At 38.6% G+C, this 72,089-nt stretch overlaps 1 protein-coding gene across 1 annotated transcript; it reads right to left on the bottom strand.

The window, feature by feature from the left end:
* Positions 1 to 24,097: 24,097 nt before the first annotated feature.
* Positions 24,098 to 39,592, bottom strand: MAP9 (microtubule associated protein 9; the record flags this gene model as incomplete). The annotated part of the gene is made up of 12 exons (XM_084204007.1): positions 24,098 to 24,220; positions 30,072 to 30,204; positions 30,935 to 31,080; positions 31,528 to 31,689; positions 32,359 to 32,448; positions 33,550 to 33,715; positions 34,189 to 34,247; positions 35,090 to 35,286; positions 37,025 to 37,315; positions 38,573 to 38,690; positions 39,229 to 39,432; positions 39,557 to 39,592. The coding sequence occupies 12 exons, from the start codon at positions 39,590 to 39,592 to the stop codon at positions 24,098 to 24,100; spliced, it is 1,725 nt and encodes a 574-aa protein (XP_084060133.1).
* Positions 39,593 to 72,089: the final 32,497 nt, after the last annotated feature.

Genomic DNA, 72,089 nt, shown 5'->3' with positions numbered 1-72,089 from the left:
GAGCTTTATCTGCTTTTGTTACAAATGAAATCCAAGATGACTGAGAGGGAAAGTGATCAGAGAAAGTGTTCCTTTTTTCAGCTTATTTACTCAGTATGCGTGACAATACTCACTGTACAGCCAGATTCCTCACGCTGGAAAAGATGAGCTTGTACAGATGCACAATCATTATGATAAAGTTCCAAACAGCTTAGGCTCTGTGTATAACTCCTGCTCTCTTTTTATTTGCCTCTAACACCATTTAAGGACATGATACCAAGTAGCCTGCAGTCACATTAACTTGGTTATGCTCTAGTCCTGAACGCGGAATGGTCGCATTCATGCAAATTTGCTACAGGGGCGAGGTTAAAACATGACAGCTGTTACTCACTAAATGTCCACTGAGGAATTTCACTCCACTTTAAAGTCATGGCTGAATAAGGCCCCTCAAGCCAAAGGCTTGCCTGTAAGAGCCTTTGGAGAACCAGAAAACCCTCAAGAAAAAAGCTCAACTTCACCTTGTCACACAAATGACTCCGGAAGCACTTACCACGGAAACCACGTCTGTGCAGAACCCATTGCTCTCATTTTGGGAGTTTTCCTGATTTTGGGGGTTCTCCTGATATGACCAGTCAGAACAATGGCTTTCCACAGGCTGCTCAGTCCCCTCTGTGTGGCCAGAAACCCCTTTGTGCTCTGCCACTGCCTACATTTCCAGCTCCACTCCCTTCATGCCACAAAGCAGCTTGCTCTGACTTCAGAGCTCTCTTTCTCCACTCACCCCTCACTAGCCCACTTTGACTTGCTATACTTAGCTCATGGGTTTAAAGTGTTTCTTCTGGTAACAAGGAACTGTTGGTGCACCAATCCAGCCTAAATTCAGCTCACAAATAATTTAGGCGAAAACTTGTTCCCATTTCATATTAATTTCCCTTGAAATCTGTATTATGCCACTTTGTTCCTTGGCAATATAGCAGGAAAGATGCCCAGTACCTGTGGGAGGAAAGGCAGCCAAGTAGCTGTTGTTTGAAACTACAAGCTTTTTCTCAGTAACACAGCAACCCACACTTGCTCATCTGATACAAATCTCACTAACTGTCAGCTCTGGCAGATAAATTATCAATAGCTCTGAGCAGATTTATCTGCAATAAAGGGTTTCAATAATTTCCATTTAAATCAAAATATTAAGACTTAGAACCTCAGGAAGGAAAAAATACAGAATTAAAATTATTACCTTAAAAATGAAGGAGAATAAGTTCTTGAGTTTTCAACTAAAACCTAAAAAATACTAGAGATATTTCTATAGCATGACATCATGGAGGATAAGACCCACGAGAATTGGCTGGTTTGAATATCCTAGCCTTCAAAAATAAAATTAAATTATTATATGTGAATTCACTAATGTTGCTATTCTTTTATGAAAATGTGTTCCAATGGTAAAAAGCGCTGTCTTACATCCATTTTAAGAAACATATTTTACTACTCTGCTACTGCTGTATTCATGCACCTTATCCTCCAATTTATGTCCATACTTGCAACATTAAATATTATATTCTCTCAAGAGAGAAAAAGCACAGTTCACTTTCTTGAGTCATTAATCTCAGGTTTTGACCAGTTACTCTCTTCAAAAAGACAAGATTTATATTAGCTTCAAGTAATTAATTCCTGCAATACCTAATAGCAGGTGACCCTGGTTTCTCTTCTCAAACATAAATCCTGACTGTAAAAGGAATAATGAAAATCACAGAAGTTGCTACTTGCAAGCAAGAAACTTCTCTCAGTAAAATACTTTACCCCACATGATCTTAGAAAGGAAGCATGGAGAAATAATGTGATTATGATAGAACACTGACTCAGTTGCTTCATAATCACTTAGACATTCACAGAGAGCATTTAAGAAAAACATTGTTAATAAAGCCCCCAAAAAACAACTAGAAATATTGATTACCTCACTAGAAAAAGAAAAGTTTCACTTTTGGAACTTCTAATTTCTCTTGTTAAACATTGTAGAAGAGGACAGGAGAAAGCTGTGTAACTTTCCCCTTTGAAAGCTTCAGAGGTTGCAGAAGTGTTTGGAATTATGTACTTTACTAATATTAGAAATACTGAGAGGAGGCCCGGGGTAACTCATGAGTACGACCAGATATCCAGGCGTTTTTATAGATGCACTTCTACTGGGAAGCAAGAAGATTCTTCTGTTAATTTTCAAAGCACAATCAATAAACCTGTCAACTGTAATGCAATCCATGAAGATATTTAAATTCAGTTACACACTCTTAGTGGCTCTGGAAGATTGCACAGTGATCTCACAGTTATTTAAACAACTGCTCACCTGCCACATTGCCAACAGCTCCACTGCCTGTGCATTTTCATTCTGTAATTCTATAACGTTCCCTAAAAGCAGCCTGTGGCCAAATTTTCCAGCTGTGGTACCATTAAAAATGTTTGAATCACCTGTTGAAATGAAGTCCAGCCAAGTGTTGCACATGGTTACATCAGCTGGGAATCTAACCAGTTAGAATTCTAGTTAGAATTGTTATGCCATAGTGATTCGGCCTTCATTAAAGGTCAAGATTTGGTGTGTGCTAGTCTTAAAAAGGAAAGGAATCTGATGAGCCAGTGCTGGCTTTGCAATAAGAGTTCTGCTATCACTCACTGCTGATGATTTCATCCAGAAAACAAATTCCTGAGGAATAGTTTTCCCATTCTGTCTACCATTTTGGTACATTGCTGAAAATATTTTCATCAGCATTCTCTATGGAATTCTCATTTCTATCTAAACTTGCTCATGACAAAACCAAGGTTTGCTTTCTGCTCTTTTACAGGAGGAATGCAGTACAAATAGATGGCAAAGGATGACAAATGGCACTGGGTAGCCAAAGCCCAGCATTCAAAGAGCAGGATCAGACAGACCACTGACTCTTAGTGTCCACATAAACACAGTAAGAATACAAAGAGAGTGATCAACAAACCAAAAGGATAAAATAGATGCACACACTTTTCTGTGTATGCCTCTTAAGCTGGTGGTTACTCTCAGACTACCTGAGAACAAGTATATTGCAGATTGCTGGAAAAGACTTTCCTCACAATTTTGTTCTATTCACTCACCTATGCAAATCTCAGGCTAGGATGATTGCTTTGTCTTGGCCTTTATGGCTACTGCTTGTCTGTGTTCATAGGTAAAAACCAGTACACTTAACAAATATATACATCCAAAAGACTTAATCAGATAAATCTGAGCAAGACTATGTTTCTTTCCATTCCTCACATTATGTTAAGGGAAAGAGGAATTTAAGCAGCTTGTGATATTGATATGGTTTAGTGATAATATTCTTAGTATTCTACTGAACAAGCTACTTTATTAACCCTCTTTGACACGAGTCAGTTATTGATGCTATAGCACTTGAATGTATGACATTATATTACTGGTGCCACTCCTCAGTCAGTAGCAATCTTCCTACCACTTTGGGCTGCCTGATTCAGGCCTTCCTTGCATCCCTTAGAAATTTTTTTCAGTTCTCCCAAAATGTAAAGCTTAGTATTAGATACAGACAATGATAACTGCAGAAAAAATGTTAGTAAATCACCAGAAAAAATGTTAGTAAGTCACCAGCTCCCTAACCCTCTCTCTCTAAACCAGCAGATTCTATGATTTGAAAAACTATTTATTACTTAAAGAGTGAGTTATATTTCACTGCATTAGTCATTGGACACAGGGTAAGATGCAGGACTGTGGCACCTCTGGATGAGAAGATATTTAGAAACCTACAGAAATTTCTCCAGTTTTTCATAATGACCCAGTTTTTCTATGAAAGTAGAGCATACAGATTTAGTGTTAATGACGACTGAGCAACACAATCACCTTAAGCAAAGTGTTTGATCTTGATACAATACGGGTATATATTGAAAGAAAAAGATGCTTGCTTAAATATTCAAAGTGATTCATGTATAACTGTTGGAATTTAAGCTTTCAAGCAGGCATTGTCAGAAATATTGTGCCCTTTGTAATGGCCGGAATGGACACCACGATATTAGTTAACCTATCTTCTGGCCCAGAGGGAGAATTGTCATCCCTAAAATTAGTCATAGACTCACAAAATATTCTGAGTTAGAAGAGACCCATTAGCATCATCAAAGCCCAACTCCCGGCCCTGTATGGGGGAGCCCCAAGGATCACACTATGTGCCTATTCCTTGAGTCTGTTTTTATACAAATTTCCCAGACTGAAATGCCCCAATCTCGCCATTGTCCATTCAATATCAGTGTTAGAGCACTTTTCTTACTTTTTCCAGTGACTTGCTTAAGTCTGCTTGCTATGGTTTCAGGCCATTACTACTTGCCCTAACCCCAGCACATGGCAGGGAATTTAATTCCGTTTATGACGCTGTTTGATGTAACTAAAGACTTTGATCTCCTCAGTATTCCCACCACTAAATTTGAAGTCACTGTTCCCTCACCACTCTGGATTCTGACATTTGATGTACATTCCTCCTGATCTGCAGAATTCTGTGCTAAATAGGGTTGGGTACTCCTATTTCAAGACTCTGGTTTTGATGATGCATCCACTCTGGTGTGTGTCACTCCAGCAGCATGACATACTGAGTCATATTTAGTTTGCAATCCTCTATAATGCTTAAATCCTTTCCTGCAATTCTGCTGTTCAGGCAGTCTTGCCCCTCTAAAATTGGCATTCATTTCAAATGAACTGTTAGATAATTCCTCAAGAGTCTGATAACCTGTCTTCCAATATGTTTACAGCCTTTTGAATAAATACCTTCTGCATAGGTAAAACATTATTCCTGCATTGAAATCACTGATGAAAGTAATGAATAGTGCTAGACTCAAGAAAGGTCTTTGAATCATGTTTGGTATATCATTTTTGCCTTTCAATTTGATATTAAAGCACTAATTTTCTACTCTAGAGTAGATTATTCTTACCAATTCTGCATTTCCTGATAGTCTCACCTACTACATATTTTTCTTAGATACAGTGAAGGAGCATAAAAATCTGTAAAAGTCAAATTATTTGACTTCTATTGCTTCTCCTTTATTCACTCTGTCAGAGAAGAAAATTGAATCAGTTTGACATGACTTGTTCCTGGTACATCCATGCTGGTTCTTGCTCATCTCCTTATCATTTCCCAGGCGCCTACAAATTGCTTTTTTGGAGTATATTCTGGTCTTTTTTCCAGGTTCTAAGTTGTGATGACATCTGTGTAATTGTTTGGCTGTTACATTTTGCTGTCTCAGCCCAGGCACCACCACAGCAGCGCTGGCCACCACTGCCCTGGACCCCCTGAGTCACCCCAGACCCACGTGGAAGGGAGGATGGCCACAGGGCAGGCTGGTGTGGGAGGGAATGCTGCCTCCAAAACGGGGCTGAGGACAGAGGCTCTTGGCAGAGGTGAGGAAAAGGAACCAGGGACTGGACATGGCGAGGCACAGCCCAGCTCTGGCAAAGCTCAGCCACAAAACAGGTAATTCTAATGGATGTTGGTCCTGGTCTTGAGGGCAGAACTTTTCACATTTTATCCCCCATTGTGAAAGCCAGCAGAAAGGTTCTCAGACTTATAGAATTCAGCATTGCAACAATTAAGGTCTGATTAAGGAGTAGATCTGAAGAAAATAATCAATTCTCTATTTCACCTTTCTCTGAGGCAGATAAACTTCTGTGGTAAGAAAGAAATTAGTATGCAGGTAACCACAAACATCCTCTTAGACACATTTACTATTGCTTTCCTAGAAGCCACATTTACCCTATTCATATTTATTCATGTTGCCAGCAACTGATTTACCTACATTTTGTCTGAAAAAGAAAAACGTAAGAATTTAGCTTAGAAAGATGCTGCAGCAGAAGATTTCTATCACAGATGCACAAACTTTACAGATAACAAGCCTCATCTTTCACTGACTCTTCCAGCTCTGTTATTTCTTTAGCAAGTCTTTTGAAACTCCAAATCAAATTGCATAACACCCTGCAGTCTTTCCAAGTCTGCAAAGATGGAATCAACTTCACTTTATTATTTACTAAAAAAATCTTGTTGCTACCCTCCTGCTTGAAGCAAATGGTCACAAAACCAACAAAGTACCCTACTTCCCGCTAAGTTTAATCTTATAGGCTGCAGAGATCTTGTCATGCTATTTGCATTTTTATTAGTGTGTTGTATAACATGGGAATGAGGCAGAAATGTATATCATCTCTGACTTACTTTCCTAACTGTGGCTGAGTGTCAAACAACAAATCTGGACTGTTCCAAACATCTGACAGTTTTGCTGAATCTCCATTTGATGGAGCAACAGCCAATGTATGTCTCTAGAAATGAATGTAAAATTGGAATTTTAAATGTTATTCCAGACATCAAAAGATAACATTATGTCATCTGCTCCATCAAAGCTTTAAAAGCTCTGCTGGATAAATTAAGGAATACATCCTATTTAATTTAATACCTCCTATGATCACACAGCTGTGTGATATGATACCACCAAAATAACTTCTCAAGCAATGAAAACACTCCACCATGTTAGAACTCAGCAGTAATAAATGTTAATGATTCAACTTGCTACATATGTTGGATATTACAGCAACACAGAGCGCAGCTCTGCATCGCATCAGAAAAAGAGGACGCATGACAAAAATGCAATTTGTAGTTTTCTAAACAGTTCTGATTTAACTTGTTTTAAAAGGTGAAAAAGCTACATCTGACAGTAGGCTTGTGTTCTATTTAATCCTAAAATTCCTCTCTAATAAGACCCCTCTAACTTTTTTCAGATCATGCTTCAGACTGCAATAAACCTGATTGCTACTACAAATCAATTTGGAAGGTACACATCATTTAGCTGCCATAATCTATCCCCTTTCATCTTTGTCACACCAGGTACTAGCCACCAGGGCAAGTGTAATACAGGTCCTTAGACTCATGAAAGATCCTTTGTTTAGGATTATCCCTCAAAACAGATCCAAGCAACCACATAATACAGCTGCATTCTTGTCACAGAACATATGCTTACCAACAGCGAGTGATGCCTCCCCTGCATCATCCCTTCTGCATTTAGGAAGTGTGGTGCTAGATTTGTATTTAAATGAAACAAAGGTGTCAGACAAGTATAAAGAATCAATGTAAACAAAAAATGGATTGATGGTTGAGTGCCAACTGAACCATCTGAAGGAGATTATTTTCCTTACATTAAGGTAATTATGTGTTTATAAACTATCAGGTATCAAGGCATAAGAAAGCTCTGTTTTCCATCTTGAAAGAATGTGGTTATGTGTGCATATGTCAAACAGCATATTTCCTAAGGCCTTTTTAATCATTGTTTCTGGAGTTAGGAGTTAAAATCATAGGTGCTTACATGATGAGATTTCAGGCCAGGTGCTGAACAAAAAGAAGGCAAGGAAAAAGAAGAGTTTAAGAGGTCAGAATCTAACGTAGTGTTTTTAAAATATATTCATGGCAAAGGGAAGACCAGAAAAACCATTGGCCTTTTACTTGATGAGGATGGTCATCTCACAAACAGGGACACAGAGCAGAGATTTCAAATTTTTCTGCCTCAGTTGTCAGCACTGATGACAGGCTCAGAGGGTCCTCAAGCAGCAGGACCATGACTGCAAGAATGATAAACACACAGTCAACCCTGAACCTGTGGGATTGACTGCTCCAGCTGGATCTCTGTGAGTTTATGGGGCCTGACTGGTTTCATCCCAGCCTACTCAAAGACCTGTCTGAGTCATTGCAAGGCCTCTCTCAATGATTTTTGAACAGTTTTGGGAATCTGGAAAGGTCCCTGTTGACTGGAAGCTGGCAAACATTGTCACAATTTTCAAGATGGGCAAGAAAGTTGAGCCTGGTAACTACAGCCTGCCAGTCTCATTTCAGTGTCTTGTAAAATCAGGAAGAAGATTATTTATTCTGGGAGGTATAGAACTCACCTGGAAGACAACACAGCCATTGGTCAAATTCAGCACAGAGTGTGATTCTTGAGGCTGTCCCGTGCAAGGCCAAAAGGTGGACCTGATGTTCCTTGTGGGTCCCTTTGACTCAGGATATTCCATAATTTTATGATTCATCAGATAAAGCTCTAACCAGAATGGGAGTGTTGCCTAAGTACCTAATGTTCTGCAGATCTCTATATATCTGGAAAAATGAGGATAGATGTTTCTTGGAACTGATAGGAAATATACACAGATTTAGACATGCTGATATTTTTCTATCCTCCTGTAAACCTAGGGAATGTGTTGCTCTGCTGCTGAAATAAGAAGATATGCTTAAGTATACAAAACTGTTTTCTATTGAATGAAAGAAGATGTATCTATAATCTGGATATGCAGTTATAATGGATTGTCTTAACATAGATTATGCATGTTATGCATAATGAATTATGCATAATATAGATCATACATAACTATTTATGACATATTATGCATAATATAGACTATGCATGTTCTGCTTTGTTACTGAGGGCTGCATGTGGAACATTCAGTTAATGTTTTACAGCCAATTAAGCAAGAAATCACTTGACCGTAGCTTTAAATGATGCATATATTTTCAATCCTAATTTCTTGGGAATAAATGTTGTCTTTCCAGATTTCTATCTAAAAACTTCAAAGAATTTGATTTTTTATTAATGGATAGTTCAATCTTTTTACATTTGTGACTGTAAAATATGCCAAACGTGGCATATGACAAACTGATTGTTCACATTTCTACCGAAAACACAGAAGAGTATATATTCTAAACCACTTCTCGTGCTCACTCCAATCTATAACCCAGAAACATTACATTTTATGTGAACACAGAATTTTAGTAACTCATGTCCAACTGTAGTAGTACAGAAGAGAATTTGTCTGGATGAGAAAAGTTCAGTCTCCATGCACAGTCAGGGTATCAGCCCTTTACCAAAAACACAATAAAACCATCCAGCCATCACAATCAACACCCCAATGAAGTTTCCATCTGAAAACCTCTCTGCAAGACACGAGACTGAGGAAAACAAAACTGACCATGCATGTATGTACCAGTGAATGTTACCTACATGAAGAAATACAGCCAGAAAGAACACGAGCACCTAGGGGTTAGTCACTATAACACCTAATGTTCAGGCTCACCATTAATACAGAGGGCTTTGCAAGCTGTACTGGAAGCCTAGGTCAACACATGATGGCAAGCTGGTGTCTCACCCAGGGATTTTATACAGACATCATGCTGAGCAAATTGCCATCTGGATACAAGGGAATCTACAGGCTGTAGGAAATACAGATCTTGCAACCACTCTAGTGTGTCCTACCATTCCCCAACAGCGCTGGAAGGTTGTGTCTGCTTGTTCAACAGTAAGTAAATGCAGCTGAAGTATGGGATGCTGGCAGGGAAAGCCTGGCCAGTACTCAGCCTTACTCCCACCATGCTCCCAACACCCAGCACTCTGGGGGCACTTTGCTGCCCATGGTTCCACAGCAGCTTCAGCATCACCTCCTGGAGTTGCAACTGCTAGTTTTGAGCTCAGCATCCCACGTGCACAGATATTTTTCTCTAGAGGCACTTCACTTTAACAGAGTAATCTACATTGATGATTGTGTGCCTTTTTTTTATTCCCTCACTTAGACCTGTGAGGTCCTTCTGGAGCTGCCTGCCTTTAGTACAGAATTTAACTACCCAAAGGAGCCAAAACATTCATTAACTAGAAAGAAAGTTTTAGGCAGCATAACAGAAAAATGTTGATACTTAGTAGTTGGGACACGTACTAGGGTAAGGCCTGGTTTCTGTCAGGAATTTGTTTAAAGTCCTTTGGTATCTGGCTAAATGCAGCCTGTTTCAATTTCAACAGAATTTGTAATAAAAATGTAGTCCCATTATCAGTGCACCGAGCCATTTACTTACTCCCACACACAAGTCAGATGCATGGCAAATCAGTTTACAGAGATCATTTAATCACTCATGAGTGCACCTTGGGCAATACATCCTAATTCTCATAAATTATCTACAGTTTCTAATGTTTATTCAGAAGAGAAACATTTCAGAAGGTCAGAAAGGATTATTCATCAGAGGCTTAGAAACTGCTCCTCTGTCAGTTTTACATACAGTAAAGCAGTACATAGTAATTTTCAGACTTGCATTAGGTTTTATTATTTTTCTGATAATGGGCTCCTTTTTTTTTCCACGGAAAGAATAAATTCTCATTTAAAGGATTTGTGATCAAGTATTTTCTTTCATATTTAATCTAGTACCAGACATCATTTTATGCAATCATCCTAGGACTGTGAATAAGAATATTTTTTACCTATCCTGACACTCAGAATTTGATTACTTTTGTATGGCTACATTTTATTGAAACGTACCTAATGTGCCTCCCCCTAAACATGAGAAATGAAAACAACCCACATTAAATTTTGGACATTTAGGAAGATTCATGAGATTACCCTGAATATAAAGAGAATCTAATTTTCAGCATTTGACTCTAGAAAATTCAGAATGGTTCTATTTACAAGGATAGAGGTGTTTCCAAATGAAGGAGAGAAGTGAGGTGGAGCTCTTTGCCCTGCCCCTCCATGCAGGTGTGCCAGGCAGGAAGGAGAGCTGTGCTCTCACACTGTGCTGGGGAGCAGCCCTGCCACTGGGGCCATCAACACAGGGCATCCAGCCACTCCAGTAAGGGGAGCACAGCCAGGGAGCAGCACCACAGCCACAGGGAAACCCCTGAGATCCTGCCCCTCTACCACCTCCTCCTTCTCCTCTCACTTCCCTGCTACAGCTCTGCAAAGCTCCAGGGAACACATGAAGCTCCCTGCCAGACAGAGAAGGAAGAGAGGGAGAGGCAGCATGGCCCAGCATGGTCTGCAGGAGAAAATTAGACTCTGCTACAGCTTACACCTTACAGAGGGCAAGGTCTGCCCAAAGGCTTCCTTTTTCTCACTGGTAGCATTGATTTTAATGTCATGACTCACTTATTGTGTCTCTCTCTATAACTAAAAGATGCAGTAATAATGATTGCAGTCCATTCAGCAGCCAAATTCAGAGCTGTGGTGTTCTAAAAGGCTGTCACAGACAAAGATTCTTTGGCTTGGAACATGTTTTAAATCTTCCCATCTCCCAGGAAACATTTATGACCTGCTTAACACACACTAGTGTAAATGCAAGTCTTTCTAAAGTCAGAATTAGAGATGTAGATAGGGTATAACTTACTATATCCCTACTTTCCTACAAATAGATTGAAAAATTACTGCAGCTAAAATTTTCCTTGCTTATTAAAAAAATATATATATTCTGAAGCCTAAGAGAAACATGAATGTGAGATTTAACCATTCAGATTCCTGGAATTTCAGTGGCTGATAACTGAAAAAACACAAGCCAAAACTGATGAAATATGAACTCCTGACAATAAAAAAGTGTTTGGAAAAGAGACAACGAAGATGAATAAAAACTGAAATGGGAGCACCAAAACCAGAATAGAAGCCATTGTGGCTCTTCCCAACCACAGCACTAACAACTGTGAGGGCAGCCTGAATATCTGCATAGCTCCATAATTCTGTGCCATGTGAAAAGCCTGTGAAAGCTCTGGGAAGCTGCCTGCTCTATGGATTGCTTGTCAGTGCTGATCAGTACTGCTGAGTGCTTATCTGCAGGTGCCAGGGATATCAAATGACCTGAACCTAAGAGCAATGGGCTCTAATCTGCAGATAAATTTAAAGACCCCAATTCCCTGCTGACTTAAAAGGGAATTCAAGAATCTCTCCAGCTTCAGACATTTGCTAGTAAGAAACATCAAGGCAGAGGAATTAGGGAATATTCCTTGCAGTAAGCACAAGCTCACTGTAACCTTCTATCAGTCAGAAGATCCTGGGTAGTATTAAACACCCTGCAGAAATAGACAGCTTTGTGGTACAATGGCATTTGCATTTGAACAAAACATACTTAGCATCTCAGTTTCTGATTTATTCTTCTCCTCTTCAAATCACCCTAATAATACAGTTACTATTTTCAGGAGTATAAAAAATTTAAAGTTGCCCTGTAGAAAGAGCTTCCCCATTTTTTCATATACTTACACTTACTCCTTTCTCTAGACTCACATTCTTTATAATTTCTACTACTGCAGTTTGAACAGCTTTCCATAAAATTAATGACTTTACTCCAAGCCTTTAATCTTGTCTTTTTTTGATTGATTAGAAACAAATAGAGCATGAGCTACAAAGGAAGTACTTTTCTTCTTCTTGACAGAAGGCAAGTTACTCTCAAACTCCCAAATATGAACCTACTGGTTTATAAATAACTTCCAGTCAGTCAGTCAGCTACATCTAAGCCTCCCTAAAAGAGAACTGAGAGGAAGAAACATGTTTGGACAAAATTCCTGTTGTGGACCATTTAATCATTAAATTGAGGAAGGAATAAAATTATTTGGCTACACTCTTTAGAAATACTTGGGCAATATCTTTTCTATCAGGAAACTGGACACAGTTTCCCCTCTTGCATTTTTTAAATCACAGAATTGCTTGCATTGGAAGGGACCTTAAAGAAGATCATCTAGTTTCACCCCCCAGATCCTTACCTGGGACACCAACCACCAGATCAGGTTGCTCAGAGCCCCATTCAACTTGGTCTTGAACATTTCTAGGGATGGGGCATCCCTTGGCATTGCTTTCCATTCACCTAGATTGAAAATTATTTTAGTACTTTGCTTTCACACTCCTGGTGCCTTTAATACCAAACAAGCAGTGTAACAAGTAGGAAGGTGTGAGGAGCATGCCTTGGTGCCCTTGGAGGGTGACATCACATACCCACCTGTGCTGCACTGGGAACTGAGACTTGCATTAATTTCGCTTCCCGCTGCTTTAACACAGAAAATGCAAGCACCAAGAAGTTGTTGTGCAGCGATATTCAAAGAGGTACATGTTATTTCACACTTAGCATCAGGACCAGTGACCTAAGCAGCCTGTAACTGTGCTCAGCAGGAGGGTGATGGGCAGGGAAGATGATAACAAAGTCAAGAACAACACGAATACAGCTGACTGATGACTCTGGCAAAGACTGGCAGAAAATTTACTTGAGGTGCTCTAAATGAAAAGCATGACTTGAATCGACACCTTTAACATCAGAAAGGAATGTGCTCAGGTGCACTGAGCCTTAGCAGTTTCCACCTGAAAACCATCCTGCTCATCCTGCACTGAATAACTCCAAGAATATATAGGGCAGGAGGGAGAGGAGCACCTTGAAAAGTGCAGATTCTCAGTTTACATCCCCGTGCCTACACGGCAACATTTCTAATCTTGCTTCCATACCAAAGTGTGCTTACATGCAGGAGCCACACAGCAGGAGATGCCCATGCCATTATGACTGATGTGATTGCACATGAAAAGATCAGTGTGCAGCTTCCAAGTTGCTTTGAAGAGCTGAAGGAAAAAGGAGAGCAGATATGCTTGTTTCCACAGGGTTCTGCTCAGCGTCTTCACTGATGTAGCCAGAATTTACCCTCAATATGAAGGTCCATTTTAGACCGAGGTCCAGGGCACATCTCCAGTGAAGATCTTGAGGCTTATCATTTCCTCACAGGATATCCCTCTTTTGTAAGGTACCCACTGGAGTAAAAAAAAAACCACTTCAAAAGAGGAAAATGTCTCTTGGGCCATGTTTTACAAAATACTTCACACAGATGCACATAACTTCCCTGACTGCGAAAATTCTTTAACCTTTCTGATTTCTATTAAACATCACTTCAGTGAGTGAGAATCTATTTTCAAGTGGCAGTGCCAGTTTCTACGGTGCCATGTTGTAATTTAGCAGTGCCAAGTACTAGCTTGAATTTTAAAGCATGCTTTTAGCAGTTTGAACTGCATTTTCCGCTAGACTCTTTCACCACAGATGCTCTGAGTTTGCTGTTACATAGTTGAAGAGCCATGCTTTTGAGAACATTTAAACATCACAATCAAATCATGACTGCCTGATATCATCACAGTTGCTGTACCATGTCTAACAAAAACAGATTATGGAATGTCATACAATTAGCAAAATAATCTTACAATAATACTGTTTCTGGAAAGCAGACATAAACATTCAGAGCCACTATCTTCAACTCCTCCAGAAAGAATAAGCAAGCCAAATTTTCCCCAAGACTTTTTGTTCTTGAGTGGATAACTCCAACCAACCTTTTCTTAGCTGTGTTTAGTCCCTTTTCTGCCACCTTTTAATTACGGTAATGTTTTTATCTTAATTTTTTTTTTCATGCTTTTGTTTAGGTGATAGAATTCAGCTTTTCTCTTTCTTGCTCTGTATTTTCATTTAATTAAATCTTCCTTTGTTGCTACATATTTGTTTCTAACTTTTGTATTTTCATGGCAAGTACTCCCTCTGGCAACGCATACTGCAAGAGTTACTGCACCATATTTCTTTCCCAGCACTTGCCAGGTATTTACCATGGATTGTCTGTCCCTTTCTCATCTGTGTGCTTCCTTTTTTGAAATAAGGAATTACACTGAAAGTGCACTGAATAGATAATAAATAATAACAACAACAACAGTAATAATAATGATTATATTTTTTCAGGGGGAATCTGAGTCTCACTGCCTTTCTGCAATAACACATGAACAATCACTTCCCATCAGGGAAACCTATGTAAAAATACAAGGCTGTTGCCGATTACAATGGCCAAATACACAGCCCTAATCCAGCAAAAGTGTCCAGAAGAAAAGAATACAGATGGGAGTGGATAGACTGACGCTGCCTATCCCACTCCTTAGCAGCCCCTCCTGTTGGCCTCCATTTCTCATTCCCTGTGTCCTGCACTGGCACTACCCAGGCTTCCCTGGGCATTGTCCATTCCGACTTCCTCCTCTCCCAGTGCCTCCCACATCAGGCATCATCCCAGAGGCACGTCAGCAGTGATCAGGATCTGCACCACAAAACTCCAAGCATGAGGAGTGGAACTCAGGGTTAGAGTGCACCTGAAAATACACTTGAAAAGCTCCCGTTATTCCACAGTTTCCACAGCTGGGATATTGGTCAGGAAGCTGCCACAGCTTCCCCATCTTCTGAATTTTCTTTCTAGCAACACCCTCCTTCCCAAGTTCCTGCTTGCTCCTCCTTTACAAATGTGAATCCTCCATCCTCCAGCCAAATTTGAGGGCACACGACCCCCTAAAGCACATCTGGGTGACCTCCCCTAGCTGTGCTGCTGCCAGCTGTGAGGGTCCCATGGGAGAGGCAGCTGGCAGGGCACGTGGGGGCTTGGCATGAGGAATTCGCCGGGGTGATGCTGAGCATGCCAGCTGCTTCATCACCAGGCCTTGTCAGCAGCACCCTGAAGGCAGCTCCAGACCTCCCAAGTGCTGCTGCTGTAAATCACACATGGGCCTGGCTGACAACCCCTCCCTCCCTCTTTGATAAACACTTTCAACCAGCTTGGTGCTCCTTTTAGCAAGGATAAAGGGCCCACGAATACTAGAGATGAGTTATACTACACCTCATGCCAGTTAGGTGCAGGAGTCAGCACTTTGGACACACATCTAGAATATTTTCAGTGCAGTAATAAAAGATCTGTCTCTAGCTTTCCTACTGTTATCAGCAAGTTTCTTTGCTGTAAGACTACAGCAGAACCTATTTTTTCAACAAATTAATATGAAGTATGAATGAAGAAAAATAAGCAGTTCCTGATGCCCTACACAAACTCAATGACAAATATTTGTGTGCACTCGTGCTCAAGGGACATTTGGTTTTCAAAGGTCTACCCATGCCAAAGCTCCTTTGGTAAAGCATTCATGCCAACTTCTCTGTGTGTTACTGCTGTCAAGAAGAGAGATGAATATAAGTGAGCAGGGTGTTCCTGCGGGATCTGGCTGGTGAAAGGAGACCCTCAGGGCAAAGAGCGATTCTCTGCTCGCTGGGTGCAGATGAGGCTGAGTGGGATCCCTCCTGGCCGCTCTCCAGGGGCGTGGTAATCCACCATCTGTGTCCTGTTGTTGCTACTGCCATTTAATGCAGCCTCCTTCATTAGCTGGCAAAGTGAATCTCAGCAGAAAATCAGCTTCCCAAGGGCAGTGAAGGGAGGAGAGCAGTATTTATCCCAGGCTGTAAGGCAACAAAAATAACACATTCCCAAAGCTTTCTCACTTAGAAAAGTAAACTAAGCTATTTCTAGAGTTTCAGTCAAAACAGACATTCTCTACCCTTAATTGAATATGGGATTTGGGTTTCCTGGGCTGCCCAAAGTGCTTTGTTCCTCGCAGTCTGAGCAGCAGCCGGCAGCAGCACTTAGCCCTGTCTGAGCAGCCGCCTGGGAGAGCTGCCGGCCCTATCTGCCCTGTCAGCCCTGGTCCCTGGTCACGCAAGGTTTTGTGTAATGGACTGCATGCCATACAACTGAAATATTTATCATAATCATATTTACAGGAGGCTTGGCTCCCAGGAGGGACTGGAGGCCTGAATACCACAGCAGAAGTGAAATAACGTGTAGTGTAGTGTAGTTTGTTGGGGCTTCTGTTTTTCAATTGCATTCAAAAAGTTTGGAGCCAGACAAAAAACCTGGCTTGCTGGGGTCAGTGGCCACAAGAAATGTCTGATGGGAGTCATAAAAAAAAGTAACTGAGCAGAAGTAATGCTTATCAGCAAAAGCCTCTCTGTTGGCAGCAGGCTCTACGAAGCCCCGTGCCACCTCTCCCTGCTGCAGTATTGTTCGTTCTATCCCATCCATCCCAGAGGCACAGCCACACCAGCAGCTGCAGCAGGGCAGAGTTATAAATGTGGAATGAATGCTTTTAAGACTCCACAGCAGGTGTGCAGCTTGTGAGTCCATGCTGTGATCTTACGTGGCTGGTAGGCCGTGGGAGACACAAAAGGGCCATGGAGAGTGGCAGCAGGGAGATGTAGGGAGCAGGGCCAGGCAGGAACACAGCTGGTGGCACAGCTGCGCAGGGCATCCAGCATCCTGAACTCCAAAAGCAGGCAGACGGAAGTTCCTACTCCTCCTGGAGCTTAAAGGCTACGGAAAAGGTGAAGAGGTAATGTTTTTTGCTAAAGCTTTTGCCCATGTGCAGCACTGGGGGTAGGTCAGGTGCTAATCACAGAAAGCACCCTGATGTCCATCCTACAATTGTGGTAAGGGATTGGGCTTGCTGGCTTCATGAATGTCTGTCTGTAAAAGGCTGTATGTTCTCACGTGATTAGGTGGAGGGGAACTTCAGGCTATGACTTTGTGGCTATAGCTTGTTGCCTCTTCCCCTCAAACACTTTAATACATACTTTACTCCAACACAGAATGTATTCATAGTGCTTCAACAGTCTCCTCTAATGTCCAGGTACTTTCTATTTCTCAACTTTTCCCTCAAGTCTCAGCGTGGGTCTGTCTAGCCAGTCACACTGGCAACAGTCCACTGGAATGAATAGTTTTGGGGTTTCTGTACTTACCCTGTTTGAGGTTTGTCTCCACACTTCTTTTCCATGAAAACTCCCATGAGCTGCTGTTGTGAGCCGTAGTAAAGCAGGACACTGTGTCACCTTCAGCTAGCCTGGTGGATCTGCAACACACTGAGTGCTAATGTTCAGGCACTGAATTTTCTCCTAAACATGAGTGATAGAGGCTACTGGCAACATTACCAGAATCTGGGGCTTAGGGCATCTTTCAAGGCACACTGGGATGGTTGCTGAGCTCTGTTCAACGCCTATATGTAGCTCTTAAATATATTGCACTATAATTATCTAAAACATAAGTCCCCATTCTCCTCAACAACCAAAGAGTATGTGTGATGGATGGAGAAGGGGGGGACACAGTTTAATGTGGCAGAAGCTGAAGCCTTTATGAGGACCTTTGCACAGCTAAAACTTTGTAGGAAAAGCAGCAACATCTTCAGGGAACAATACAGATGTGGGAGTTAAGGAAGTGTGTGTTCTGACCCCTGGTTTGGTCGTGACTCAGGGTTGACAAGCCACATTTGTCTAATGCAAGTCCTACCTCTTCCCATGGGACATTGGGACCCTCTCTTTAATGATTACCCTGCCACACTAGCTGTGTGCTCTTATTTATTCCAGGTATGGCTGGACCTGAACACAAGCAAAATCTCTGGGAAGTTCAGATGCTTAGCACCTGAAAATCTTTGTTGTACAGAGCTAGAGTTCAGATTTCATGTGGCAAAACAGATCTGTCCTTCAGCTACCAAGATTTTATGTGAGGCCAAAACAGCAACCCTTGCTTTTCCCCTTAAATATTCTTCTCTGTATTCCAGTGCAATCCAGGCATCATAGAAAAGCCACAAATATTGTGTGTGCTTATTCTTAGCTGCCAAATTTGCTGAAGATGAGTAAGATTCACTTATTGCCCATTGAGTATTTTATTGTGGCAACAGCTCATTCATTTTTTAAAGGAATTATATATTTAAACTGATGAAAACAAAGCCTTGCCAGCTATGACTATAATACATTCTACTCATAGTAAATCCTGCTCTGGCATGTGTGGGCAGAAGCTTGTTCAGGGCATCTTCCCAAACATTGTCAGGTCAGAACAGGGACATTCAGCCTCTCTGAAAGACTGAAATCTGTACAAAACCCCACTGGCCAGTCTTGTCCTTGCTCTGCTTTACCCATCAGTGGTGAGATAGTGCAAGAGCTCGGGATGTCATTGCTGCCCTGTGGCATGGCCCCACAAACCCGCTGGGTTTTTGGCACAAACCTGATGGCAAAGATGTGCAGAAGATGGCAGCTGGGAACCAGGCCCAGTGGCATCCAGTGCAGGGGCTCTGAGACTGGACTGCAGGCTAGCAGACTTCCTTTTCTTTCCCTTGTGGCAGTACTTTTGAGATGTACAGTCATGCTAGTTCATTTTTATTAAGCAGCTTATGCTTTGCATCCATTCCCAGTTCATAATTGTACTTCTATATGTACCTCTGACTGGCAGCAAGAATTTTATACAGAGAAAAATTCTCCCCACTCTTACGAGTGCTCCTATGGTGCACAGGATTATTAAAAAAAATCTGTGTGAGAAATTGTGGAAGTAAATCACAAAGAGGAGAGTGTAAAGGATATTTAAGTTGCAAATCAGCAGAAAGTCTTTGTGAAACACTTCATGTGCACTTGCTGTTAATTAATCCTGTTTGTTTCCTCCTGTAATTGTCCTGACTTATTTGCACATAACCTCTCTTTCTAGAGATACTTCATGATCCAAACCCTTGAAAATTGGGGGCTGTTATCAAGAGGCCTTGCTTTGGACAGGTTACAAATGCATAGCCATTTGCAAAGAATTCTCCTCAATGCAGCATTCCTACATTTTATTCATCCACGTGAGGAACAGAAACTTTAAACAGAATGTCAATTTTGTGGCAGTGAAATTTAACAGCTCGATGCACTACCATCTGTTTAAAGGAAAATAAGAAACAAGCTGATGTTAGGATTTAATGCTATAATAATTCTTTAAATTGTACAGCAATGCTGATGGCAGATTCATCCTTTGAGCAAACTGATCTCTTTGGAGATGCCGTACAACAGCAAGAATGGACAGAATTATTCGATCTCTTAAGCAGGAAAGACAGGAGCCTTAGTACATGAGAAGAAAGGTAGCCAGAGAGAGGATGCTTAACCACATAGTCAGCAGAAGAGTCAAGGGGAAAATCAGCACATTGGCTTTCCTGCTGAAGGCAAGATAGCAAGCAAGGACAGTAGCTGCTGGACTGTGAAACCAAGATGCCAGGAGCTGTAACAATTGTACAAGAGCAGCTGTGCAGCAAGGGATGCTGCCTTCCTCACTCTCCTTTGTGCATTTGACTAAATCTCTTTGCATGTTTTCTGGGATGGGGAGCCTTTTGTGGCAAATCATCTTTACATTTTGCTTGTGCAGCATCCAGCCGCATGTTCATAACCACTAATGCTTCTACAAATGGTAAATTAAAGAATGACAGTACTGTTTGCCTTTATTTTCTCCCTGCTATTCATATTGCTTGCTGATCTCTTGCAAAAAATCTTTCTGGCTCCCATTTTGACAAAGAACATAGTCCAGCAGTTAGGCTCAGTGCTAAATCACCTCTGCATATCTGCATTATACTTCAGTATTAGAAGTGCTAAGAAGCATAGAGGAATTCAGGGTAGCTAAGAAAGTTTTTTCCCAAAGCATTACTTATTTGCAATGGTTCTCCAGATGCTTCTTCAAGAAAGTGAAATAGATAAAGGACAGCTAAAATATTTCCCTTTTATATTCTTTTTCCTGTTGTTTTTCCTTCATGGTTTGGTTAGAAATCAGCATATGGGAATGGGTGCTCAGTGTATTAAAGCATGTTAAAAGGTGCAACAAAAAATAAAAGTGAACCAGGGTATTGTTAATACGATGCTCCACCTGAGCATTACAACAGTTAAATGCTGAAAGTTACTGATGTTATCCTTCTATCATTTGCTGTCAGCAAGGACCAGCCAAGCCAGTTTACAATTAATGAACATGAATATATATTTATTTTGTATTTCTATTCACAAAATAAATTTATTAACATATAATGGGAGTTTTTGCTGCTTCCTTAAATGAAAAATTATATGAAAGAACTTTCAATTGTTCTAGTCTGAAGCTATCCAGAAATAAAAGCATCACAGAGAAAGAGAATTCATAAATTTAGGAAATAGTAGTAAAAGAGAAACATACCTTGCAGCACTAAAGACTTTTCTTAGAACTTTTCCTCTGAGTGTAGGTGCTAAAATAATGTTCTGTGTTGAAAACAGCTCTACTGCCTGAATGCAATAAGAGCAGACTTCCCCATGCCCCAGGTTGAAATAATCAGGTAAGAATTTTGCAATTACTTTATTACCCATTAGGGAAAAATCTAACTAATGAATGTTATTAAAATCTCAGAAATTGTTCTTTAAAAGCCAACAGGTCAGTAGAAATCTGAAGGTGGAAGTGCTGATGCTCTAAGAGGAGCCTGGGACTTGACCTTAGTAATGAATGGTTACAGGAATGAACTGGAATGGGTTGTGAAAGCTGATGGTCTCCTGGCTGCCCAAAGCCTGAGAATAGGAATATTCTAATCATGTGAGAAGCAGTAAAGGAAATAGAACCACAACCTTGGCTTGAGGAGGGAAGATAATGGCGTATTTAGGGATCTCTTTTGCAGGATCTCACCGGAGACTGCCCTGGGAAGCAAAGGGACCCAGCTCAATGCTAGTTGAGCTTAATTAACATCCCCATCAAAGAACAAGAAAAGTCCATTCTGACATATGTGTAGTCAGGAAAGTGGGGCAGGCAGCCAGCGTGCAGGAACAGGCTCTCCTGCTGGAGTTCAGAGAGGAGGCAAGCACAGAGATGGTGGACAGTACTTGCACCTGGAGCAAAACAGACATTACTCTGCATTGACTAAAACATGGAAGCATTTACTAAAGCCAAAGCTCAGCAAGAGTTAAAGCTCATATGGGACTCAAAGGTCCTTCTGCAAGTACACGGGAAGAAAGAAAAAAGGGATCCTGCTCCTCAGGAGCCAGGTGACTTAGTGACACAGGACGTGGAAAAAGATGAGGTGCTTAATGACATTTTTTGCCTTTTTTTTTCTTTTTTTATGGATGAGGTCTAGCCTCAGACACTGAAGCACTAAGGGAAAGACAGAACATGGAGCACTTCAGTTACTTGGACAAAACTAAATCCACAGAGCCAAGCAGGGTGTTTCCCAGGAAGGGGGAGAAGGGGGTGGTGGGACCCCTTAAGGTCAACAAAGTCCTGTGTCTGGGGTGAAGTTATCTCATGCCAACAGCACAGCCTAACCCCCAGTGGTCAAACAGCAGCTTTGCAGGAAAGTACCCAGGGGTGCCAGAGGAGAAGCAGCAGAGCATAAGCCAGACATGGGCTCTGACAGCAGGGAATGCCAATGACATTGCGGGCTGTATTAGGAAGAGTGTGCTCAGCAGGCTGATGGAAGGGATTGCTCCCCTCTGTTTGGCATGTGTGACACTGCAGCTGGGAGCGAGACAGCATCCGGAGCATCACGTTCAGCTTTGGGCTCCCCAGTGCAAGAAAGATATGGACAAACTGGAGCAAGTCCAGGTTTTGATGTGCAGCCAAGGCTGCAATCGATGTTCACAGCCCAGAAAAGTTTATCCTGTTAGTTTGAGTCAAGTAACTCAGTTAAAACACATAATAAACCAAGTGAAACAGCAGTCCATGATATACAGACCAGGTAAGATGATCTCATATTTTATGAATATAAAAGAAAAAAAAAAAGATACAATGGAAAACAGCATACAATTTTTCTTACCCATAATGAGTGACTTGAAACAGAAAATCATTTTACATCAGCCTGTGCCTTTAGTGCACCAATGGAGCAACTTAATGCCTAAATTAAATACTTTGGAAAAAAATTAGAGATACTAACCATCTTCTAAGTAACTGTTTAGAAACTATGTTCCTTAAATGAATGTTTGCACTGCTGTGTCAGCAAGGGCCAGGGAGCTGGAGGAGACAGCTGGAATGCTGTAGAAGCTTGCCTTCAGTGGGATACAGTTCCCTATCTACTTGTCATGTCAACAATGATACCCTGTGCTTAGAGATACTGCCTAGTTAATTCCCATATATTAAAGCTTTAAATGAAGATTTGTAGTCTAAAATCCAATGAAAACATAGAGGCTATTGTACTAAAATATACTTTATTAATACAAAATATTTTCTGTCATCAATAAACATATAGATAGGATCTATACAGATATATGTATATTCTTATACATTAATGTACATATTTTTGTATTTCCCAGCTCTAATTCTCCTGTGACATTTGTATTATGCTGTAGCATGTACAAATTTTTACAATATAACATTAAATGAAGCTCCCCAAATTTTCTAGAAGTTAAACATGTCAACTGTTCTCCCTTGTCTACAGACTTCAGCATCTTTTCCTAATTGAGATGTTGTCAATTTGTGAGCTACTCCTCATTCCTCTGAAAGATGTCACCCACATCTCACATATGTCTTCTGTCAAAACCTTCTATTCAGTTATAGAAAGTCTTAAAAGTCAGTGAGGATGCAGCATTCAGGTTAGGAACAGGCACCTGACAAACTCTTTATCTCTGCCACTAATTCTACTACACTTTCCATTTCCATCCCTCAAGTCAGCATAAGGACCTTCCTTGCTTCCTCTAGCTGGACACTGCAAAAAAAAAAAGATCCTGATGATCCGTTTCTCACAAGGCTGAGACAACACTGCCTTGTCTCAGACTCTTTAGGTCTGTTGTATACTAAACTCTGGTGCCTGCTACAAATTTCATCCTCCTGTGATGCTATAGTTGGAGCTTCTTAAAACTAAACTCAAATTCAAGGCTCCAAATGCTAAAAGCCCAGAGCACCAATGATGCACACCACCACCCCATCCTGAAGGCCTGAAGTAATTTAGTATTTCCTCATAAAATCCAGGTGTGCCACTTTTGAATTGGCAATTCTTTTGCATTCTGACAGGGCTGCAGTTCCTCATCTCTCCTGCTGCTGTCTGTAATTTTACTCTGCCTCTTACATGGGCCACTGAAGCTGCTCTGGCTGGGCATCTTTTCAGCTACTTGAAAGTTTCTGCTGGCAGTAGTTTCTTTCTCTATTCTCCCCTTCTACCGGAAAAAATGCCAGGCCTGCCATAAGGGAACAGCTAGAGCCAGACCTGGAGCTTATGAAAGCCCTGTATTCACCTACCTGCAATATATATTTTCTCTGTATCTTGTATATTACTGTATGAAAATGACATTCTGCTTCCATACTCCTAGAATTTTCTCATCTATCACCACAAGAGAGCCAACATCTCCTTACCATTCTCCTTACCCCACAGCCTCCTCATATCACTTCTTCAAGAATTAACTCCTTAAGAGTGTGGTCTAGTAACTTAAAAATAACCATTCTGCTACTTATTGGGTGAAAAAAATGCCTGAGTCCAGCTTTATGTATCCTGGAAAGAAATTTTCACCAAAAAGGTATGACATAACATGGCATTTAGCAAAAGTAATTTAAATGTGGAATTAGAAAAATTATTACATTTTCTAAAGCAATTCAAATGAGCAAGTTTTATTTAAACTGCAGATATCAAATAAACTAAAAAGAAATAATTTAACACCTATAATGGATTCAGAGAAAATCATCTGATAACAAAAGAGATACTGGCTATTGACAGAACTTTGTAAACTATCTGTTCTTTGGGGAGGTAATAAACTGCTTAGTAATTACTAGAATATGTGACTTTGCCAGGTGGTCTCCAGGGAGGACTCATTTCATTCCCATGGACAGCCTGCAACTTCTTATGGTACTTCTCAAGCTGTTCTCTTCTCATTTTGTTTTCCTGAGAATAAAAAGATGTGTGAAAAAAACCACCCCAAACCAAAACCACCCCACGGCCCCTCAACAGCAATTCTCATAACAGAAAAGTTACATTATTGTTATGCCTTTCTTGTGTAAAAAGAAAAGAAAACATGCAATGGAAATTTGCCTTTTGGAGCTCAGCACATCCCTTTTTTAAGTTCAGTCACAGACTTTGCACAATGGAACCAACAAAAGAGACTGCACATTGGGTGTCACTTACAATTAGGGTGACTGTCTCAAGGATGGGCTAGGTTTGTGCACTGTCTAAACAAAAAGCCCAACAGAAGGCCTACTGGACTGGGTATTGGTCTTGTATGTAATTAGTCTCACATTAATTATTTCTTGTCTTTAAGAGGATACCTAAATCACAATGCAAAATATGTTCTCATATAATGAGAACATTGATGCATCATTGTAACTTTCTGTACTTATTAAATCACACTTACCATGTATTAGAACAAACTGGTAATTAAACAATTTAATTTTAAACAAAGATCTATCTAATTTATGTTATAGGCACTGCAAGGTTCTAATTCTATTTTCTGTTGTTTCAAACCGCAATGGGGCAATTAGGATGATGAAGGTTGCAAGATACTTGCAACACTCTTTTTGTGTCTTATTAACTAATGATTTTCAAGAGACCTGTCATTCAAAAATTAAGGTGCAATTATTTATAATTATTTTTGAATTTCTAATCAGTTCTATTCTACATAAACATTCTTCTTTGCAAAGATGACTGCCATTTCACCCTCAAGAGAACCAGCATCTAAAGGTGCATCTGCATTAGCAGTTTAGTACACTGGCGAGCTCTCTACGGGTACAAGTTTTCTTGCAGGTTTGTGGTGCATATGGGTGCAGATTTCTTACTGACTTGAAAGTAGTTTTTTTCTTAGTGGAACCAAGGTTGGTCATACATAGACCACAGCACAATTTACAGTGCTCCCTGTGATGGGTGGATAAGAGGTCCTTGCGCAGCTTCCTTGCTCACACATGAACAGTTCATTCATTCCCAGGACCAACAACTGGCAAAGACATCCCTGGTAATAAAGATGCAATGTGGATATGCCCACTTAAAACCATCATCAGCTGTGCCACATCCAATCCTGGTTCTTTCCTCATTTGCAGCCCATCAGCTAGCATTTTGAAGCATCCATAGTTTTGTATTTTCACATGTATGAACTGCACTGCAGTGGAAGTACTCTCTTTGAGGACAGCTGTAAGATAACTGGTACTCTCATATAACCCATGATCCTCGTCCTCTGATGGATGCCATATATCCACAAATTCCCAAAATGCTGACAGTGTCTGTCTGTTACTCATATGTGAGCAGGGCAATAGTGAGGTAACTGTGGCTGAGGGAGTAGACTGAAAAAGGGATGTGGAAGCATTACTGTAAGAAAGAGAGCTTGAGTAAAGTTTTCTCCTGTTTTACACGTATATGTTTCCAAAAACTGAAGAAAGCAAAGCAACACACTGAAATATCAACCCTATCAATATGATTTTAATCTGTGCCCTTCAGCTCTTTGTCAACATAAACCTGAAGATCCAATTCAGTCAGCAACATCTGGTCTGGCTAAACAAACACACCATAATTTCACGTTGTTACTAGTAAGGCTGATAAAAAGCAAGGCAAGGTTTGCATGGAAAAGGAATTCTCTTTGCTAAAATAAGCAATACAAAAGTTCATCACAGTCTAATTAAAAAAAACTATCTCTCTGTAAAAACTGTGTCTTTCTGATCACATGGAGTAATTGAGACAAACTAGGCTTGCAGTACTGTGACATTCTGACTCTTCTAATCCCTCACTTTTTCCTTCTTTCTCCTTCCACAGAGATTCTGTCAGATGAACACAACTAGTGGCTTTGGGTCTTTAGAACAAATTCAAGATATTCTAGAATTCTTCAAGGGAACTGTGTAGTACCCTAAGAGAAATGTAGTCTGCATTATCAGTGATATTTTTCAAAAAAGACATCAAGATATGTGAAGCAGTGAGCTTGGGAAGAACATGCTGAAATGGAATACATATATGATACATGCTCCTGTATCTATAATCATACAATTATATTGTACAAAGATATGTGACATGTAAGTGAAAACTCATTAAAAGTAAGACTTTTTGCAGCAGTATTGCAAGCATTAGAGAAATTGCATGCTACAAAGAAATGTGCATATTTTGTTTTTATCAAGCACTCTCTACTGAATACATGTTACACTACAGACTCAAGTATGAAAAACCACAACCAAAAATAAAGCATACACCCACCCAAGAAAGGAACAAAAGTTGCTTTGGATTTTTTAACTGTGCTTCAGTTTTGAATGTTTGGGTTTGAGATCCAATTTGCATTAATGAATCCTATTGGCAAGGAAAGAGTTTTAAGTTCATTTAACTGTTTTTTAAAAGATTTAATTCAAAGTGAAGATCTACTTGCCTCCTCCCTGTCTTCAACACACACAAAGTTTTTTACATTCTTGTCGTAACTACAGTGCAAATTCTCACAAGACATAACTGATATAACTATTCCATAGAATAATAAACAAGATGTTATTTGCACTAATTGAAGTAGAGTAACAGAAACAGTGAAAGTTTAAATCAATAACTGTAGCTTTCTTACATTAGATCAAGTCAACTGTATGGCTTGATTTCTGTGGAAGTTTCCTACTCAATAGCCTAGTAAGATGAATATATTTTTCACTTATGAAATTCTGGGAAGAGTACATTCTTTAGCAGTACAACTGCCACACAGAAATTGAATTTTAGATATTACAGAAGACTGACAACATTTGAGAGGAGTAACAATAGCAGTCTTATTTCTAAGCTATTGCAATGACAGGCCATGAAAATTGCAATTCAGAAAGAATTTTAAGAAAGAACATATGAAATTAATGAAAAGATGAAATTAATAACCCACTTCAGCTATTTCCAACCCCGAAAAGCAACAAATCCATGGGACTTATCCAGTATATCCTTTCTTGATTTTTTAAACAGCTTTAGAATGACAAAAATAGATATTGCACATGCTCAAATTCAAGGTAAAATGCCAAACTTCTTCTAAGACTTTCAACATTACTGTGTTGGTCTTTGAGAACTATTTGAGAGCAGCCTTACTTCTCAGAAGCTTGTGGTAGGTTGATGTTTATCACAGAAAATGGACAACATTAACTTTTCTAGAGATGATACTCACTTCTATCCACAGTAAACAGGTATCAAGATTACTATCTCAGAAATAATGGAAACTAAACTGATCAGTCATTATCAACTTTCTATGTGATTCTTGTCCACGTTCCACTCCTCAGAACAGGTGCATGACAATGACAAGTGTCAGACACTGGCATTATGCAGTAAGTAAAAAACTATCATTTATCAGATAGATTAGTTTGAAGAGTTCTCGGTGAGTAGCAAGAAGCAAATGATAGGAAGAAACAAAATAATCAGAAGTTTGAATTTCCAGCTTCTAAAGCATCTCATCTCAAGATTATCCTTTTTATGCCAGTATTTTACAAGTGTTAATAGCCTTTTCCAGGGCATTTATTTCCAGGCTTAAAAAGTAATCTTCTCTATGCTCTTATGCTATCAAACATTCACACAATGACCTCTAAAAGCAGAAGTAACAGAATTGCCATTAACATAAAAGCAGAATGTTTCTTCTATTTTGGAAGAACTACAATGAGAGTTTTATGTCTGTTTTATCCAGGCATTTTGGTCAACACCTGCTTCAGGAAAGCTGAGGATGAACATACACATTTCTTTCTGCTGGATGTTAATGAAAAAATATTAGAATACTTCCCACTATATCACTACTATTTTATTTCCCTTAAAAAATAAATTTATTTGAAAGAATACTTTTAAACGGCTTCCAAATTCTACCCTCAGATCTGATGCCTATCTACCTGCAGGCAGATGTCACCTAAGTTCCCTTGGTAATGCAATGACAACTTTACAGTGTTTCTCTCCTGCAGTTCACTAATGGTCTGTATTTTTTTTCTGCAACTGTACAAAGTGAGGCGTTATTCTGATCTAAAATGATGACAGAGCCATTTCCCAATATGCTTTCTCAAATAAAGATGTGTAAGTTGCAAAAATATAGCACAAATTCTGAAAGTAAAAAATGTGAAGACTGGGCACGAGACACATCAGTCAACACTTGCACACAGACACTGAAAATGGGATCCTTTTAGAGGCACCTCTGCCAACCAGTTCAGTACCTATCCCATCCTATACTTGCTTATTTCTCATGTAGGCACATGTATATCCAGTTAGATCTGGTCGTTCCTCCAACTACTAAAATTTTTATTAATAATCCCACTGAAGTGATCACCTCAGGAATTCACACACAATTTAAATGAGAGAGCCTGTGCTAGGCAGCATCTTTCACTCCCAAAAAAAAGAGATATTTTTTTTTTTACCTTCATACAGAGTCCAGGACAGGAAGGAAGTCAAATGTACAATGAGAAGTAATGTTCTTGCTTTGGTACAACTAAGTTGATTAGGACAGTCTCAGTGAACAGAGCCTACCAGGGCTGTGCATTAGTTACTGCTCAAAGCACAGTACTCCCTACCTTGGCAATCAGCAATATTGACCAAGCAAGAAATAACCTAAGATCAGACATTAATCATTTGCTGAACTGAGCTGAAAATCTCTTGACAATGGGGACCAGAAAAAAAAACTTCTTATCAGTGATTACAGAAATGAGAGGTATTTCAACACAGGACCAGGTCAAACATCTTAAAAGATATAAATCTAAGATTAATAAAGTTTGGAAACAGAGAAAAGGGAAAACATGCAGGCTCTTGTGTTTTGTGCAACTGCGTATTTCTGAGTTAGCCAAGTAAACGATGGTTGTCTTCTCTAAATCCTCTCTAAACCTGCACCACACCTATACAGCTGCCTGACACAGTTCTCACCTATCTTCCTCGCCTTCCTAAAAAAAAATAAAAAAATAAAAAAAATTAAGCTATTGACACTAAAGAATTCCTGAAAGGACCATAATCCAGCTGGGTTGCAAGACCCCATTCCTACAAATGGCAACAGAGACCATATGTACACGGCATGCCAGAAATCACATGGAAGAGAGACAACAGAAGAAACACTTGCTAACTAAAAAAACCTTGACAGTCAATAAGAAGGAAGACTGTGTCACAGGATGGGGAATTAAAACAGGTTCTTCTTTTAACTGGCAAGTCACCTACCTTTAAGAATACAACATGCTAATAATATCAGTGATCTCTCTTCTAGTTTGTCATTCTGCAGCAAGGAAAAATAACTTGCCTTATTGTTGGGACTAGAGCACTGGATTATTTACTGCTTTACAACAGGGACACTGCTATGAGAAAAACATAATTGGGAGCATCAGAATTCCACCCTTTCTCACAAATGGAAATAATTTTGAACCCCTTTAGAAGTGCTTTTATCAATTGTGAGGTCTCCAAGTCTCCATTTTCAATGCTTCCTTGAAAGTACATGCACTGACTGTTGCAGCCAGCAATGCTGTTTAACTTTGCAGGTTTTGTGCTCTGGCTAATTGGCTCTTCAGAAGGAGATGGTTCCTGATATGGAAAGGCAAAAAGTTAAGCATGATGGAAATTGAAAACTCTGTGACATGTAGGTAGGGAGAATGTATCTTCCATGTATGCCAGATATCAAGTGCACTGTATTTGAGCAACATTTTGCTCACACATTCAAGGGAGACAAGCAATGTAATGCTGCCACTGTCTGGCTTCTCTCATAACAGCACAACACCCCACGAGTATTACAATACTCAAGTGCTCACACTACATCAAATGTTTTGGCTTTGACAAAAGGCAAAAAAACCCCCAAACCCAACAAACATACCAGCCATTTTTCATATTCCTCCACAGCCTTTTCACTTTTTTCTTCCTTCTTTGCCTGTTGCATTTCTCGCTTTCTTTTCTCCAGGAACTTTTCTACTTTCTTCTTTTTTATATATTCTTCCTTCTTTTTATTCCTGTGTAGTGAGAGGGAAGAGCAAGAGGCCATTATGTACAGACCAAAAGCTACATCTGTGACCAATTAAGTAAATTGAGTCAAAATATGTATTATACACTTTAAATAAAAGATTGAGAATATGTATTAAAATCTTCCATGTCCATTTTTATATGTCACCAAGGTATAAATGAATCTACTACTCTATCTAGTCTGGCATCATGTTTTCTGTACTTTGCCCTCCCTTATTTAGAATAATAAAAAAAAACATTCTGAACTTCTGTAGGTAACTGTAAGTTGTGCATTTTCCGTGAAAACTCTTGGCTTGTAAAACTAATACAGAATATCTCCAGCAGATACATCTTACTTCCTTCTTCCTACATCTGCATTCATATACTGTATTCCATGAAACTTTAAAGATTTATCTTCCTTCCTATGGCTTAGTAATGAAGCATGAAAATAACCAGGTAAGACACAATACTACTACACAATGAATTTTATCATTTGTAGTATCTCTGCCTGGGCTTAGTTAATATCCTCTTGGGGAGGAAAGCAACTAAATTAATAAACTGAAGGGAGCTGCACAGCTGGTTTGCACTGCTAGACTTTATCTCCATTGAGAAGGAAGAGTTTGATCCCAAGCATTCCATTGTCTTCCAATTACAAGCACATCAAGAATTCACAGAAGACCTATTAAATTTATAAGCAAAGATTCTGGAAGCTATGATATAGTAAACACAGTGGAGAAGTACCATTTTTCAACTGCTGACACACTGACTCTCTTCTTCTCTGCAACTAGGTCCTCTTCTATCTTCTTCCTCATTCTTTCAGACTGTTTTTCCTTCCTGTTTCGCTCTCTTAAATATTCCACTTTTCTTTCTTTCCATTTTTTGAATGCCTAAAGACAATCACAGATCCATGAAAAATCCTACCTCTCACCTTTCTGTCAATACTCCACTAGTCGAACGTGCATTATTATTTTTTGTAATTTCTACACATTCTAATTTTAGAATATTTGCTTGTAGAATTGCTCAGAAGTGGGTATCACTATACCTAAAAAGAATCTTATTTTTCCAGTAGATAATACTTAATTGATAATGTATTTGTATGAAGTTTATTTTATGCTCAGTTAATAGACTCCAAATATAGAAACCTGCTTGTCTGCAAGTGTAAATATTACACATTTCTTACAGAACAAAACCTAATACAAGCTTTCTTCAAAAACTAAGCATGTCTAGATTTAGGATTTTAGTTCATTTCCATCTCTTTCTGGATTAATCAAAATTATTTTTATCATCTCCTGAACCACATTCAAATATACGCTTAGGTACATATTTCACATCACCGCTTGTGCTGCTTCTGTTTTTTCCTTATTCTGTTCTGCTGGTTTCTTTTCCTCAAGTTCCTCATGCTTTTTTTTTTCACTTAACTTCCTTGCTTCTTTCTCTTTCTTTTTTTTCCAGGCTTCGTAACATGCAACTGATTCTTCTCTTTTAAGTGCTTCTTTCTAGATTGGAAATAAAAGTCTACATATAAATCAATTTCAGTATGAAATTCTAAGTGAAATAGTAAGCTTTAAACTTATTGCTAAATAGAACAATAAAGAAACAGACATTGGTTTGCTGACAACATTGCAAGTATTACAATTCTATTTTAAGCATATATAGGGTTGTTTTCTATGCCCATTTTTAATTTACTTGAATGAGACTAACTGCTCCCACAAAATATGTGTAGAAGGATATGAAATGCATGTTAAGTGCTTGGAAATGAAACATATTGAATAGTTAAAAGCCAAATCAAAGAATGTGCAGGACACTATTCAATCCAGAGCCCTCTCTATCTCTTGCAGCAGGGAGTGAATGCATGTTCTCATGCACAAAACAAAACTTGGCACCTTAAGAGCTGAGCACCTCAAGGTCTTTGTAAACTAACTTGAAAATTAACCTGGGAAGCACATTTCTAACACACCTTATGTAAATGTGTAGGGAAGCATTGGACAGACACTGTTTACCACAACCCTAACAAGCAGGACATGCTATTTATTATTTCACATCACCTCGTGCTATTTGGAGAAAACTAGATACCTCACAACAGCAGAGGAGTGCACTTAGGCAGGAAGAACACTTTGAAGAGTGATAGTTTGTCAACTTCTTTTTAAACAACAATGTAAACAAACCTTTTCAGTATTGCTCCTTAGAATTTCAGCCTTTTCTTTTTCACTTCTCTTTAATTCCAGTAGAAGGAGCTTTTTCCTTTCCAACCAGTTCTGCAAGAATCATTAATATATTTTTAAAGTCCTTTCAAGGTATAAGTAAAGAACAGCACCAATATAATGACCACCAAAATTACTCTCAGTTTTTCCACGTGCTAGTTAAATAAGCATCCCATGTGGAAAACTAAGATGTCATCACACAAACATTGTGATCCAAAAAATTTAAGGTTCTAAAATCACAGCTACAAAATCTAAAAAAAGCTCAAAGATCTTTTAAAAAGCATCTTCCTAGAAACATCAACAAAAATGTCAGCATTAATCAAAATTGAATAGAAGAATGTAATAAAGGTTCTTATTACTTGGTATCTGGGAATATTATTTACATTTGTTGTCTCTCTTGAAAATACATACAATAAAAGAGAATAAAATCCTGCTGGGAAAAGTGAGACTTCAGGCAGCCATAAAAGGTTATGAGCCATCTGCAGAATCAGGCTTAAACTTTCATTAACTCTATATTTGGTACGCAGCTCAAAGATAATAATGTCCTAAATGAAGATTATTCTACCTTCAAAACCTTAGGAGACAATATAAATATGGATTTTAGGGCCTAAAATTTGTTTTAGGACCATGGCAAGTATTAAAAACACATACGAATATAAATCGTGCCTGTTAGTGAGAGTTGTTCTCAAACAGATTAGCAAAAATTAGTTTAAACTCAGAAAATAATTGTTGTGAAATTCTACAAGGAATTTACATATATTCTTCTGGAAAGAGTACAGGATTTGTTATCACTTTTCCTGAACACCATTTGAATAGAACATAACAGGGAAAAAAACCAAACAACTGTAAGTAACATAAGTAGACACTTACTTATGTTAAGGATGAAGTAGAAATAATGGAAAATATGTGCCTGAAAATAGTCTGAAACAATAGAGTATAAACCACATAAAAACATTATGTCCCTTTCATTGAGCTTTTTGTTCATAATATGAGGAAAAGGCATAGCCAACAGACTAAAAGGATTACTATACCTGTAAGCCAATGAAAGGAATATAGTAAAAAAAAGTGATTTCAAGAAAATATGAGGTCTTGAGCCCTGTATTGGGACCTTTATATACACAATTTTTTCTTGGTTAGTTCATTTTTAAAATCTACCTGATAAACAGCTGCCCTTAAATTATCTACTTTGTTGAATTCTGGACTTTTCTTCTCCATGCATTTATCCTCCAACACCTTCAATGATCCCAGATACTGAGATGAAACAGGTGAAGTTGATGGAACAGCTTTCCCCTTTCTCTTTAAATGCACAGAACTTGTAGACCTAGGAAAATACCAGGACACAAACACATTAATGACCTTTCCTTTTACTGTAGCTCATACAGCAGTATGAGCTGGGTATGAGTAGTGTTCTTCTTAGTTCAGTGCATACCAGAAGTTACTGTGTTTTTCTTTTATATGCACTTGACTGGGGACTGGGGGAAGGAAAAGGAGAAAGAATTTGCCTCTTGTTAATTTACAAATTACTTACACTTTCATCTAAGAAACAGCTTAGAGCCTGTAAAGACTCCAGTAACTCATCACAGACCCTGGCAAAAGATCTGGGAGTCTGATCTGACATAAACCTGAGCAAGGGCCATAACAACATGCCACATGCACTCAACTGTTTTCCACAGATGGTAAGAGGTTGTCAGCAGCAAAGATAATGCTGGCAGAAAATGAGAGGGGAGCAGCATTGTCAGGGCGCTTACAGGCATCTTAAATGGCTCAGAACAATGCTTGGCATTCTCCTCTTACCTGTCAGATAAAGAAGCCTTTGGGTTTTGTAGAACTCTCTCCTTTGTTTCACTTAGTTTCTAAGAAACACAGAGGAAAAGTAAAGTTATAGAGTCTCTCAAGGAACAGATCAGGATGAAACAGGTTTTTACAGCCTAACAAGGACACTGAGAATTGGATTCAGCCCTTATGAGTCTCTTCAAAGTCAAGATATTGCATGGTCTCATGATCTTATAAAAACAGGCAAGAAAGACACCCTAATAAAGAGAGGGCATAGTACAACGTAAGGAAGTAAGGACAGAAAAAAACCCAAAAAACAAAGTCCCCAAACCAACCAACCAACCAACCATTCAGAATGCCTGTATCACTTTGGAATGGCAGCTAGGAATGTTCGTTTGTATTATGTACAAATACAGTCAATAGTTTAGAAATAATAAAAAGTAAAAAGAACACAGTTGGTTTATTCTATAAACACTCTTTTAAGTCTTTTGAATATTTAGCTTTAATAATTACATGTAGCTACATTCTTTTTAGGATACAGAGTAGAGTGCTTTGCATCCTATCCATTATTCAGGTCACACATGGATTCCATCCTCTGCCAACACACACTGCTCACTGCAATTCAGCTATCCTCACAAAAGACACTGGACATTTTCACTTTGAGAAGGGTACTTTCTTAAGGCTGGAAAATACATTTCAATACTATTATCTGACTTCAATAATTTGTGGAAAAGGTATTCCTTACATCTTTCATAAAGCTATACAGAATTTATAAGAGCCTCAGCTCTAGAAACCAGATATAAATTGCCAGCTTCACAAACAGTGTTCTGCACACTAAAGATACCAACAGCAAGTTAAAAAACTCCCCATTGTGCTTCTCAGATATTGTTCCAAACAGTGGTAAAGTGTGTATGAGCAATACCTTGACAGAGTTCTTGGATGTGTTTTTTGCCTCCCCATGCTCAGATTGATCATTCACTGACACCTGCTGCATTGCATCAGCTATTTTTTGCTCTTCTGTTATTTTCATCATTCCATCTGAACTGTCAACAGAAGAGGATTTCCTACCATTGTCCTCCAGTTTCAAGTCACTGGTGCTGACAGTCTTCTGATCTTGATCTAAAGGGAGAAAAAAGATTGAGAGGACACATTAACAAGAACTTCATTGGTTTTGAGTATTGTTTTTTCTGTACAAAATGTAGTTCTAGAAAAAACATCCATCTATGGAACTTGCTACTAAATTTCATATAGTATAATGTATTTTCTGTATGCCTCCTTCTAAGAACTATATATGAATAAGACAAGTATTCACTTGTATTTTCATGTAAGACTGGAGTAGCAACCGAAGCTTGAATGTTAGATAATGTTAGAGCAAGACAAGGGGAAAACCTTCCATCTGCTTTACATGGCTCTAGTGCAGAAACCAAAAGCAAGAGTCACTGCAGTCACAGCAAGAGCTCTTCTGACATCTAGCAGACTTCGAATGAAGTATGCCAGTTAACACTCTGGGTAACAAATACTGCTTTCATTGTGTCAGTGTTCTTCAGGGGTGCGGGATACATGAAGGAGTAACTGAAAAATTCCACAGTGGGGATTTAAAGGAAACGTCACCTCAATCTCAGTGTATGCCTAAGTGGTGAAATTGTTATTTGTGAAACACATTAATAAGACTTAAAAAGCATTTTCAAGATTTCAACTGCCACTAATGCAGAGATCTAAATTTGTAAAACAGTTCAAACAGAAGTCAAAAAATGCCCAAGTAAAACCAAATTAGAAGTCTTCCACAAATTTCTGATGGAATTCTTTGGAAAAATAAATTTTTGGATGACAAATTAACTCAATTACCTGAAGAAAGGAACATTAATGCCCATAATCAAAGAAATTTACCTGAAATTTACCCTAAATTTACAGTGATGAAGGTAAGTTAAAGGTAACAAGAATTCTTAATTTACTGAATTTTAACCAATACTGCAGTGTGTCACTACACTACTTTGATTCAGATGAAGAAAAGGAGTAGTTCAACTTCTCTTCTGCCAGTCTAAAACTACACAGGCACACCAGGCAGGAAGGAGAGAGAGGTGTCTGCACATTCAAATACCTTTGATGGCACTTTGGTGCCATCATGTGGAAAGGAAAAATTAAGCTGATACCTTTAATCATGCTCTATCAATTTCAAAGTTGCAATCTTCCATCACAGGTAATGACCAGCCATAAACTTATCTCAACATCAAACAGGAAAATTCTTCTCATATTAAGAATTCCATAAAATATAGTGTCTATTGACACATACAGTGATTAGCAGAATTCCAAATTCTGCATTGCATATTAAAAATGAATTAGCTATTCTTATACTGAAGTATTCAAGTTTGGGGGGTTAATGTATTTAACTATACACCCAAACTGTGTCAGTGGACACTATGTGAATACAGCTTTCTGTGCCATGCACACACTGAGGGGGCATCTTGGCAGCCCCCTCGTGCCTTCCTTGCACATGCACTGTTGGAGAGCTGGACTTTTAGGGACCTAAGCAGCTGGTTTTCATCTTCTGAAAGGAAAAGGCAAACAGGAACCTCCTGCTTTTGGCCCAACTGCCTCAGTTTACCCCCTGGCATACAGAGTTTATGTATCTTCAGAAGCTTTGGTTGCGATCCAAAGCAGATGATTGTTAAAACAGAAAATAACACAAATTAAAACACTTTAAAATACTGTAAAATCGCTAAGCAGCAACAACATTAAAATACTTTCTTTTCACCTGGTGCTGAAGCATTTCTTTTTTTGCGCATCTGAGGCTTTCCTTTTGGTTGGTTTTCCTCTTGATTTCTTTTTTCATGTAGTTTGTTAATAGGCAAGTCATCACTTTCACTATTATCACGTACTTCTTCATTATTTTTTCTGTCATCATCCTCATTTTGACCTTCCATACATCCTTCTTCGCCATTTTTTCTGTCATTCTCTATGTGCTCACCTTCTAAAACCATTATTTGCTGAAGCTTCTTTTCATGAAAGGATAAATTCAAGTCATCAGCAGCTTCATTTTCCAAATCAACTGCTCTTTGTAAAGCATCATCGTTCAAGACAGGACTCCCAGCAAGAGATCTCTCAGTGCTTGTAGAACCTGAATTACTTCCAGCACGTTCTTTCCCAATATCTGCAAAGAGCACATTACCAACTTGTATTTGATACAATTAGAAAAAATTGCAACACAGAACCTGTATCTACTAAAACTTAACACTATTTTTCATGTAACACCCTCCTGACTTAAGTTTCTGAGCATTTCTCTTTCTGAGCCTCCAATCTCTGCAAAGCCACCAAACTGCAGACTTATTCTACTTCCTTTCCTGTCATCTATTTTCATGGACCCAATCCAAAGAAAAATATTCACTCATTAATTATTTTCTGGCATGCAATTTAAAGTCCTTCTGAAAAAAACTGTCCCAGTGCTATAGAAAGTGGAAGCAGGTCATGAACAATAAAGCTGGGCATGTTTGGTATAAGAACCCATCCTCCCTTCCCTTCTCTTCACTTCTGCCCCATTTGAAGTCTACTAGAAGATACTCAAAGGAAGTATATTCTACAATGCTAAGGTTCACATGTTTATCAAAAATATTTATCTTCCTCTAGCCTTTTATTGCTAATTGACCTAATTTTGGAGCTTGAATGCTTGAGCAAGGTGACAAAAGAATGTCATGATAGTAGAGCAATGCATTTACTGCTGGAGAGATTTTTTCCTAATTCTTGTCCACAAAGGGAAATCAAAGCATCCCATAAACTGTTAAAAGATGTTTCAGGTGAGAATGAAAAACAGGCCACAGAGGAAGTTCTTTTAAAAATACATGATGGTATTTAATATTCCTACTTTCCTTAACATTTAGTGCCATACCAGCAGGAAGAAGAGTCTTTTGGCCGCCCTTGTTAGACTAAGAATAAACATTAGAAAACATCAAATGCATCCTGCTCCAAGAAAAACAGCCAGACCAAATTTATTTCTGGTTTACATAATCTGCCAGGGAAGTCTGTCCTACAGCCCTTATTCACTGATTGTCCAGTCTGGGAAACCAGTAAGGAAAAAACACTGCCTTTCTCTCTGCCCATGCCCACTTTCATTTACAGTACTGTGCACTACTGTCTGATCCAGGTGTCAAGTAAACAAGATGAGCAGGGAAGAGAACTGGGGACCACAAGAGTAGGGACCAGTACAGACTGTGCATGGTCTAGCAGGCTAGCACCTCCCCTGATTTCATTGGGAATTCTGCTGCTAACTTGGCAGAGGAGGACAATGCTTTACAAGTTGTTAAAATATGAAATCTTGGAACACTGAATTATATCAACACATAAAGATTGTCTAGGATCCAGTAATGATTTAAGAAAGGAAGAACACATGGAAAAATATTTAATTTTGTTTTACCATTTAACATGCCATCTTCATCACTTTCAAAGTCGTCTGAATATCCATCTTTTTCCTTGCTTGCTGCATGATCAGAAATTGCTTCCTGTAGCTCATCCTGAAATGGCTTCACAAATAACTTTTACAAAAAAGGGAGGATTCACTTGCTCAAATTCAGCACTAATGCTCCCCTCCCACACATACATAAGTAAAACTGAGCAACGGAGATGAACCCATTTAACTGACAATTATACTGAAGCATAGTGCATCCATTCTATCTCCATTCCCCCTGCCCTATCTGAATTAAAAAAAAAGCCCCCAAACATCCATGTATTTATTTATATTTCTTCTTCATAAGAAACCTATCTTGCAAATCCCTTTTTCATTTTTGGGCACTTAGGATGTATCATCATGTGACACTTCTCCTCTTTTGTATGTTTCGATCGGGAAGAGCACAAGAGGAGGGTCTATGAGAACAGGTGCCGCACGACAGGAGCCTGAAGCAGTGGCAGGTCCAAACCAATGGAAGAACTTCACATATTTTGGACTGTCTGCTGCAGGACGTCACAGACACAAAACATTCACATAATTCTGAAGGGCACTGGCCTCAATTACAGACTGTAAACCCAAAAAGAACGGCAGCAGTATCTCCAGATTCCGGACCCGGACCCACAAACCGCGAGGAGCAGTGGCTCGCCAGGGGCCTTGGGCGCCTCCCGGGGCACCTGCGGGTGGCGGGGCTGCTCCTCCAGGCCGGCTGTGAGGGTCGGGACAGCCGGGCTGCTCCAGCCGGGGCACGGGCCGCAGCTCCCGCTGCCCTCACCGCGGGCAGCCTGCTGGCCGCTTCCATTTCCAAAGCAACGCGGATTTTTGTGCGTGTGCTGCCTGTAACAGCGAATAACGTATTCCCAATGGCAGAAACCTGCTCGCAGGCCCCGTTCCCCAGCGTCGGCTTGTCCCTGCCCCTGCCCCTGCCGCTGCCCTGCCCCGGCCGCCGCCGCTCACCTGCAGCCCGCAGCCGGCGGTGCCTCCCCCCGCCATGGCGGAGGTGTCTCGCTGCCGCCTTGCAGGGCCCGAGGCCGCCGCCGAGTCCTGCGAGAGCCCTGGCAAAGAGCCTCGGGAAAAATCCCCGGCGGAGAGCCCCGGAAAGGAGCCCCGGGAAGGAGCCGCGGGCCGGGCCCGGCCGGTCCCGCTCGGTCGCCCGGCAACGGCCGCGCCGGTGATCGCCTTCATTAGTCGGGAATCGCCTCCCGTCGCGGCAGCGCCACTTCCTCCGCCGGGCCAAAGCCGCCCTGCCAGCATTTATTATCGATGCCCGTGCTCTGCCGGGGTTTATTATCGATGTCCCTGTCCTGTAAATAACCCCGTTGACACAAGGAGCGCATCCATACATCCGTGACATTCTATCAGGGCTGACACACGTTCGTCAGCCCCACTCTTGCAGTCAGGTAATTGTACAGAACCTTCCTATGCTTGGGATGTGAGCGCTTTCCATAAGAAATATACTCACTTCAGTGCTTTCTGGAAAGCAGATCTCATAGCACCTGTGTGTTAGTTTAAATCAGATTTTAGGCGTGGGGAAATTACAGTGGCACAGAAGTAAATTGCCTGGTGCTTACATCTCCTAATACTCCAATTTTTATTTCCCCAAAGAGTGGTTGTGCGATCCACCTGGCCAGCACCGGCCCCCCAGTGACCAGACTCTTTGCCAAGCAGCACACGTCCCTGCAGAGGGACCTAGAGGTGTCCTAGAAGTCATCTGGTGTCCTAGAGGTCATCTGTCCCTTGTGTGGGCCACGATGAAGGCACCTGAATCCCAGGGGAACACCGATCCTGTGCATCAAAGGAAAGCTGTCCAGGACCATTTACAGGTACAGACATTTCTATTCTTCCTCTAGTTTAAATGCTTCTGATCTCGCCTTACTAAAATAAGACTAGCGCTCCAGTTGTCTTAGTGATAACAAAGAACTTCTGACATGCTCTCTATACTGGTGTTATATTTATTTATATTAACGTTCCCCAAAATGCATTGCATTTTTGTAAGTTGTGCAGAAGAAAATCTCTCTGACAGAAACAGGGAGAGGATATGTGGGACAGAGCCCAGAGCCTTAGGACTTGTTTTCCTCTTGTTTATTTATGTAGAGTTAGATTATAAAAGCAATGCAGTTATGCAAAGGCCACAGTGCACCTGGGGGGAAAGAGGCCCTGAGTTCTAACAAGTAACCTTGGATTTAAATTAACAATTATTTGCCAGTGATTAATTGATATTTAGGTATCATCTGTAAACAGCTGCTTTCTTTGTTTACCTATATTTATTTATGGCCAAATAGTGCTTGATCTGCTGATCAATCATGGCATTTATTGAGAGTTATGCTTGATGCACCCATTTTTTAAAATATTTTCTTCACACGTGAAAGCCTTACATTTGAATCTGTGCTATTCCATCTCTCTGTGAAAGTGAAAGGTGAAACTCAACATACTTGTTAAGAATTTTAAAAGGAAGAAAGAAGAAATGCATATATTCTTTCTCTAATAATGTGATTGCTGTTGAGGGCTAAATTGTATATCCCTGTTACAAACCACTGAGATGCACATTTTATTAAATTCCAAAAGGTGGCAGCAAAATATTCTAAAATTGCACAATTGATTCTTTTCTTCCCAAATGTCCAGTTTATTACTGGCAATGTTTATGGGGTTTTTTTTGAGACAGGCTATATTCATTTAGCATTGCATACATTGCAGAGAAGGAAGATTTGGTTTAAATTACTGTGTTATTTACATGAGTCAGACAATGAGTCCTCGTGTCACCTGTATTATTAAATATTCAAGGCACTGAGTTGGTTGGATGCAAGAAAAAAATATCAATACTGTCAACACTGAAGAACTCAAAATGTATGAAGATGTTTTTGTCAAAACACATGAACATCAGGTCTGCATCTTCTAGTCTTACCTGAGGCAAAAATCCCATCGAGACCCAGTGAGGTGGATGGGCCTTAAGCCTAAATATGAATCTAGTGCTCTGGGTATAAGAGACTTACTTAAAAATAACCCTGCACAACAACAAAAACAATAAAAACCCACAAACAAACAAAACACAAGCCTGACTAACCAAAAACCAAAACCCCAAACATGGAATGTTTATTAAGGACAAAAACCAGAAGATTTATGGTATGAAAATGAGGATTAACATCTGCTTTTTAATTAGTAACTGACTAATATATCACAAATGTAAACTGTGAAACTTCTTCTCTTGAGTAGACATGGAGCATGGAGAATAAGGCAGTAAATGATCCCAGCAATTATATTAATTTGGATAAAATAAACTTAGAGGTAACATTTTATTCTGCTGACCAAATGTGTGTGAGTCCCTGCTGTGCCCAGAGTCTTTAAAAAAAAGCACTTTTTAAAACAAGCATCACGATGCAGTGTGATTACCATCTGCAGGAATGATGTTATATTCAGAAAGCAGTCAAGTATGATGAGATTTTTGGATGGCTAGCTTATATGCATATAAACAACTTCCTTAAGTGGTTTATTTTATCAGTATGTCTAGAGTTTGTAAGACAGGTCTTGGGATTCCTTCTGAACACATGACACATAGATCAAGTCAAAATCTATAAAACCCCTTACTGGAGGGAAATGTTGTTCTGCTTGCTTCGGTTTTCCTTCCCAAAGTCAAAAGTTACACTTGAAAGGAAATTTAATGCCATGACAAAATCTCTGAGTTGGTGTACATTCCTGTAGAAAGTGATTTTTATGTTGGTTGCCAGGGTCTCAGCTCATAAGTGACTATTCCTGTTCTTGACATCAGTAGGAATTAGAAGTCATCTGCAAGTACATCTGGCTCTTGGCCCTTGCACATGTATTTTTTTAGTGGAGAAACAAGTAGCTTCAATTCTAAACAGCAAAGAGCCCTTCTATCTAGGGGTCACCATCACAGACATTCTTAAGTACAAACATTACAAATTATTATTCTCGCATTTTTCTCCCAGTTCATATGAAATAGTCTATTACAACGTGCCATGTTTTGCACGGCTATGCCTGTCCTGCCAAAATATACTGTTCTTCTTATGCTTGTCTCAAAATAAAATTAGAAGTATAATCAACTTTTGAGCATCAGATGGAAATCCCCATTGGCATCAAATTCAACCTCTCACTTTTACATCTTGACCTGACTTGTAAGTGGATAGAGAAGATGCTGTCAGGGTAAGAAGGTATGCAACCTTGATTTAGTAGATTGTTGTTCTCAGGCATTCAGCCAGGAAAGCTGAATTGGATAAAATTAATATATACAAAAACATAGGAAAACATTGAAGGAACAGACTGTAAAAATGGAGCAAAAAAAGACTAAACTAGGATGAATAATTTCTCAACTACGTCACTTACATGGCAGTTTATCAATATATGTGTTCTGGACTGGTTAATTTATTCCTGAGCATTAGACTTAGAAGTAGCAGATGGAGGTAGATATTGCAAAAGAAAAAAAAATGTATCCTTGACTTTTTAAAGTTATTTTCGGCTTTATTTTTTTTAAGCTGTCTTTTTTTGTAAATAGTACTTGATGTGATTTAAGAAAAAGCATTGGAACACAGAGGAATGAAACAGCTGTGTCGGTGTTGTGCTTGGTCATAGTAACAAGGCAATGAACTTTTCAAGCAGACAAAGCTTGTTTGTGTTGGTGGCGGCAAATTAGACTTCCTGTAAGGGGAGTCAGAAAACGCAAACCTTTTCACATCAAGTGGAGTCATTTTGTGTGCAAATGACTCGAGCTACTGCTGTTGCTTGTATATGGATACATTCTTTTTAAGTCTTGCAGCTGTGAGCTCCGGTTAAATAAACACCTTTGAGAGAAACCTTGCAGAAACCTTGCAATTGCTCGAAAACGTCTCTCGCTCTCGAAATATCTCTATGTCTAATGTTGTATTAATGCTGTCAGGAGAAGCCAACAGCTGTTAAGTGCTGAGCAGTAACTCACTTTAATGCTATGGCACATTTCACAGAGAGAGGAACCGTGCTTGTCAGATTATCACCTGCGCATTTGAGAAGCGACAGGGCGCCAAGCTGCTGGCACCTGAAGGATCACCAGAGAGTTAGAGACAGGGCCTTGGGTGAAAGACTTGCATAATGTCCTGCAAACTTCCGGCCCCAAGGGATGAGGAGTCTGACGTCATAAAAATTAATCAGAGAAAATGGATGCAATAAAAGGCCAAGTTAAATTGCTTCGTGGTTAGAAAGATTGGCTGGCTAATTCTCACTGACAATAAAAATGGCTTTTTCTTCTCTTTCCATCTATATTCCTCCCTTGTCTCCTTTTAATTTTTGGTGCTATTCTAGTTGCACTATGACAGGAAGATTTAAAGGAGAATAATGCTGCCAGGTCTGATTTTTCTACCATTATCCTAATGAAGATAGAGCTTTACAATGCAAGTAGCTTCAGCAAGTAAAGATGAATGATTACTTTACTCCAGTGTAGCAAAATAAAGTCCCATTGGAAACACACTGAATGTATCACTTAATCTTTTTAGATTTATAACTGACCATATAAGATATAATATTTTTATATTTTTTTTATTGTCTTGATTTCTCTATCAGTATACTTTCCATATCTGAGCACTTCCTAGACTTGAAGGGAGTTATCAGCTTTCCCTGCTAGACTGCTGAGACAGAATTATTATTCCCATTTTTTATATGTAGAGAGAAGACTCAGAAGCTGTGCTAGTGACACAAAGGCATGCAAAAATTCTATGGTGTTGTAACTGTGGAGGATTTCTATCATGCCTGTTTTTCACTAACTTATACTCTTAACCAGTGAAGAAAATTCAGACATCACATGATGACTTGTACCCATTAGAGGCAGTGATGCAGAAGATGCAGAAGAATCTCAAGAACATCAGTGGTATTTCAGTGCTTGATAAAAGGTTTAGGCATTTGCTAACAGCTGCCCTTTGTGGTTCTCTTTTTTTAGTAAAAGAGCTGTTGGAGAGCAGCTTTCTTTTCAGCTTACACTAGAGACAAGGCAAGATTGTAAGATAACATAGCAGAAAAAGCTATAACATCAGATCCACACCTCAACAAATATATAGACAAGTGTAGCATCTAGTTGGGTGTTTTCTATTTTTTCTTTAGCTCATAAATGGGTAGGTCACTATTATCTCACAGATTGGAGCCCTGGTTTCCTTAGCTTCAGATTCACTGTACTCAGCTGCTCCTTTAAAAAGAGTGGTGGGAAGGGAGCACACTTACATACCCTTTCCCCCTTTCTGGCCCATCCAACACGTCCACTGCTCAGGGCCAGGACTGCAGATTGAGCTCCACGCTGGTAACACCAGTTACACAGAGAAACCTGCAAAATACAAACTCCAGATTTTGTGTAGTTCCTATGGAGACCATGATACATTAGGATATTTTTAATATGGATTAAAGACTATATTGACTTTCCCATTATTAATATTTCTGTGTACTCTTATGTAATTTCTGCAAGGGCTGTGGAAAGAACATTTCATTCAGACTTGCAATAGAAAGCGTTGATTAATCCCAGCACTTGGAAACAAATAATCCAAGTTAGTAATCTGGAACATTAAAGCAAACTCTGTGTGTGCAAAGGAAACTTAACAGTTCATCTTTTCTTGTTCTCCATGTTTCCTTCCTTCCGTCTTTGAGTTAGTTTATAGCCCCTGCAACTGATTTGAAATTTTGCAGCTGCTGAGATGACTTGGCTTCAGTTTAACAGCAAATGTCATCGACCCAAATCTGGGCTTTGTGTGATCTTTCTTTCCATTTCCTATTTCTTTTCAAATTGATTAGTTGCCAGTTTAGGGGATTATGTAAAGCTACCCTAAGACTGGTTCTCTGTGCCAGGGCTCTTCAGCCTGTTTTGTCAGAGGAAAATCCTAAACAAAAGCTAATGGGCATGCCAGAAACATGTGAAGGGTGAGAGAGGGTCTGAGTGTCAAGAGGGACTCTTGTGTAGTGCAGGAGGGAGGCAGAGAGAAAGAGGCATCATCCTAATGCAGAAAGCAGCTAGGCTGGACATGGTGAGGAGGAGACAGTGCAGAGGGGTGAAAAGGGATAACTGAGCTTTTGTGTCAGAGTATTTTTGACTGTGTACTCTTCAGTAATGGTGCCTCCTCTAAGTACATTTTGTGCACACATAGTGTGAAATTGTGTTTTCAGTTACATAGGTACACCCAGGCTGTTTGGGGAAGCGGGAAGGAGAGCTGTTCCGCTTCAGGACTGTAGGATCACACTAAGAGCTGTGCTGTTTCCATTCCTGAACTAAACTCAGCTGTAGTGCTGGTATCCCTTGCCACCAATACCTCGTGCCATTGGGATATGTTCTAAATGTCTGAGGTGCATGCAAACATTTCTAGGTACAAACCCAGCCACTGAAGCACTGCAGAAAAAGATTAATACTTGAAAATTTTATTTTAAAACAGATTCTGGAAGATCATTTGTAACATGAACTTTCATCACCTGTTGAATTTCTTTCTTAAGTACCAGTGGTTGAAACTTCAAAGGGACAGTGGCTGATGCTGAATCACAGAATCTCAGAATGGTTTGGATTGGAAGGGACCTGAAAGATCATCTCGTTCCAACACCCTGTCTGTGGGCAAGGACATCTTCCACTAGACCAGGCAACTCAAAACCCCATCCAACACAGTCTTGAACACTTCTGGGCATGGGGCATCCACAACTTCTCCAGACAATCCTTTCCTGAAGTTAAAACTCACTGTTTAAATCAAGGTGTTTAAAAATTGCTTGCAGCCTCACAAGGAGCCATTGTATATGTACACACATGTTTATACTACAAAATCTACCTGAGCACCTGAGGGCCTACCTGTCTTCTTGGTCACTGACTGTCTATGTTGAAAACAGGAACACTTCATGAGAGGAACCAGCATGATCCTTTTCATCTATTGCCTATGAATTATCCATAGCACAGCAACTGCACTTCTCATCAATGGCATTTTCGGAAGCTTTATAGTTCTATAACATTGGCAAGCTTTAGATGCAAAATTAACAGTCAGCATCAACAAAGCAAAATGTATTTACCCAGCTGCTGAGAATCTTTTCCTGATAATAGAGCTGTGAGCTATGAAAGCCATTTCATGACAAAATACAGCTGGGAACTGCATTTTGTCTTGTATCAAAACATTTTTTTAATGTGTAGATGAATAATGGAAACCCGATAAGAGAGTGATCACATGCTGATCTTTTTATGCAGTGTTTCAAAGTTGAAATATTTCATAAAAACTCTTCTTGCTAATGATGTGAGACCCATTTACATAACGGCAAATTGATAAATGGATTGTGCAGTGCTTTTCTTAGACATGATTGTTGCCTCTTTTTCTCTTCTTCTGTGCTTTTTTTTTCCCAACAGACAGCTATTTACCTCATAATTCATGTTAAATATATCAACTGTATATCCAGATCATCTAGGGAAACAGATGATTTCTGCATGCAGCTCAGTCACTGCTAATAAGAAGCACAGTTCACTTCACACTGACAGATGCTGATGGCTTACTGCACAGGAGTACCTAATATTGATCTAGTGCGATTTTCTCTAGGATTACTTTCTTAGTTTTATTTCTCATTTTCTCCTTAAAATCACAAAGGGATCCTTGGAAATCAGTGGGAATATACCAAAACCAATTTATATTCTTCTTGTTCTAATTTGTATGACCTGCTACTGAAAGAATGCCCTTATATAAAAGCCCTGTTTTTTTAGTCTTTTTGATGCAATCCAGTTAGTGTTCAGCTTATCGGAGAAGGAAAAAAAAATAAAAATAAAAAAGGAAAAATCTCCAGCAATACAGTGTCCATTATACATGCTTAAGCAAACTGGAGTCAGTGCTTTCCTGTATGCTAATCCGTGCACTCAGGATATTCGGTGGATATTCACAGTGTGCTATTCACTCGAGATGTTCACTGGTGGCCTAATTCTGCACCACTCGTATTAGCAGCAGGGCTGTAATGATTTGTGAAGGAGCAATGCTGAGGGTTTTTCTAATTCTTTACTGCTGCATTATCTCAGTGAGAACACTCTTCTGGCATTGAGCTGCTGTCTTTTATCTGTGGCTTAGTGCTGTGTAATGAATGGCTTTAGCCAGGTCTGGATTTAGCGCAGCAAAGTTGTTAAGTGAAACAGAAAGGTGTTAAGTGAGCCTCCACAAAGGAGTCAAGCGGTGCCCTTGCACAATTCAGCACCTCCTCTGCATGCTATCGTAGCTGGCTTTAATCTTACCTAATACGGGTAAAAACACTGTTGGAATCTGGGCTGCAGAGACTTCCCTGCTTGTTGTACAAATCCTGTTGATAACACTACATATGTATTACAGCTGACCTCTGCTAAAGGAGAAGCTGGCTGTCTAGAGAAGGCTACTTTGTGCTGTAGTCAAATGAAACACATAGGAAAAAGAAAAATCCAGAAAGGTACTTAAAGCTCCAAATCAATGTAGTAAAGCTCCTGAGCTCGATTGCAAGTGGGAGAGTGGGGTGGTTGTGGTTTGTTTTTTTTAACTTGGGCTAAATGCATTAGTTTGAATAAAGCTGGAGTAATCCTGCAATGCCTTGTAATGAGAATCCTCCCTGAAAGTTATGCTGCCACCCTACTTGATCTGGAGAGATGATAGCCAAGTAGAGAGAAATAAAGCTAAACAAGAAAACAGAGTGCAAATTAGATGTGATTTCCCAGTCTTCAAAGTGGGAAAGAAAAACAGTTCCCGTTTTATTTTCAGGTGGTGCCTTTATCTCCCCATACAAATAGTATGGTGTGGGATACTGTGCTGGTGTCATTATAGAGGATTTCACTTGTTCAAAGTGTTGTCATTAATGAGTGATTTTTACAAACCCCCAAGTGAAGTAGCAGAAAGTAAATAGTACCTGCCTTTTAAATAAGGTAAAATGAAACTTGCACCAGAGTCCTGTGATGAACATTTAAATATAAACTGTCTAGTGCAGTACTTAGCCTCAGGAACACCCTCCACAGAGGTTGGATGTTTCTGTTGTTGCAGTGGTTTTTTTTCATTTCTGCCTGGACATGCTTACTGCTGGCCGGCAGAAAAAAAATTTGGTGTGCCACCCATTTTTCCAAGTGGATGAACCATACAAACTACTAATCACAGTGACTGTGAAATTAATCTTTGAAAGTGAATGTTCAATCAGCCTGGCTTGCACATGTGGAAGTGACCAAACCATTTCTATGCTACAGGTTCTTGGGTGTAAATTGAGTCTATAGGCTTTTGTCATAGCTTCTGTTCATGGAAATTTTAGTGTTACCTTCTGGAGAAGTTTCTCTTTGGAACATTATTTGCATGTTTTTCCCTCTGCCTTTCTTTCTCTGTCTCATACACACACACACACACACACAGACACACATATATAATCATGTGTATAGTTGTAGATTATTTTTTGTAAGATTCCTATGTCTGTAGGTTGCCAAATTCCCATTATATTTACAGATATAAGATACAGGATACTGTGCATACACCAGCCTCTGTAATAGAAATTGTACTTGCAGCATTGCTATGCTGCTGTATCATGCCGTATGCACTGGTTTTGCACAGATACTGTGAGTGGACATTTGCAGTATTACATATTGAGCTAATGCTCTCATTCTAATACACACTTCTGTGGGTGGTGATTTAGTCCCTTGGCTATGAATTCTTGTGAAATGGACTTTTTTTTTTATTACATCTTCTTATCCTAAGATAAACAACTATTACATTTGGTATCATTTTGTTGTGACAGAAGAGTCTACACTAACAGACCCATAGCTGTTAATTTGCAGATGTGAGAATTCAGCAGTGAATCAAGCAGAATCCAGCATGAAGCTTGATTTATTTGCTTGCCCAGTGCTATGTTCTATAATTAACTTTGGCTTCCTTTCACATGGGACAAAAAACATAACCTGCTCCTTGGAGAATCATCCAAGTGTGTCAGATTTAGTACTTAAGTCCCTTTTAATTTAATTTTTCTCCTATACCCTTTGTTACTTAGCATCTCTCACTTAGAAAGATTTGCCAAGGTAGAATATATTTTTGAAGGGCAGAGATGTGTATTTAGAAACCAAGTTTCAGATATCCAGATTCTCTGTCCTGTCTTTTCATGGTGTAAGAAAAGATACAATGATAAAGGTTCTTGTGCTGTTCATGGTCTCTAAGTTATAAGGAGGTGATGATGAAATGTAAAACCTGTTAAGAAGGACTGGTGGAATATACATGCAGTTCAAAGGCTGCAGGTTTTGCAGATATAAGTGCTGTTTTAGGCTGAGGATAATCAAGTATAAATTATGTGGACCCTGCTGTCCTTAGTTTTTTTAGTAAAGGCCTAGATAAACATTCTGTCAGAATCTGGGATGAAGTCTTTGAACAAAGTATAATACTTTTCTAGGTTAGAGATGGTAATCAGATTGAGAAAGGAACTAAATTGTAAAATCTTGGTCCTGCACATGAAAGGGACCACTTAGGTTTACACAATTGCTATAAAAACATAGCCAGGGGCTAGGCAAACATTCCTTTCTTCATTAACCATGGCAACAGAGTGTCTCCCAAGTTACCCCCAGACAGCAGAGATCCCGGTTACTAGAGGAAGCCTCTTAAGTAATTTTTCTGATAGATTTAGAAAATACTTTCTTATAAACCAAACATTTTGGAGCTGGTTAGCACGTAAAGCCAAATGGAGGAATTATTTATTCAATTTCCCAAATAACCTGTAATTAAAGGAATAATTGACAAGTACATTTTTGCTGCTGACTGTTACTTTCCTGGTAATTGGCTAGGGTCCACAGAGAAACCAAGTTTATGCAAGTCATAATTGCTTCAGTGCTTTTTGTTCTGAACTGAAATGATGGACCAGAACTGCTTTCCCTCCAGATGAAAAGGTGCAGCTGATGCACCAGAACTTTACCTGTATTAAATGATAACACTGTTTCAACTAATCAGCAAGGTCCAGAAAGTCCATATCTGCCAAAGTCTTACTGCCTTTTGGCAAATTTGGGTATCTGCCCCTACACCACAGGATGTCAGAGCATATTATTGAGATCATGTGAGCTTAAGAACAGATCACTTACCATTACAGACAGGTGTTTCCACTGTTGTCCTCTTCTTCCATGCAGGGTTTTATGTCTTTCAGCCAGCAATGAAAGACCTTCCTTTTTTTCTTATTAAGCTTGGCTTTTCTCCCAGGAAATGAACTTCAGAGAGATTAAGAACTCATGCCTTTGTAGAATTAATCAGACCCATTTGATTAGATGCTGCTGCCTTTCCAAATTCATGACAAGTTTTTAACTTGTATTTTGTTTTAAAATTCAAGTCCCTCAAAACACTTTACAACTCTTCCATTAATGGAACACACACATACATAATAACACTTCTCAAATTTTAAAGGTGAATTTTTGTTAATTGACTATCTGTCCACCTGTCACACAGGATTGCTGTGCAGTATATTCATAATTTGTATTTCTTTGCAGGATGGCCTTTTTTAGAAATACACACAGGGATTGGAAAGAAGGAATATGTTATTCTTTAAAAACGTCCTCAGAGGCAAAAAAATTGTCTTTCTGGATTTAGAGGTCTCACTTATTCTATCTCTTTAACAATAAAATGTTTGTTCCATTCTATTTATGCTTGCAAAACTTAATATTGGATCTTGGTCTGATTTTCCATTTTGGTCTTTATTGTGGATTTGTGTGGATAACAAGGGACTACAGACATAACTTGTGATCCATGTACTCCTGGGATTTTAATATTTCACTGGTTGAACATGTCATTTATTACAGTTGAGGTAAGAAAATTTTATGATTATCCATTTCTATATCAAAGGTCTGTCTACTTCAAGATCCCATGTGAGCACCAAAAGAACATGGCAAGCCTATAGTGGTATTTCTGTGGACAGTTTTCTCACTCTGTAGCTGTGTGTTGCTGAGAAGGCTCCTGAGTTATGAATAACAGCTTTCTATTTATATTTAATAGCCCTCAATGGATTCTTGTGCTAATGTCTGTGTGTGGAGTGACTCTTGGCCTGCAACTCCACACCAGTCTTTTGGATGTTGCTCTATACACCAAGTCCACTTACACTAGGAAGTGAGCAAGTCGCTGTGGAAATTTAAGAAAACAGAAATACTTCTTGCTGACTGCCCACAGAAAACTGGGGAAAGTTTACCCTTTAAAATTATTATTAAATACACTGTGATTTAGGCACATTTTCCATTATTTCTCTGTTACCTCAGCAAGTTCTTGTAACTATTTAAAAGTTAAAAATGCATCATTGAATTTCAGCAGCTATACAGCTAAGTAGTTGCAAACAGAAAGAAAAGATCCTAAATAGGACTAAAAACTCAGGACACAAAAATCAATACCTTTCTTTTTCAAATACTTTTGAAATTTTTGCTATAAAGGGTTTTTATTTCAGTGTGACCACGAACAGAATTGAAATGGAAGACACATAAATGAGCATGGGAAACAGAAATTAGTTCTTTTTCCAGACATAAATTCCTCTACTTACTCCAAATACAGACAATTGCATATTTATCTTCCTCTGTTGTGATCTATCCTTACACATTTTGCTTTAATCCAAGAATTATAGTATCTAAACCTTCTCACATGGAATGCAGTGAGACAAAGCTGTAATGGCAATGAAATCCTTATCTGAGTATTTCTGATCCCTGCCCAGATGCAAATCACTAAACCACGCTTGTGAGAAATGCTGATATTTTATTTTCAGCTGCTGGAAACTCTTGTAATTCTAGTTTGTGGTGTTTGTTTTGGTTTTTGTTTCTTAGTGGTTTTTTTTTGTTGTTGTTTTTTTTTGTTTGTTTGTTTGTTTTTTTTTTTTTTTTGTTTGGTCGGTGGTTTTTTTGCTCATTGTAAACATGCAAACATTTTGTCTGCTCTGGACACTAAAGAGTTAAAGATGCATGACTCAGCTTTGCTGTCTCATTCATTCTGGTGAGACAACCTTTGAAGCTTCAGGTAAAGGAGAAGCTTGTCATCCTACCCTAAGTCCTCTTCTAAGAGCTAGATGCTATCACTTGCTAACACCAGCCACCCAGACTACTTTTCATCAATTTACAATTAAGCAATAGAAATCAGTAAGGTGTTGCTGTCCCAGCCTGAGACCAGCTAGGGAAGACTATTGCTGCCTTCCAGCTTCTTCAGGAAAGCCCACCTGTTGCATTGGAATTCTCCCAGGGGTTACTAAGCTCTACCTTGGAGGCACTGCAGGGAGGAAAATGCACTCAGTGTCAAACTGTGTCGCCTCCTCCTGCCCATCTGTGCTCCCCAGCAAACCTGCAGCAAACCTGCAGAGCCCTTCTCCTCAATGTGCAGCAAACAATTGCATAAATGGCTGATAAGGCAGGAATCCCTTTGTGGCCTAATCTGTTAATTAAAATCCTTAATTGTAGGGCTACTGATTAATTAATTGGGAGTGATCTGGCGCATCAGATTTCAGTCTCCAGCTAAGATTTTATGGCAAAGATTCTGATTAATAAAATCAGAATAATCTCTCTTAAGATTCACAAAGCATCAAGTCTCTCAGCTAATAAAATACTTACAAACTGAGGATATCACTGCAAATATAAAGTGGTTTCTGTATTATTGTCTTTAAAATGCTGTATTAGAAAGTTTTTCATGTTAGCTGTTTTACCAGCAATCATGCTGGGTCATTTATGCTAATGCCGTCACCACTTCTTTATTAGCTGATGTGTTTTACTGTAATTCCCTAATTTCTAGAGTTCCATCTTTCTTATGAGCTATACACAAAATACAGCTCCAGTTGACACAAGTATCAGATTGCTATTACTATTATGCAACATTTGCACAAGGAATATCTCCATTTGTTTTTATTTTGATCCTACTCCCAGATTTCAGTTTCATTTTACTCCTGAAATTCTGGCAAGTCTCTAGGATTTTTCAAGAAACAGAGCCTGAAAGCTCAATGCTAAGAGTCCTAGACATTGCCCTTGTGTTTACACAAAGCTTTTGAGCCTTGTCTTGTATTAGTCAAGCTTTGTTAAGGTGCTTGGCCTTGAACATACTGAAGCCCTCTTGAACACATTCAGCAGTCAAACTTTGGGAGTTTTTAAGTGTTAACATTAGGGGACTAATATTAAATATAATCTCTCCTCTGAGGAGGGACAGTGGTTAATTGATCTTAACAAAGGTGAGAAAAGCTAGCTGAAAGAATCATTGAAGTAAACTCTCTTGTGTGCTTTAAAAGGTATTTGGAAGACTGTTTAGTAATTGACATAACTTTAAAGTATCAAAGGATGATCGTGATTGTAGTCTACTTTCTATTTCAATCTGATCTAACATCAACCTGACCTAACCTGGATACTGGATCATTTTTTGAGCAGCTGTTTGGACTACATAGCTTCTAGGAGTCCCTTCTAATCTTGATTATTGCATTATAGTACCCATTTTGGTTTTGCATGAATATGATAGCATTAATTGCATTAAGCCTATTTGTGATGCAGAGTAGTCTGAGCTCAAAGTTGAAGACAGAAGCAAGTATTATTGCTACAACAAAAGATTACTACTTTTGCTCCACTAAATCTTTTATTCTGCTAAAAAATAGGGCCATTTCCATTATCTGTTCACTTTGAAGGTTATCCCATGAATGTGAGTAGAAAATCTGTGGAAGAAATGAACACTGACATGAACAAGGATGACAGAGCAATGTGGCCTGACAGATTTTTGCAGTTGTAGTTCTTTTTTGGGGGGATAAGTATGTACAAACCAACTCTGTGTACTACATGTGTGGCCATTATTTGAAAATATTTGATTTTTTTTTTAATCAGAAAAAATCAGATTGTAGATGGTTAGTAAAAGATTAATATTGAATGCTTGCTGTTTATAGCATGTGAGTGGTCAGTCAAATAAGAGGGGGCACATTCTGTGCCCCAGAATGCACCTCTATTTTCTCTGTACTGAGGTTACTGGTTACTTTTGATCTATTTAGCCAGCTCCTTAGACATCCTTTAAAAGTATTTTTCTAAAAAATATTATCAACACTTCTTTGTATATTTAGGCTCAGCCCCATGAGCTCAACATCTACAGCTCTTTGCAGTAAAAGTCTTTAATACCCTTGTCCTCCAGAAAGATACACAATTTATGTCATGACTGCAATGGGTGTCTGTACTTTAATCTTCTTGTTGGGTTTATGGTTCACATAGAATAAGTAAAATACAAATATAAGCATGTCAGACATGAACAGTTTATGAGAAACACAAAACCTTTAAGAACATTGCACTCACTTCAGAGAACATCATAAAAGAAAAAAAAATCTAGTATATGGACTACTGTTAATAGAATTGCAAAGAGAAATGTTTAAAGCACATTTAAGTACCAGTTTCCAAGATCTGTTTATATCAACATTACCCGTGCCTTTTTATGTCTGGTATTTCACTTGAATCTTTATAGATTTTGCTGCTTGCTACAGATTACACTAAAAGGGCACTGAGAGTCAAAGTTGAAAAACTTCCTCAGCTGCTTTTGTCTCCTCCTAACATTTTGCATGTAATGTGATTGGGAAGATTGATCTTGTCTTTGTACTTGAACCGAGAGACCCCATGTTTTTTTCCCAAGGCCCTTATTTTCAGAACTGCTACAGTTTTATTTATTTATTTGTTTATTTTCCCTGGGTACTATTTATGGTTCTCCTTTTAATGGAGAAAATAAAGGAGTAAAGAGGTGAATTTTTGAGTACAGAAGTAATACGGAATCGCTCCTCCAAAAGTTAAGGGTGAGTCAAATTCATGAACTGTGAGTGAGCCTGTGTGCTTTTGTAGGTTTTGGAAGGGAAGAGGACAAATTCAGGGAGGGAATCAGGGCTGGAGATGGACTTTTTTCTCATGACAAAATAAGAGTGCAGAAAGGATGCATGCCCAGTAGGAAAAGCGTGGAAATGCTCTTTGCTTCCAAGCTCTACATATGAAAGAAACCTAATGAAAGATCAGATCAGCACCTCAATGGACAAATCACATGCTGCTGTGATATTTACTTTTTGAATGTTCAGCTACTGATGGATATGCTTGTTAATATTTTTGAGAGTGTATCTAAGTGCCATGTGTGTAGAATATGACCCAAGGAAACACAGACTCATTTTTGCCAGAGCTCATTGTGGTCTGGTGTATGCACAAAATATTAAATCTTAGTTACTTGCATTAATAAATAGACTATGTACTTGATTCTTAAAAGTTGCATGATGAATTAAATAGCATTATCTGATTGGAATTGCTTCTTGATCTGTGACAGGTGGCATTAGTGTACAGGTGCTTGGGCTTTTTTTTATACTGGGTTTTTGTCCTGAAAGGTTTCTAAAGACATTTTGGGAAAAAATGTAGAGAATAAAGAAGAAAATCAATTTATTTTAAATAAAAAAAATTGGGAGCCCAGGTGTGCAATGACTGGTTTAATGTCAAAAGTATCTGTTTCAGAACATCTATATCAATTTAAGTGAAAATGGACCAGCTGGAAAAAATTAAATCAGCATGAATCATACATCCAAAAGGTCAGGGATCTAAAAATACACATCCCAAGAAAAAGATAAAAAAGTGTGTATGCAATCTAAAATTGTCAAGTAAAAATTAAAATCCTTCTAAACATTCTAAACTTAGGACATTAATTAATTTGAAAGTAATTTGGGAAGAGGCAAAAAGCCACCCTGTGATGTCACTTTCATTATATGGAACACAGCTAAGAAGATAAAAGAAGATCATGCAGAGCCCAGGAGAAGATTAAGCCTCTTTATCTCTCTGTGGGAGGGGGGAGAGCATAAATACAGGTGGTATTTGGTGTTCAGAGAAGATGCAGGAACTCAGAATAACTGAGTTTTAATGTGCACTTGTATCACTGAAGTGCACTGAAGCATAACAGGAGACGCACACAGGTGCCCAGGATCATTAAGTCACCCCAGTCAGTCAAAATTAGAAAGCTAACAAGTAAAGCCAAGTCCCTCTTTTTAATAAAGTTCCAAATACGAATTGCAGAAGGAGAAGGAACAAAACAAAGTTCTGGTGGATGCTGTACCTTCTTGCCACATCTTAACAACAAGGGAGATGTAAAGCATAACTGTGTGGTAAGAAAGAAAATTCTGTGCAGGTACCTTTGAAGTCAAAGCCTTATTAGCAAAGCCTAGAGATGTTCCAAAAGCAGATTGTACAGCATTCTGTCAGAAGTGGCTTGTATGCATGTGCATACTAGCAATTCCCAAAGGGCACTAAAATGCCTTTCTTTTTCCTGTGGTAAAATATCACATCATCATCAAGCACTGGCAGAACCAAAGACTGAGATGCCACTTGCTGGCCAAACAAAGATTGAACACAGGGCTCACAGGGAAATGACACATGCATTTCCCATAAAATTTTTCCTAGAAAATATGGGTCTTGTTTAATTTTATCAGTGAACAACTTGTTATTTTCTTAGCCATTCAATTACAGCAGAAAGGGCAGATGGACTCACACTAAGCTGTTGTCAATAATATGCCATTATATTCAAGGGAATAGGACTGATTTGTGCTAATACCTTTAGTAGGCCCAGAATATTAATGGAAAGGTTTGATAATTTTTCTCCTGTCTGCCAGTTGCCTTGGGTCTGTTTTAAAATCTCATGTACGTGCATCTCCCTTTCTCTACCTCTCCTTTCTTTGCATCTCGTAATATCACATTGTGGAGGCACCTTCTGTGTAATATGAATTCTTAACTGCAAAAGTCCTTAATGGGTTTAATGAGTTTCCCTTATTTCTTGACGTTTCTACTTGATGTCAGGGGGTATCCTTCTTCTTCTGGTAACTTTATTGACCTCATTATTTTGTTTGTATTTCTTTTTAGTTCTTTTCAAAGAAAGGTAGGAGGGCTCATAGAAGGAGGAACTATTGCCATAAAAACTCTTTGGGGTGATAGAGATTAAGGGGCTTTGCACCACTTTCTAAAGATGGATAAATTCCAAGTTTATTTAATTTCCCCTGGCAGTCCTTTTTACTGCCTCATCTCCTTGACTGTGGGCTATCAACCCATTTGTAAATCCGAGATTAGACCGGGTGGTGAATCACTGCACCAGCAAGCAGGAAGCAAAATAGAAGCAGAAGGTCAAGCAGAGGACAGTTGCTTTACAAAGAGGGAAGATGGTGATGGAGTACACCAGAAAACGGAATGGAGGAGCTATAGAAGGGAAGTTGCAAATAGCATTATTTTGGGATTATCAAAGGCTCAATTTAGCAGCTCCTTCAGTGAGGTTGTAATAGACATGTCCATATTTGGTGAAGACTGAGAAGATGCATTCAGATTAATAAGTAATAATTATATGTAATGGACGTTTGCCCCATTGATTAATCCATAAGAATGAAACAGTGTTTTAAGAAATTAAGCAAATTATCCTAATTATGTACAAGCATATATATTACTGTTTCTGTTTGTTAATACAGCTATCATTGGCAGGATTCCTCTCTCAAGTGACTTTCTGAACTACATTCCCAAACTGGCACATTTTGTTGTGGGCAGTGTCATGTAAAACAAATAAAATGTTGATTTCCTAATTGTTTAGAGTATTTATGGCATAGTTTCTAAAGCATGGAAGACCAGTGTGATGTGATTGTTTTTCTATTTTTTCTGGTCTTCTAAAAATGTAGATATTTGTATTATTTGTGTCTTCATAACAAAAATGTCTTTTCAGTACAAAACAGCATTAGAGGATCAGTCATGATCTGCAGCACAGTAAACAATTCCTTTTTCTGCTTTTACTTTTGGACATTGATTTTTTTCACTAATTTTTATAGCAATTTCTCAAACTTAGCTTGCACTGTAAAGTTTTTGTCCAAAGTTCTTGTTGATTAAACCAGCTTTCTGTCTCCAAAGCAAAACTGCCCTTGCGAATGACAAAATTCTTCATTCAACAATGACAAGAAACAACAACACTTTCAGCCAAAGACGTTAAATGAAGAAAAACAATAATATAGTGCTTCTTTCCGAAACATATCTGTTCTGACTACCAAAAAAGTTCCAGCCTTGTTGGGATTGCCACTGCCAAAAGTGAGAGAGGACATCATTTCAGACTGAAAAGAAGGATGCTGGCAGCATCCAGTAATGATGAACTTATTCAGGAGACGAGAAGGGACCCTTCAGATAATCATGAGGACTTAAAGTCAGAGATATCTGGGCTGGTGCATAGAATCCATGGCAAGAACCCACAATCAAGTCGTGGGCAGGCTAACAACATTTAGCAGCCAGGGCTCATCTCCACCTACTTCCTTTCAGTAGGCTGGTGCCACTCTGACAGTCCTTTATCTTCTCACAAACACCTCTCCAGAGACTCTCATGAGTGCCGTCATGTTTGTGATGTCTCAAATCACGGAATAGCCCCAAAGCAAATATAACCCTTTTCAGATTTTCACCAAGATAATTTTATTTTTCCTCCCTTGATATTTTATTCAATGGGCATATTTGCATTTTTCAAAGTCAGAGTCTCTTACTAATAGACCTTGATTAGAAAATCAGAAGAAGCAAGGTAGCTTACATCCCCCGTACTTCTCAAGTGTAATTAGTAGGAAGTGGGGGTGCATGAAATGGTGTCTGAGAGTTCTTGAGTCCAAGAAAAAACAGAAAGGGTTAATTTACAACATGGCTGGAAAAAAGCAGAAAGTACAAGACAAATATTAGAAGAATGGTGAAAGCTAGGAGGTCTAGGAATTGTGTAACAGCTAGAAGGTTTAGGAATTGTGTGACAGGCCTTTCAGGAATAAGACAAATAACTAGAAGGAAATATGCACTGGACTGTGGGACAAAATAGAGGCTGTGTCGGAAAACACACACATATTAGTGTTAAGCTGAAGTATTAATATTCAAGTTCATGAGGTCTGAAGGGTATTGCTGCTTGCACATTGTTTGTCAGAATTTAACTTTACTTTCAAATCATGAACAAGCTTATGAGTATGACATTCCTGCTTATTTAGAGGCTCTTACCAGCCTCTCTACTCTGTTCGTAGCAGAGAGTTTATAAAAAATCCAAAGCCAAGCCAGTTTTGCAAACAACTGCTCAAAGTGGTGGAATTATTATCTGGAAGTGTTCAAAAGGCCTCTGGATGGGGCACTTGGGGACAAGTGAATATAATGGTCCTTGATTACTCTTTGGCCTTGGTGATCTTAGAGGTCTTTTACAACCTAAAAAATTCTATGATGCTATGATTGTAAGACAATGAGGTCCCATATGGTCACAAAACAAGGAATACTGAGCAATTTCTTGCTGTTTCCTTCAGTATAACATACAATGAACATCAGATTGAATTATTTAACTCTTCAAAGCAAACTCATTAATTTAGTTTCTTGGAAACTTCCCAAATATTTGTAGAACTTCTTGCCAGAACTTGTTGTGGATAGTAAAATTTTACAGGGTTTCAAAAACAACAGCGCAAATTACTGGAAAAGCAATTAATCAAAGACAATGAAATACAATGTGAAAACCTCTGACTTAGGAAGTCCTGAGGCTGGGAGGATGTTCAGAAGAAGTGCCAGAACTTGCCTGCTCTCCTTTTTTACTCTTCTCTCAGCATCTGTTGCTGACCACTGTCAGAAAAGTATGAGTCTAGTTAGAGCTTTTATCTGGGCCAGCATAACTGTTCTTCTGTCCTCATGTGCTCAGAGGCACAATGTAGTGAGCTGGGCTGGGCTGTGCAACGTGCTTTTGCCTCTTCCAAAATTATTTCAGATCTCCCTGTTGTTCCTCCTGCCACAGTCCTGGCACACCTGACTGACAATCTGTTCCTATGCTGGGTTTATCCACCCCAATCTCAGCCTTTGGTAACTGTCTTGGACTGACAGAGCCAAAGTTTGGGTATGAAAGAAGAGGGAGGCTGTGCCTCCATATGGCTGTGAGGATACTGTGCTGTGCCAGAGCAGATTGAGCCCATGTAGCAGTGCTGTGGGAGGATTATATTCACTTCCTGGCCTTTCTTGCCCCAAGTGAATCAACATCTGGGCTGAGGGCTGCAAAATGAACAAGCTCCATCTGCTGTCACCAGTGTCTCTGTGCCAGAGGACATTTCAACCTTCATGAAATTTGGGATCACTGGTGATTTTCCTGGGTTCATAGTGCAGTATAATAACATGGCACATTCTTTACCACTAGCTTCCTGCTGCTCTGTTGTACCGTGCTGAGCATCAAATGTCTAGGACATCTTGCCCTTTTCATGCAGTGCCATCATCAGCTGCTCCACTTTGTGTCCAGCACAGCTCCACTGGCTGCCTTGGGAGTAGAGCCTATGGGAGGTTTTTTTGTGAGAAGGATCTGCTATGTAATTTATGTCTCTGGGGCCCTATTTCTGGTTGCACAGCTGAACATGAAACATGAAAAGGTATCATGGAAATCTACAACAGAAATGTGAATGTCAAAGAATGGGAAAAACATGGTGGTCTAGAAAAAAGGGAATTACGAGAATTTGAACCTGAACTCCTTGTTGACATCTCAGAACACGCTTCAGGATGTCCCTGAGGAATTGGGCTTGGCAGAGTGGTTAGGGTTAATAGAAAGTGTGTATACCTCATGTTTTTTTCCAAAATGGACCTTTAAATAGAGGATATTTGGCACTGGCAAAGGCAGTTCAGCAAGTATGCCTCTGCCTTTCCAGTGCAATGCGTACAAGTTGTAATCAGCTCAGAGTTCTGCCAGAAGAACTTTCTGTTGTAGACATGATCTCAGTCCTTTACAGCAAGAAACACAGGCTAATATTTGTGCAACAGAACTATGCGTGCAAAAATCTCTCCTGCGACAGTACAAGCATGTGAGACTAAATAACCAGTTAGATGTGATCTGACTGTTCATGCAATCCCAAGAACTGTGTATGTACAGAAACCATAATCTACTTAGAAAAGGTATAATCATGCCTTCTTGCACATAATATTATGACATTTCTGGAGGAAGCTACATTTACCTTCTTATTTCTATCTTACTTTTCCTTCTCAAGAAAGGGGTAGTTTTTGTCTGCCTTCAGTAACACCCTGACCATGTTATAAAAAGTTATCATGTGATAATGCTGCTTTTTTTATTTATGATAAATGTATGATACTATTTCATTATGTAGTTTATTACAAAGCTTTCTGGTTTTCAAACATAATTTCTTCCTGTATTCTGCATTCTGCTAAGCATCAGTTATAGCTACTGCCTCATGTACATGGTACAAACTCTTTTTATCTGATTAAAACAGATTTAAGTGGAAAACCGTTTAATCAACATGAGTACTAAATTTAAATGGAGAAAGTACTTTTTGATCAGAAGGGATATCATGTCCCTCCCTCCTGTGATTAGAAGAAGTGACGTGTCTTTGCCACTGGCTGACTTCTGCGTGTCACTTGTGTTGCCAGCAGCAATAGTTTCATGTGCTGATTCTAATGAGTCGTGACACTTATTGTTAATTATTTTGACATCAATTTTTCTTGTGGACAGACATCGTACGTAGCATTAATAAAGTACCAGCCAAATGCTTTGCTGTATTACTGTTTTCAAAGAAGGTTGTTCCACAGAAAATATAATGAAAAGCAGCTCCACATTAGGAACGCAGTTTCAGCTCTATATTAGGATGAGCATGTCATCATAATTATTTTGGGGTAACTTGGGAACATGCAGTAGGCTAACATACATGGAAATGACACACTGAAAACCCATTTATGAAAACAGAGGACTGGTATCAGAGTGATATAAATACATACCAGACAAATGACTTTGTTTTTTATTACAAAAAGCTACAGATGAAGTCAGAATAATGAAGGCATGCATTTGGGGAAGTGAGGGAGCAGTTTAAGCAGGCAGTAGGAGGCCTTCAGTCGGCTGGTGTATGATCAAACAACTTTAATCAGCAGCCCATCTCCTTTGGCATGTAGAACTGAAATACCACTAAAAAAAAAAAAACAAACCTGAAAAAATACCATCAGCAAGGTTATTTAGGGAATTCAATGTAAAATGACAGCTTTTCATTTTCCCACTGAAAGGAACATATTGTGTCTTGAGATTGTGTTGAGTCGCACTTTCTTACTACAATCCTTTTAGAGTGGTGCTGGGAGCTGGTTTTCCTGACTGGAATAATTTTCTCTTGAAAGTCAGAAGCCACTGCTTTTATCATGTTTTCAGTATTCTAGCTGGGTACCATACAAAATGTGGCTGCCCTGCATAGCTAAAATGAGAATGGAAGGCAAGAACATTTTCCTTTTATGTAAGCTGTAACATCAGGCAATAGCCTCTCCAACATATACCATAGCCTCATGGGTAGGCAGCGTACATCTCTGGAGAAAAATAAAAGAATTCAATAGAAAGAACACTGTAGTCTTTTTAAAAAACACATACCCTCTGCTTTGTTTCTGTAAACCTAGAAATAACTGATCTGAATTTTAGTCTTGGATTACATGTGAAGGCACAGAAAAATGGTCTGGCTTTATCCAACCAACAATTTTGGTGTAATTGCTGCTGTTTTTCATGGTTGCTCTATGTTGATTTCTGTACTTCAGAGGGTTTCTCTTGCTGTCCTGTGCAATAACATGGAATTACAGCCTCACCAAAAACATTTAGTAAGGAAAGATGCTATGACTATAAATCCCAACAATCAGATTTCTGCACACATGGATATTTACCTTTGCATATCTTCTTTAGACCTAGGATCAGCCCTTCCCTGAAATGCTTTTCATGTCACAGAGAGCAGCTAATACATAAATAATAGATTCAAAAAAATGTATAAATAACTCTCCTCCCTAAGCAGACATAAAAATAAACACAAACCCTAGCTGAAATATGCCTAAATAAAATCTCTTTTCTAAATCCTTTTAGAAATCCTTTAAATACACCAGTTATTTGCAAGACTTGCTTTTCTTAGGGATTCATGAGTTTGTAAGTCAACTGTTGGTATCAGGTGGAAACAGAGATACTCCTTTTTTTCTTCTTATTTGCATACTGCAGTTCATATTTCAAAGAATACACAATGAATATTTTAAAGAAACAGAATGAATACTTTCAATATGGAAATTAACATGACACAACTAATCCCAGCAATGCAGGTACATCCTCTTGCTCCCTGTTATAGTTATTGGTGGTTTTATTCTCCCTTAAACATTTTTACATCAAATTAGTGGAAACATCAGTTTATATCTAATCTAGGAATTTGCTCATGGTATACAAGGCTATAACTTACAGCTGCAGTCAGATCATTTAGAAAATATCAATTTCATAATGGGAAAAATCTTATTTTTTAAAATTTTGTGCCGAACTCCATTTGGAGGCCATGGAGAAAGAGGAGAGCCCCAAAGCCATGTAACCAAGAGATGAGTAGGGCAGTCAGCAGAGAAATGACACAGCATCAAACCACTCCTCTGCCTGACACAAATAAATAAATTGAACTTCATAGAAGTTCATAGGAAATGAACTAAGTCTAAGGAATAGAATATGCTCTTCTCAAAATTTTAACCTGGATGGGAGGAAGTGGATTCAGTGTGCAAGTGAATTTTCTGTCTGACCAATAGGTTTCTATAAAATGCTTTGAGGTTGCTAGAACAGGAATTTTAACACAATATTTTTCTAGGCTCATTGTTTTCTTTTGTTTGGTTTCAGTTGGGTTGGGTTTGATTTTGCTTTGTTTTGTTTGTCTGTTTTTAAAGAAAGTCTTTAGCTTATTTAAAACCTAAGTAGTATCTCTTGGCTTGGTTTTTGTTTTTGTTGCTCTTAGGTTTATAGCATTAGACAAAACGAATCAGATTATTTCTCACAGCTTTGTACCTTTTGATAAAGGTCAGTGTTTAGCTATTGAATGTGTTGGAAAGAAGATACATGTGGCATTTTGGGCTATTGATCTGTTTATAATGTATCATTGTGGCCTCCAGTGCTTTAATTTCCTTAATAGCCCATTTTTAGGGCTGTTGTTAAGGTAGGAAAGAATGTTTTATATCTTTCCTGAGTTTCTGTGTCCTTACCTTCTGCCTACATTTCAACACCTGACAAAATCTTTTTATCTTTGGATTTGAGCTTTCTGTTTTCAGGAGTAGTTAGTTGGTCTGTAGCCCTTTTTACTCCATCTCTTGTGCCTTGAAGAATTTGTAGTTATCCAGTAAACACTTCATGTGGGGAGATGAGATGCTGAAAATAATGTAAAAATTAAATATTCATTGACTTGAAGGTTAATTCGACTAGGAGTGCATGTGTGTAGGTGGAGTATGGTTTCAAGCTCTATAGTAAGTAGGTTTTCAAATTATATAAGTGACAGGCTGATTTCAGAGCTATCATTTCATCTGGCCGAGAATGGAAATGGAAATGAATATACAAAAAGAAAAAGTTCTTGTGAATATACTGTCTCACTTATGCTAATAGAGAAAATCTGTACAATCCAGATAACAATGGAGTTAATCCATATTAACATGTTATAACTGGGATCAGGGTGAGGGTTCTACTGATTTGGTCCTTAGCACCTGCATTTGGTAATTCTAAATACCTGGGATGAAAGGTTGAATTTTTTGGTGGGGTAACTTCCATGGTAGAGCTGATAGTGCTGGCAACAAGAAATCATCCAAAAGTTACTCATATGGCCTCCATTTGAAATTTGCTCTGTAGAGTAGAAAGGTGCTTCTGTGGGAACTGTAGACCAATATTCTGAACATGGATTAAAAATGAAAAACTTAAGAGAGTTTTGCAATACGTGGAGACTCCAGACCCAGGAATAGGAGTGAAAAACAAAAAGAAATAATCAGAACACAGTACCATGTGTTGGCAGATGGATAAAAAGAGGGGCTTCCAAGGCAAAAAGATCTGAAAGCCCAGAGATCTAAAAGTAACTTTTAAATTTTGGTCTCAGTTCTGCTGGAGACACTAGCAGCTTAGAAATTAAGATACAGTTAGCAGCTTTCCCAGCCTGTTCCTGGAGGCATTTCATAGTTGTTTTTAATTACATCACTGCTGTTGGTCTAAAGAATTAGGAATTTTTTTCCATTCCTCTGCACTAGCTTTTAGCATATTTACAAAATGTAGTCAGAAAGAAGATTAAAAATAGATCTTCTAATACTGAAATGTACTTGTTACTTTCAGTTAGGAGCTCCCACTTTTGTTTAGTGTTCTGTCTACAAGAGAATTTGATTTGTTTTAAAAGAGCATTGCATTTTATGGACTATGAGATCTTGTGTTCATCTCAGAGGCTTGTATTTTCACCAGTGACACATCTGACACATAGTTCACTCATCATTGGAAGTAATTGCTTACTTTAAAGTACTGTTTTTCCCAGTACGTGTAAGGTATTGGCTCCACTTCTCCCCAGAGGTTACCTAAGGCTGCTGAATTCCTTCTCTGTGCATCTCCCAGTTTTGTGATGCTTGTGTTAATTAATGGCTGATGTTCTTTCGCTCGATAGCTCTCTCATATTTTCCATGTTGAGTGCTCCTATGCATGCATTCGAGGTGCCCTGTAAATAAAAAAATCCTGGCAAATGCTTAAAAATTATATCTCACTCACCATATAAGTTTAATCTTTGTATCATGTTCCCTCTACAATAAATATTTGAGTTGAACTTAATAAAATCTCATCTTAACTTTCTGCCAAACTGTTAACAGTGAAGTTTGCTTCTGCCTTCCTCTCCATGTCTGAATGTGTTTTTTTGTATGCAGACACATGCACGAACCTTTATCTCTGTGTAGTGATTAAACATGCAGGGCATCCTTTCTTTTTTACAAGTGACTTAGGAAGTTTAAAGAAATTAAAATTACAATTAACATAGAAAAATTAAATTAAAATTAACATGAAGAGCAAATAACCATCACTTGAACTGGAGAAGGACTCCTCATGCTTTACTTTGCCTCAGTGGTGTTGCTGTCAGGATAAAGCACAATGGTACAATGGTATGACTTCTCCCCGTTCCTTTTAACTCTTGTTTTACTTTAAGATGCAGGAAGGCCCAGCATTAGTTTCAGGACGTAATGTTCCTAGTCTGGAAAAAAACAAGAAGAAAGCTGAGTATAACAGAAAAATTAAGATTTTTCTGAAGGGCAAAAGTAAAGACAATAATCAGTTTTTAAGGAAGTCAATAATAGACACAAATGACAAGGTTACAAGGTATATAATGATAAACCAGGGGGTAATGGGTTTAAACTGAAAGATGGTAGGTGTAGATCAGATTTAAGGAAGAAATGCTTTGCTGTGAGGGTGGTGAGGCACTGGACTAGGTTGCCCAGAGAAGCTGTGCATGCTCCACAATAAGTGAGACTGCTGGCACCTGCACCAAGCTCCATTGCAAGGATTGTACGCCCATAATTGCAGTGTCCTGGCACAGCCAGAGGGCAGTTAGTTCTCATTCCAGGGGAAGTCCAAGTTATGTCTAGAATTAATACACAAACCTCATGGAATACTTACAAATTTATCACTTGCATTTTGAATTCATACTCTACCTAAGAACAGAAACTCTTTTAAAAGGGCAAAGGTGATTGAGGAAAACCATCAACTTTTGTTGCTTTTGGACAAAGGTATAGCAATGGACAGTGATGAAAACTGACAAAAGTAAGGACAGCATAAATAGAAGCTTCAATATAGCCCAGTGCCTGTTTTGTTTAGAAGGAATATAAATAAGTGAAATGCAGAGATTAAATGGTGCCCAAGCAAACAAGAGGACCACTGGTCATGCTTTAATGTTGGGGAACAGTGAAGGGAAAATGAGAGATTCTTCTGTTTTTAGCATCTGGTACTTCTGTGTTCTATTTGGATTTTCTAATAACTTTCTCTAGCATCAGAAAACACTATTAATTTATAATATTTTAGTTTGAATCTCTTAGCCAAACTATTTAAAATGGTACATTACTTTTCTCTATTATTGTGGTTTATTGTGACAGAACCAGTCCATGATAAATTCTCTTGCATTGCTGCAGTATCTGCAGGCAAATAGTCTATTGTCTATTTTCCAATGAATGCAGAGGTTAAAATAAATGTTAGCCTTGTGTCTTCCACTGTCAATTATTTCAATATCAATCTAAACCAGATTTTTCTGTCTCCATTATAAAACATTATTCTAGAATAGAACATTGGTAATGCATTGAAAGCTTACAGGTTTTGTTTTTTTCCAAGTGGTAGGATAGAAGAGAAGAATGATCTTTGTCCCTGAGATGGAGATTAGGGACTTAATAGTTCTGTTTCCCAGACATACTGACAAGCAGGTAGATATATCTGGAGAAGCTTTCTTCCTAAATGGTGAACAGTTCATGCTGTGAAAAACCTTTGACATGCATTCAGCCCTTTTGCTCATTAATGCTTGTTGCACACACTTTTTCTGTTATAATTTGAGTCAAAATTGCCTGGTTTTTGACCAGGGTATAGTATGTGGAACTGAACAAGAAAGGATTTGCTTTCTTATAGAAAGGTAACAGTATAGAATATAGGCTGTATTGTGCATTTGATTCGTTAAGACACCAGAGATTTATATTTTCAAAGCTAGAAAGATGGATTTTCAGAGTAAGTGTATGACCTAAAAGGAGGGATGGCTGGATGGCCAGTGAGGATACCAAAGAAGTGGATGGAAAGGTTTTCAGTGAGGAGGAGGAAAAAAAGAGATGTTTTGAGGTGGTTTTTTTTTTTGGTGGTTTTTTTGGGTTTTTTTGTTTGTTTGGGTTTTTTGTTTGTTTTTTTATGGCTGTGAGAGAAATTCGGTGCTGTGGAGAAAAGGGAAAATTACAGCAGAGATTTTCTTCTGGAAAATTTATGGTGTAGAGAAAAAAATATGCCTTCTAAGAAGTAATTAATATCTTTTATTAACATCATGTCTCAGAACGAGACACTAATTTTGTTTGAAATTCTCTGCCAGTAGCTAAATTAGCATGATTGAACTGAGAGAGGTGAAAGCCATAATTTGAATTCTTTATTCAGATAATTATTTAAATTATAAAAAAGTGATAGAGGAGGGACTTACATTTTTCTCTATCACAGAATAATCATGTGTCAGAAAAGTATGCAAAACTTGAAAAGAAATGTGTGTGAATTAATAATTTGGAGTTCTTTCCCTGGGGATAAAAAGCATTAGATATAATCTGTAGGCTACTACACACAGTCAAATAAAAGGTGGTAAAAATACCAATCCTTGCCATCTTTTTTATTTTCAATGATGAATTAGTTTTTAAAAGCCTTTCTGAGTTAAAGTGCGTAAAGAAACTTTCAAAGTATCTAAGCAAGGAGAAGTTTTAAGCTTCACATTTATTTAAGAATTATTAATTTCTATTTCGATAAACTGGAAAAGAAAATGAATGTGGAATTCTGAAGTTTATGGCTTGCTATATCCTGTTAGACTGATCTATTTAGTTTACTTTTGCTGTGCAGAAGTGCTCTTTTTAGTATCTTTTTGAAGTGCTTAGGAAAAGAGAATTCAAATTAAAACTAAAATGGCAGTTAAAACCGGGAATATGTATTGATAGAAAATTTAAGAAATTTTACTGCTGAGGTCTTACAGTGTTGAATTAGTCTGGTTTAGACATAGAATTTTCAGTCCAACTTTGTATCATACATAAAATGAGTGAGACTTTACCTAAAGTTTTAAACCCCTTGAGAATTTAATGCAATTATTATGTCTTGTTGATTTTTTGAACATTAATGTTTTCTTATATCTTGAAATATATAAATAAATCCCCTCAAAAACCTGCAAGAATTAATGCAGGTGAGTTTCCTTTTTTTAAGTTACTCACTTGTGGCTGTGTTAAAAACTCAAGTAAATTCAAAAAAAATAAATGGAACAATATGGTGAAATTGTCCTAGTTTTATTTGCTCCTCATGGGCAGTGTTACAGTTCTACCCCTGCCACCACACACAAGAAATCAATTTTGCAACCAAGTTAGAGAAGGACAGAACTGTTAAAGAAATCTTTCCTAGTCCCTGCAGGGGCATAGCATGACATGGGTTTAACATTATCCTAACATTTTTTTACATAAATAATAATTTCACAGTTGTCAGAGAGTGTTCAGAGAAAGTTTTTACTGTTCAGAATGCTGTAGCTGGTCAGTAAGAAGCAAAAAGTCATTCCTTTACTGATACAGTGGGAGAGAAGAAAGGACCATGAGAATAAGATGTGTGGTGATGGGGCTGAATCACACTTTATATTCCTAGAAGACTATCCCATTTTGTTGTGGAAAGAAAAGGTTTGTAGGAGAAGCTGCATCATAAAACCCCAATTAATAGTTAGTCTTTTATATAAAAAATAGTAGGCAGAAGATATAATCACAATAAGAATGAAATGATTTTGAGCTCATGTAACAGTAGTCTGGTTGTTTCATGTCCCTTACTCAGTAGGGAGGACAGTTCTGTGCACTAGGACTCTGATAAGCACACATAAAAGGATATTGCTGGCAACTAATGGACTACAGACTCTGACCCATTTGAATGACATATGCCCTTACATAGGGTAAGAGAAATGATGGAACCAAAGCAATGAGAGAGAGAAGGAAAGAGAGGACATTTCTTCTTTTTCTGATTCTGGGATTTATTGATGCTGAAATAAGGAAAATATACCGGACATCACAGGGAGATTTTTTTGATAATATGCTTTTTTTTCTTCAAGTTATGAATTTTTCAGAGCCATTTTTTTTTTCTGCTGAAACGACATAGACTGATTTTCTACTCACATCCCTAATCCCATGAATAGGATATTCCATAGTCTACTGTCACATATGTGCCTACTCTTTAGTTAGCAGTGGCATCTTTGGATTTCCATTTGACCTAAGACTGTTGGCAGGTCTCAGTTTTCTGTTTATACAGATCAAGGAAAACCTTTGAGTTCATGTCTTAAACTTCAAATGTATTTTCAAAAGCTTCTTCATTATCTCCTAGGTTTTGCCCCAGTGAAGGGAACACCATGGACATTTTTCCAACTGCTGCTAGGTGTCAGTTTAAAATCAGGGAAAGCAGTAAAAAAATTAGTTAAAATATGTAATCTTATACACTGCTTGAGTGTAGCATCACAGTTGCTGGATTACTTGACTTTAAATGCTTTGTTTTAAAAAATACTTTAAAATATTATATGGAAGAATAATGTTAAATACAGATATAATCTTGATTCTCTCATGTTTTTTAATGCATTCAGCCTTTTGTATAGCAAAAAGTCATGCTGATTCAATAATTAGAAAATTTAAGTACTGTCTCTAAATGCTGAAACTACTGAAAACACATTTAAGAATCCAAGCAAGATGGACTTGGCAAGGTTTGCAGTCCAGGAATCTGGAGATTTCACTGGGTGTTTATGTTTCATTCTCAAATTCAGTCAAATGCATCTCCTAATCAGAAAATGTGATTCACATCTTCAGATGATGTTAACTGGAATAAGTCTGGCCTTTGTACAAGGCTGACAATTTATCCCAGGGATGCCAGGCTGTATCATGCAGAACTGCTCAGCTTGGGAAGCAGCAGTCACACTGCTGGGACTTTTTGCTCCTGCTGATGCTCCTTGCAATTTAGCAGAGCTGGTTGGCTCAGAACCCTGGCTGATTCTGTTCTAACTTTCCAGGGATGGATCTTTTTGGATGGCACTGCATGATGCTCTATAAAAGTAATCAGTATTTTCATAATGTTCTGTCATGGCAAACAAAAAATTATAGAGCTATATAACAACACTTGTGCCAAGTCCTTTGCATTACCTGGGGTACCTAGATTAAAGGTACATAATTTAAGCCATGATAGAAGGATATTTTGCTGCTGATCTGTCTGTGAATTAGAAGATGTGGAGCAAATCTCTCACTTAGGAATTTCATTCATTTGTCTGAACTGCATATAACCAGCCAGAGGGATAGCAGACATTATATTTTTAATTTGAATGAGTGTTGGCTTCCCTTTATACCACAATTTTAAACCCCATCTGTCAGAATGTCTTTCAAATTGTTTAAGTTAAGTAGAATGACATGAAAACAATTCAATATATAAAGGGATTTTTTTAATTAGGCAAAACCACAGGTTTTCAGTATGTCAAAAAAATCTGCTCTAATCTTTTTCCAAACATACTATGTCAAACTAAAAGAGAAGGAAACTAATGTCAAGTAAACTCCTCCAACAATGTTTTTGGGTGATGTTTCTTTAAAAAAATCAATAAAACTAGCAAGGAGGAATATTACCTAACCCTGGAACAGAAACAAAAAGAACTCAGGAATAATCAGTAACTATATATATATATATATATATACACACACACAATACATATATAGATACATATCTATATATGTGTGTGTATATGTGTGTGTGTATATATATATATATATATATGTATTGTATATGCATGTACATGTATATGTGTACACTCAGAATTTTTTTTTCTTGAAATAATTTTTGCATTTCACTGAAAAATGCCACCAAGATGATCCATGGTATTTTTGTCAGAGTGAGTCAATTTGGGGATTAGCACTGTCAAATGCAGAGAGTATATCAGTCACACTTCCTTTCTATAGAAAATGAAGATGCCAGTTTGATGAAAGGCAGAGCATGTTTTAGTAACTTACCCCTTTTAACCATCTCAGAATAGAGTATCTAACATGGCCAGCAGCCTCATCAGTGGGTTCATTGTTCCTCATTCTGCT

The sequence above is a fragment of the Fringilla coelebs genome, assembly GCF_963513975.1.
Source record: "Fringilla coelebs genome assembly, chromosome: 4".
Classification (NCBI taxonomy): Eukaryota; Metazoa; Chordata; class Aves; order Passeriformes; family Fringillidae; genus Fringilla; species Fringilla coelebs.
This window is presented reverse-complemented; position numbering and strand designations above follow the sequence as displayed.